General features: G+C 39.9%; 2 protein-coding genes across 4 annotated transcripts; both read right to left on the bottom strand.

Annotated features, from left to right (window-relative positions):
* Positions 1-19,503: 19,503 nt before the first annotated feature.
* On the bottom strand, positions 19,504-48,774 carry LOC124798311 (probable tRNA(His) guanylyltransferase). Of its 3 annotated transcripts, none has more exons than XM_047261649.1 (2): positions 48,541-48,697; positions 19,504-19,913 (listed from the first exon to the last, which is right to left on the bottom strand). In XM_047261649.1, the coding sequence occupies exons 1-2, from the start codon at positions 48,613-48,615 to the stop codon at positions 19,602-19,604; spliced, it is 387 nt and encodes a 128-aa protein (XP_047117605.1). In that variant the 5' UTR covers positions 48,616-48,697; the 3' UTR covers positions 19,504-19,601. The 3 variants fall into 3 exon arrangements, 2 of the variants coding, with proteins under 2 accessions (XP_047117605.1, XP_047117604.1); XM_047261648.1 differs by having other exon boundaries at positions 19,510-19,913; positions 47,980-48,697; XR_007016935.1 differs by lacking the exon at positions 48,541-48,697 and adding an exon at positions 48,704-48,774 and having other exon boundaries at positions 19,783-19,913.
* A 13,451-nt stretch (positions 48,775-62,225) lies between these two features.
* LOC124798916 (piggyBac transposable element-derived protein 4-like) lies at positions 62,226-71,345 on the bottom strand. Its single transcript, XM_047262448.1, has 3 exons — positions 70,497-71,345; positions 62,331-62,514; positions 62,226-62,239 (listed from the first exon to the last, which is right to left on the bottom strand). Exons 1-3 carry the CDS (start codon positions 71,343-71,345, stop codon positions 62,226-62,228), a joined length of 1,047 nt encoding a protein of 348 aa, XP_047118404.1.
* Between the last annotated feature and the right edge of the window lie 744 nt (positions 71,346-72,089).

Raw genomic sequence — 72,089 nt, 5'->3', positions numbered from 1 at the left:
CACAAACATGGAACGTACTTCAGCAGGGCGATGTACTCCATGAGCAAAACACCTAATATGAATTAAATTGGGATAAAATACTCAGAGGGCTTTTCCTGCTTTGATCATATAAGGAGCAGCATCTGAAATAACAAAAACACCCTTTCATCTGCAGAAGATTCAGGAAATATTTTCTAATACCCTTATTCACAAATCTGGTGATCATAGAATGATTTACTTTTTCAAGTTCTTTGCAGGTTGCTAAATAGTAAGGAGTGGCTCTTCTTTTAAAGCACCAACAGTTAAATTTGTAATGTAATGGTCAGAAATGCCTGTAATTTCGCCAACTGAAATCCAGATAATGCTGTGCTTGAGTTCACTGCATTTTTCTTCCCGAACATTTACGTACATTGTCAGTATGTAATTTTTGTGCCATGTTGATTCATCTGGTATATTTTGATTTAAGCAATATTTGTGCAGGGAGACCTTAACGATAGGGTTTGTAAGTTTGTGCAATATTGCTTGCAATGAATGCTCCACATAGATCCATGTTAAACCAACTTTTTTCGTTACCTTTGGACAAATCCCTGCTATTGCAACTTGCTGTTGTCAGAGGTTGTTGTCGTGGTCCTTTCTTCTGCATTCCTGTGATATGAAGACTTGTCTTAACATGGTCTATTTAAAACTTTTTAAAATGTCTCTCTCACAAGCTCGACAATATAAAACAATTCTGTCACATTTAAATGTTCAAGGATGGTCAGCTATCCATGAAACGTTTCTTTTTTCGGGCAGCATGGCGCACAACATGCTATGCACTATTTGTCGTAAATGTTCAACTGTGTGCAAGTAAATAGAAAGATAAACTGAAACAATGGACGTGCGACTAAAACCTTGCATACTTTAATTTAATTGCTGCCGAAGCGTTCGGTTTGACAGCAGAAGGGATTAACTGGAGGGGTGGGCACAGGAGCATTGACTCTGTCTACCAGTTCCTGTTACTCTTCTGTAATGAATTCGCTAGGCAGTGGCCTCTTAGTCAGCGATTGCACACAGTTCTAGGTCGCGGTCAATCTGAGAGACATCAAAACTAGATCGAGCTTGCCTGCCTGTCTAAATTATTAAAATATTGTAAACATAGAGCGAAAACATGCAATAACTGTGAAAAAGGAGCCAAATATGCAAATGCACATGCAACAAGTATCTCTGGATATCGCAGTGTAAGCTGACCTATCAGAAAATGGGTATCTCATTTAAGAGGAACTCCCGTGTGTAGGTGTCACATGCTTTTTCTGGGCCTATGAAATATTTTCCATAAGTATGAAACTTTATGAATTTGAGCTGGAAAAAGTTTTAATCGAGAATACTCAGAGAGAATGAAGCAATTTTCACCTTTGGTGTAACTTTACTTTGTAAGTGTAGTAGCGCCTCAGAGAATTAACACCTTAACATTGAACCTCGAGTTATCTTGTTTTTCTTATTTTGACAGAAACTTAAAATCCAAAAGGATAATTGTGCAACTTAATAAAAGACCTTTAAAAAAATAAAACCCACTTATATCCATTGCAGCACTGATAGTTGTGTGTACGCCCGCTAGAGAGTACCTGTTACTACATTTGTAGCCTGGCTGTTGCGTTTTGGTTGAGGTGGTTGCCACTAGATATTGTTTAGTTTTAGTTATGTCATGTTTCATAGATCATTTTCCTGATTATTTTATTGATATGATGTGGAACAAGTTAGATTACAAGATATATATAATATACTCATATGTATAGTGCTAATATTAATATTACTGAAAAATTTTAGTTCTACACATGCAACTACATTTAGATGTACATTTTTTTTTCTACCATTTCTGAAACAAACTCGTCCATGGAGTAGAAGAAGTTGTCCAAAAGAAATGATTTTAAGCTAGATTTAAAACTTGATCTGCTACCTGCCAGACACTTCATGTTGCGCAAATGATCAAAGACTTTAGTTGCTGAATAATGTACTCCTTTTTGAGCAACTGACAGCTTCAATAAAGGATAGGAAAGTTCATTTTTCCCTCTAATGTTGCGCTTATGAACATCACTGTTCTTCGCCAATTGAGATGGATCATTTGTAATGAATTTCATTAGTGAATATATGTACAGTGATGGTGCAGTTAAAATACCTAACTCCTTGAAAAGGTGCCTACATGGTGTCCTCGGGTGAACACCATTAATTATTCTCACTGCTCTCTTTTGTGCAATCAATACTTTATGTCTAAGTGATGAGTTACCCTAGAAAACTATTCCATAAGACATTATTGAGTGGAATTTGTTTTTACTGTGTGCAGCTTTGGATGTGCGACGACAAAACATGCACTTTCAGACACTCACTGGTACTGTTGTTTAGGCAATGCTTTCAAAAAGGAATTACAATAGTGAAGATTGACACTGAATTTAGCAGCTATGAAAGTGAAGAAGTATGTGATGTTACTCCATTGAAGACTGAAAGTAACGACAGTTTGTAAGTTGAGGGACAAGTGTCCTCCAGTGGCATGAGATAAATACATCCAGGTGTGCTCCAGACAGCTCCTCCAAGATTTATATTCACAGGAAACCATTGTGAAATACATGGTTAGACTTAATAGCTACACAGAAACTAAAAAAAATTGTTTCAAGTTTCAGGATAATTTAGTGAAAATCCAGTGCAAGACTATATGTGGTATTATAGTACTGATGATTTTCAAAATTTGGAACGCAGTATTTTGAGCTTTACATGTCTATATGTAATTTCATTCATTGTAGGACTTTTTCATAAATAAAAAATATTTTTTGGAACATAATTTTAAATAAAAAAAGATCATTGAAGGGTTAAATTAAAAAATGCTTGCTATGTTCATTGTATTTGATAATCTACACATGTTCCTTGGTTTGTGCCAAAAGGAAAGCATCTCGGAGAACTCTGCCAGTGTTTAATGAGTATATACTTGGCAAACTCTGGGGTTTTTGGAGCTGGAGGCTGGTGAGAGCCACTATGTCTACATTACTTTAAGCTCTAGTATTGAATCAGTGACAAATGTATGGCTTGACACAGGAACATTGTGTATCATAAGGAAAAGGGTGTTATGTTATGTGGATTAATAACTGTACATGTGAAACAAAATGTGTGTTTGTTGGAATCTTGGGGGAAGAAGTGACGATCAATAATATGTCAAGTTCCTAAATCCAATAAGCTCTAGAATCTATGACCCCCCCAACCTTAAAATCAATTAAATGTCTGCAGTATGGGGCTCTATTTATTGAGGTAGCACCTTAATAAGTAAGAATGATAATCAAATTCTAGAATTTGGGCAATACCCATTAGTGAACATGTCGTCATAGCGATGATGGTTGCTTAAATTAATAAGTCCATCAAGAAGCCTAGAAAAGTTTTTATGCTGGAAAGAGCAGATAAACAGTTATTATCATCCTACTTAGACAACAAATGGACATGTTTAGTTCCAATACGATGGATTTAGAGCAATTACGGACAAAGTTTAAACTTAGTGATGGGACAGCCAACTGGTTGGTCAGTCAATTTTTCTCATTCAGTTGTTGTTTTTTTTTTTTTTTTTTTTCAGTCGAATGGAACTAGTTCCTCTAGTTTATAGTGGCAATGTGAGACGACTGACTGACTGACTGACCAACCGACCCATATCTATGACGGTTCGGCAGATATGAATGAATGGAAACTTCTCTGTGGGTTTCAGCGGTTTTATTTATAAACTGTCATCATTGTTTTAGGGTGTATGCGAACTGCAAGTACATTTGCCAACTTTTTTGAGAGACAAATAATGTATCTTATTTCAAGGAGGTTGAATAAAAAGCTTATTTCTAAAAATTAAGTATTTCCAAAATTTATGTATTTAATTACTTAAGTGTGAGTTGTTCATGCTTCTAGTATTAAATGTTGATTTTTGGTTGGTTTTAAAAGGTTAATAACCAGTGCTGCATTACAAATTTACATTTAAATAAATGAAAAATTAGTTTTTACTTCAATTTATTGAATCTCTGTCTCCCAATACTTCTATTTCAATAAATGTTAAGGTGATGTGAACAAAACACTTGTAAGATACAATTTTTTGAATCCTTTGGGGACTTAATCACTTACGTTTTAAGCATATATCGCCACTTGTCAGAAGTATTTTTCACATGAAATATTTATCCCCATTCATTAATTTTCTTTGAATTTCTTTGATTAATATAGTCATCATCCTTGCAGATACTGTATGTTACACTGAATGTATCTTGTGGATCACTTTTATCCAGTCGTATGATTTCTTCCATTCCTTCACCACCGAGTTGTTTGGAATTCTGACCCAGACAAGAAGTTCACTACCAAGAAAAAGCCTATTCATACACATGAATGAAAAAGTGAACTAAAAGCTGCTTATTGCACTCAGTAAAAGGGAAAAATTGGAGCAGTGATAACAGCTACAACAGTGCAGCCAATAGTGATGATTTAACAATGGCAAAATGATCAAATGTGTCTGCTCCGAACTGAATCCACCAGATTGTGTCAACTGTTTCTGCTTGGTTGCTCCCACAGATTAGTTTCACTCAAAAGACTGAATGAATAGTGCAATCGATATGTAAAGCTACAACTGACAGTCAATAAATCGTGCACTGGAGGGTATATGCCAAGCAAGTGGCTTAAGGACAGAAAATATCCACTGTGATTTAATGACAAAATTTAGAAAATGCTGTGAAAGCATAAACTATTGTATGCTCAGTTCACAAAAGAGCACTGAAATGTCAACATGCAAGTATTATTAAAAATTGCGTGCCTCCAAAAACAATACACACAAAGCATAGTGTTGATCATCCTACATTATCAGAAAATCTTGCCGAGAACTTGAGAAAATTCAAGTCCTACATAAAATCAATAAGTGCATCATAGGCTTCTATCCAGTCACTTGTTGACCAGACTGATGTGGCAGTAGAAGGTAGGTAAAGAAAAACTGTTTGGCATAGTGCTCTTCAGAATTGGCCCCTTTCTTGGCTTGCATTTACTGCAAATCTCTCGACTAGTACTAAGTCTCAGGTGACTGGAAAAAGTGCAGGTGACCCTTTTGTATAAGAAATGTAAAATAACAGACCCGGAAAACTGTAGACCAGTACCCTTAATGTTGGTCTGCAGCAGAATTCATGAGCACATACTAAGATTGAATATAATAAATTTCCTTGAGGTAAAAGTACTTCTGTCCTCAAATCAGTACAGATTTAGATAGCATCACTTACACAAAACTCAGCTTGCCCTTTTCTTGCTTGATATCCTTCAAACCATGGAAGCAGGGCTACAGGCAGATTCCATTTTCCTAGATTTCCATAAAAAGTTTCGCACAGTGCCCCACTGCAACTGTTGACAAATGCCTGAGCACAGAATAACTTCCCAGATATTTGAGTTACTTGAAGACTTGTTAAAAATAGGACGCAGTATGTTGCCCTGATTGGTGAGCATTCATTAGAGGCAAAGGTACCACCAGGGCAGTGTGATAGGACTGCTCTTGTTCTCTGTAAACATGAATGATTTGAGGGATAGGGTGAGCAGGAATATGTGACTGCTGATGATGCTATAACATACGGGAAAGTATCATCGTTGAGTGACTATTGGACAGAATTTATATTTGGTGTAAGGAATAGAAGCTTGCTGTAAATGTGGAAAAATGTAAGTTAATGCAGTCAAGTAGGAAAAAACAGTCCTGCAGTATTCAAATGTAGTATTAGTTTGTGTTGCATGACACAGTTATGTCACTGTCTAGGTGTAATGTGGCACAGCGATATAAAATGGGATAAGCACATAAGGTTGCTAGTGGGGAAGACAAATGGTCAACTTTGGTTTATTAGCAGAATCTTACGAAAGTGGAGCTCATCTGCACAGAAGACCACATGTAGAACACAGATGTGACCCACTTTTGAGTGTTTGGGATATCCACCAGCTCAGATTAATGGAAGACATTGAAACAATTCATAGATGTGCTGCTAGATTCCTTACCAGTAGATTTGATAAACACTGAAGTATTGTGGAGATACTTTGTGAACTCAAATGGAAATCCCTGGAGGGAAGACAACATTTTCACGAAACACTAATGAGAAAATTTGGTGACCTGCCATCTGCAGCTTGCTGCAAAATGATTCTACTGCTGCCATCCTACATGTAAAATAAGGACTGTGAACACAAGGTAGAGAAATAAGGACTCATATGGAGACAGATAAACTGTCATTTTTCCTTGCTCCCTCTTTGACTGGAATAGGAAAGGAAGCATCTAGCAGTGGTACAAGGTGCCCTCCACCACACACTATATCATGGCATGTGGCGTGTGTTTGTTGATGTAAATGTAGTGGCTGAAAAGCATAATTCTCATAAGTGAAGAGATGACCTCCTGCCACAATATTAGGTATACTTACATGAAGGAATCTCTGAATGCTGAAGCAATGGTGTGATGAAAGGGAAGTGGTGTCAGAAACATTATGATGGGAGTGAATGGCAAGATTTGGGGGTGGGGCTGTAAAGTCTCCTTTATTATTGCTGTTGAGCAATCAACAAAGTACATTAAGGCAGAGTTCCTCCATCTAATAATACATCCCTGTGTTGAAATGTTTTGAGTGACAGCCATATGGTCATATGAAGCTCATATGTAACAGTCGGTAGGAACAGTTGAAGGAGGAGTCATGACTTTGCACATGATATGAATTAAATAATTCTGACAAATGCACAGTATAGAGCCAAATCTGCTTAGTGTTTCAGGATGCACAGAAGGTGCAGGAGACAAGTCATCAAGTGTCTTACACCAAGATAAAGAAGCTGTACAGTAAGTAAGAAGCTGGTCAGCGAAGTATATGTCCACTTAATATGCATACCAAGAGTTTAAGGAGAAGTACATACTCCTGCAAGAGAATTTGTAAAACAATCATTACTTTCCTGTCAGTAGTCAAACAAATCAGTTGGTCAAAACATTGTGAAGGTTCAAATACAAACTCACTGCACATGCTGGTAGAAGCCTTGCGCAGCAAATGATGTATCAAACATTGTGACACAACCATTGGTGAATACTCATAATAATGACTGTACCAATGAAAATGGTATAGTCACAAAATATGTTGTGAGATTTGGCCTCCAGTAATATTTATTGTTCCAATGGTGCTTGGGATGCTCTCACATAACATTTAAAACAAGGACTACAAAGAACTCCTGAACCTTTTGGGTTAAGAACTATTAAAGAAGCCTATTTGTGCCTCTACAGTGCATTTTGGTCCCCATCCTCAAACCAGGCTCCTTGTATCTCAGTTTTGAAGTGGTGTCCCATTGAGCGTTGTAGGAAAGACATTGAAGCAAATAATAAACTGTCACTGACCCTGGAGTCCAGAAACATTGTTAGCCACTTATGTGGATTCAGGGGTATCAGTTCACCATCAAATAAGTTAGCAGTGTGAGGACAGTATTAGCTCTGTTTTTCAGTGTTAACAGCATAAAATAATTTAGTCAAGAAAACTATAAAATTGAGACACAGTACTGCTGGCCAAAACTTACCTTCAGGAGGTGAAATATTTAGGAAACCTGAAACACACAAAAAAGTAACTATACCTGTATTGGCAGTACTAAATATTTTACCTCTCAAAGGTACGCACTGGTCAGCAATTCAGTCCCATAATTATATAGTTTTTCTACTTTTCAATATGAAAGATAACATTGTTCCACAGCTGACTCATTTTATGTCCCTTTATTTTTGTTATTGCCACATTTGGCTGTTATACCTTTATCAAACACATAAATACATACCAGAAAACTAAAGTAAAAGTTTTCTACCAATAGAATGAGAATTAATATCAGTTAAGGGGGCTATGAATACACTCAGGATCGTATTTAGAGAAGTAAAATGAACAGAAATATAATAGTCTAAGTGGATGGTAGAGCTCTTGAGCAAGAGCACAAACCATTTGATAATACTTTCGAGATTCGTTACGAATTATTTGGATACATGTAACATCCAATGTCTGATGAAACTGAATCTATTGTCATTACACATTTCCATTTGTAGATGCAAAAATAGTTGATGTCCACTATAGTTCAGTATGTGCAGCACCAAACCCATAAACATTATAATAATTGTTATTAAGTGATGATGCCTTTTCTCCTCAGATTCCAATTTGAATTTCCAAGCAATTATTGCACCAAAACTCTGACTAAGTTAAATTAAAGAAAGATCATTAAGGATGTGTAGCAAGCACTGGTAATCTGCCCAAAAAAAGGGGATCCAAGTAACAATTTTCTTTATAGTTAGGTAAAGAAATACTTGTAGAATTTTTTTTCATTATCTGAGAGGCAGTATAGTGACATGAGATGTGATACGAAAAAGACATTTATTTGCAATAGAAAGTTACTGTGCCTTGAACATACCCTGTAATTTTCTAGAATTCTTTGTCATTGTTGAGAAACTTGGTTTTCATACTATTTTGTTCTTTGCATATTGCATGAAAAGTTTTGAAGTGAATGTGTGAGGTATAAAAGCTTTCACTTTTTTGGGAGGGAGATTCATTATCTCTCCCCCTCAAATTTGCACATATGAATTACAAGAAAAATGGGAGGCTAATATGTGGAGCTAGCCTATATAAAATAATGAAAAATAAAATAATGAAAATAAAATAATGAAAATAAAATAATGAAAAATGAACTTAACGAAGCAGCAGCGTTTTATTTATTTAACCTGATCTGTGTAGGACCATCAAGCCCTCTCTCAGATGAGATCAGCTTTTCACAAACGCAGTACCTTTCTGTGTCATAATTACCTAAGAAATAACAATTTTAATGTGACTAAATGTATTACAATGATGTGTGTGTGTATTGAGACAATGCGAGTAAATATACTAAGAACTCATAAGTTGCTACTACTGTTGCTGTTGCTTTTGCTGCCGCTGAGGAGTATGACGATGATGATGATGATGGTAGAAGCATGTACAAAAATTATTTATAGGTGTACAAAATAGATATTTTCTGATATAGCAAGTACTAGGAAAGGTAAATTTAATGAGACTGTACCAGCTAAGAATACTGGGAAATGAGGATGACCTGATTGAAAGGACGTAAAAGGGGTAACAAGTGTGTACAGGGACAATGGAAGTCGCCAAGTTGCTTCAGTAGACATGTTTTTAACAGTCTTTTGAAAATGGAAATGTTATTCAATTCTCTAATATAATGTGGGAAGTTATTCCAGAGTTGAGTTGTTGCTACTGACAAGGACATTGAGAAAGCAGCTGAGTGACTGAGTGGCACAGAAGAGATTTTGCTGTGTGGGGATGGGTGTTTCTGCCATGTTGTTCAGACAAGTGCATTAAGGTCAAGGAGAGATACAAGGGATAGATACATTGATAAGACAGTAGAGAGACAGAGAGTATGGAAATCTCTGTACTTGTCTGCCAGAATAGCTGTGCATATGATGGTGAAATATGATGAAAGAAGTGAATATCACAGATATATCTAGCACAGTCTTTTATAACTAGTTCCAGGTGTGGAGCTTTCCTGAGAAAGACCTTGCCGAATAACATCACTGTAATCAATAACTGGAAGTGTAAGCATTTGTACAAGTTTCTGTTTTAGGTCAAGAGGGAAGAACTTATTATATTTTTGTAAGACATCGGGAGTTGCTGATATCTTCTTGCATATTGCAGTTAATGCTTAGATCAGTTTTAGATTTTCATCTATTGTGACCCCCTACACTCTTTGCTTAGGAAGTGAAATTGGCTGTCATCAGCATATACCGGTATGTGACATGTGCATCAGGACAAAACTGATGACCTGTCACTGACATACAGTGAAAAGAGTATATGACATAATACCGTACCCTGAGGGATGCCTAACACTAGCTGCCTCCTCTTTGACTTTATGGTGCCAGATACGAAGCATTGCTCACAAGATGTCAGGAGTAAGTAAAACCGGTGGACAGCACTTGGCAAAAAATTTAGGCTGCGACATTTGGCAAGTAAACTGTCGAAGTCAGCAGTGTCAAAGGCTTTGCTAAAACCTAAGAAGCACATGATAGATGCCTCTTGCGCATCCACAGCAAGCTTCAGGTCACCTTTTATCCTTATTAAGGCTGATGTTGCGCAGTGATGTTTATGGAAAACTGATTGGTATTCATCTAGTGGGTTGTTTGTTTGACTTAACACATCCAGGTTACTGCCCATAGAAATTATGGACTCTGCGATTTAACAGTCAGCACTTGAAGAACCTCAGAGTGCAGCTTTCACAATTGTGACTTCATGGTGCATTATTTCCGAGCAGCGACAGCTTGAAGCCACTTGTTTGCTCTTACTACTTCAGAGAACCACCAGATGGATGTTCCTTCATCCAAAAAGTGCTACATGACTTGAAAAAATATTACAGGCTTGATCAGTTCCTACACATTCGTTGTTGCAGTGTTTTTCCATGGTTGTCTTGATTGCAAACGTTTGTCACAGAATGGGGGACAGTTTGATTGGTGATGAAATTATGGGGCTGCTTGAAGAATCTGGTTCCAAAATTGACAATGGTTTTGAAATCGATGACAGTATTTCTGAAACAGATGATAATCTGCTTTTCCCCTTCACATTGTAACCAGGAGCCACACATTGAGGTCAAAAGAGTTTATGACTTCTTGGGGATTGCAGCAGTCACATGTCCCGACTGGAATGTGTTTGTTAGCTGGTTGTGGACTATATAGTCTAAGGTCTTGGACAATGGAGGAAGAGTGCAGGCAAGTTGGTAATCGGAGAGTGCTTTGGCAATGTTCTTTTTAGATTATGGCTTAACTAGTCACTGTTCCCAGACCTCAGGGGAAACACTTGTGTTAAGAAGTGGTTGAAGATATCTGTTGTAGTGGGCAAGTCAATAATAAGCTTCATCATTTGGACTGTGATGCCATTGTGTCCAGTAGATGCTCATCTGATAAGCATAATGGATTTTTTAATGGTTTGCAAGTAACATGCTTTAGATACAGTTTTTTGCAGCTACAGTTGTTTACCCTGCTTGAAGTAATCAAGAGTCTCTGTTTCATCTTGGGTTCAGTTGTGGTTGTATGTAACGTGAAGTATAGGTTGATCAGCTGCTGCTGTTACTTTGCCTATAAAAGACCATGCAGCTTTTTCCATAGAACAGCTGATCATACAGTCCCATGCAGCTGACATCAATAGTCCCTTCCCTTCCCTTCCCTTCCCTTCCCTTCCCTCCCCCCCCCCCCCCCCCCTACATATAATGTATCACAGCTGCAGACTCGTAGTGTCTGTTCTTGCGGACATCGGACATGTCTATGTCTGAGAGACAGACACCACACATTCATATAAATGGTCTAATTCAGGTGTCTGCTTATGTACGGGCATGCTTGAGTTTAGTGATTTTCACAACTTGACTCTCTTCCACTTCTGCTTGTAAGCAATAGGATTGTCAGGAGTACGGTGTAGTCTGTATGCTCAACGTGGAGTATCTCCGAGATTCAGGAGTTGTTTTAATTCATCAGTTAGCTTCTTATTTTTCATCTTTCAGGGGAACATAATTGTAATATGATTGAGTAAATCCATGAATTTTTTTCATTTATGTCAAAGAAGGAAATAGATGTCATCCCCTACACTATTTCGTGCACCTCAGTTGCATGTTCAGTGTTCGAAGTTTCCGTATGTAGTCAGTCTCAGTTTCTTTCTGGGACATTCTAGTGAGTAAGTTATGAAAATTATGTCATGGGCAGACATGCCAGGTGCAAATATGTGAGAGTTATGAATTACTCTGTTTGGAGGTTATGTTGCAAATTTACCTATGAGAGTGTGATGGGTAAATGCAAGCGGAAGTTATGTCACATCTGAAGAAGAAAGCAGTCACTCAAATTTCATGCTGGAAGGACTACTGTATCAAAAATTTATGTTAGTGTCCCCAGCTTTAATTATATGCTCACATGCCGATTTGTCCTGACTGTCCACGTGACATTTTTTTCAGAACATATTACAGCAAACTATACTTGCTTAATACTTTGGCTCTAAATCCTTTAAAGTGTTTTAAATTCCAACAGTTCAAACACAGTACAGTTGTATAACCACAAAGTCTTTCATGATGTATTTGTTGTATCAAATGTTGTTGGTATACTTGTTAATTCTTGACATAAATCTGGGTTTTACACAGTATCTACTATTTTCTTCATCAAGAAGATAGTTGCTTTCCTAATGAAGACAAAGGTCAGTATTGTTGAAAGTTAAGATTTTCATGGAGAATTAATGTAGGGGCACTGAGAACATTTCGTACTACCCTACACTGGCATTTGAGGGCCAGCAATAAGCAGAAATTGTGGCAAAACAGCCCATGAAGGAAATTAATGACCAACTGCATACCACATAGCGAGACAAATAAGGTGCATGAGGCAAGACATCATTTGCCACTATAGTAAAGCAAATAATATAAAAAGTTAGTTCCTTTCCACTGGCAGATGCGAGTTATAAAAGTGTAAAAATCTTCACAACAGCCACAGTACTAGTTTCGTCATCCAAGCAGTTACACTTACCAATAATGCATAGCAAATCACATCAACACAGCAAGCAGAAAAAGACAAATCCTTTAGTGTCTTTGCAACAGTTATATCCAGACTGTTGCCACCAAAAACACAAGTCCCTTTACAAACTGAAGCTAAAACTGCCGGCTCATTCAACCTTATTGACATCATCTATACACCATGAGCTACTCTATAAATGTTTATTTGCCAAAACTGGTTTTTGGGTTTACAACCCATCATCAGTGACATCTGATACTGAGGAACAAACAACTCTACGTATGTCTATTTCTACAAAATGACAACTGTATATATAGTAGTGGAAATATAAGATTACTTACATTATGTACTTTATAGCAATGACAGCATCGTGTCAGTTAAGACAACTGGATATGGAAACTGTCCTATCACATAATATACAGGTTGTCAGATCTTAAGCAGTGGCAATTCCTGATTCCATTTGACTTACCTATCATATAATGTAAACATGGAACTGACAGGTTAAAGAGTCCTGCACGAAAAATTCTCCGGTTTGACATATGTTGGAATATTTTGCAATTTTATACCTTTGTGTAATTTACCTTCAAACAGCAACAGTAAATATATATAGGTGGATGGATATGTGTGTGTGCGCGCGAGTGTATACCCGTCCTTTTTTCCCCCAAGGTAAGTCTTTCCGCTCCCGGGATTGGAATGACTCCTTACCCTCTCCCTTAAAACCCACATCCTTTCGTCTTTCCCTCTCCTTCCCTCTTTCCTGATGAGGCAACAGTTTGTTGTGAAAGCTTGAATTTTGTGTGTATGTTTGTGTTTGTTTGTGTGTCTGTCGACCTGCCAGCACTTTCATTTGGTAAGTCACATCATCTTTGTTTATATATATATATATATATATATATATATATATATATATATATATATATATATATATACAAGCAGACATATTAAAATGTCTGCTTGTGTCTGTATATGTGTGGATGGATATGTGTGTGTGTGCGCGCGAGTGTATACCCGTCCTTTTTTCCCTCTAAGGTAAGTCTTTCCGCTCCCGGGATTGGAATGACTCCTTACCCTCTCCTTTAAAACCCACATCCTTTCGTCTTTCCCTCTCCTTCCCTCTTTCCTGACGAAGCAACCGTTGGTTGCGAAAGCTAGAATTTTGTGTGTATATTTGTGTTTGTTTGTGTGTCTATTGACGTGCCAGCGCTTTCGTTTGGTAAGCCACATCATCTTTGTTTTTAGATATATTTTTCCCACGTGGAATGTTTCCCTCTATTATATATATTCACAGATGCATATAAATACAATGTTACAGATAACAAAAGACAGGTAATGCAGACTCTTTGATCTGTTTACATGTCAAATGTAATCAACAATTGTCACTGCCTTAGATTGATGGCAGTAACATTTGGTACATGACAACCTGTATACTATGTGATAGGACTGATTCCATATCCTACAGTATTAACTGATACTACGTCACTGCTATAGAGGTTCATAGTGTAATTTTGGTAATTTGTGGTACATTTCTATGATACCAAACTGCTAAGGTCATTGGTCCCTAGGCTTACACACTACTTAATCTAACTTAAACTAAATTACACTAAGCACAACACACACACACCCATGCCCGAGGGAGGACTCGAACCTCCAACAGGGGGACATAATCTAAATAACCTCATATTTCTGCTACTATAAACACAGTTGTTATTTTGTAGAAATTTATGTACATAAAGCTGATTGTTCCTCTATATCAGGTGCCACTGATGAGGGGTTATAAACATGAAAATTGTTGTTGGCAAATAAACATTTCTAGCCCAGTTCCTGGTGTATAGAAGATGTCCTTTAATAAATATCTTAAAACATTAAGGATTTTTACATTCAACCCTAATTTCATCTGTTAACTTTTTAAATAGGCTTTGGACTGTGAGGACAATCTGTGTGAACCACAGAAACCTTCATCTAATCCCCTACCCCATATGGATTTCTAACTTGATGAAAGGATAAAGGGAAAAACAAACTTACCCCATTCAGATGGCTCTCATAGTGCTGTGGAACATTAATTGGTTCTGAATGCATGTGGCATATTTGAAATTCCTGGTGCATGCTTGTAATTGGAGGAAACATATTAGTGCCTGAGGAGTTATACCCTGCACTGCAAGTATGACTTTACTGAAGACAGGGTCAAATGTGGCATGACTGCATTTAACAATGACACATGGCACTCCTTCAGCATCACATGCACTTCATCACTACTGCAGGGTCATCATCAGCCATAGATTCCACAGATCTCTTGTTTTGCTCTCCAGACTGTAGATTCTTATCAGTGAGAAGTTACTGATTACCTGTCCAGTGAGCAATTGTACCAGATGGAACAGACCTGAAAGGAAGCTACCGAGATAGGTGATGCACAGAGCAAAGTAAATGCTAGAGTTTTAACTGTGTATTTAGTAAAATTAAAATAATGTCCATGGTAAACCACATCATAGCAATCTACCATGCCACTGATTTATCCATCCCCAAGTCTTCAGGGTCACCCTATCACTTGGTGGAATGGTGGGCGTTGCTCTGCAATCTGGTAAGGTGTGCAGCTCTGTTACAGTTTAAGTTAAAACTAATAGCAGAAAACTTCTCTGTCTTTCAAGTTGCAAAGGGCAAAAATTGACAAACAGCCAAAGAGTGGAAAAAAGAGGTCCCGGGAAATGTTACTGGACTAATTCAATGATTCCGCTATCTCCACTCAAGTATGTCAAATAATCACGAAAATTTCTCTTGGAACACTTCAGCCACCTATAATGAGGATGCTGTATTTCCAGGCATCTGGAGACATTATGAAAACAAAGGCAGAACACTTTGATGGCATCTGCTGCTGTCAACCAACATCTATCATTCAGCCACAACTATGTGATTCTGGAGAGGGGCTGAACAGATTTCTGAATGACAACTAACGAGTGCTATAAATGTCCTTGCTCCCTGGGTCAGCTGGATTCGGCACTATATCAGTCTCGTGATACTGTGACCAATCTGAACTTCTAGAGATTTTTGCTACTTGACTTTTGGTTTGTGGGTGGATAGTGGAAGGGGAAGTGTAGTTGAATTACAGCCTCATAACATATTTGCTGTAAATCCTTTCACAAAATACAGACATTCACACTTCGGTTTCTTTTATTTATCCCGCAATGCTTCGCAATTGCTTAACATGTATGGGAATTAGATATATGTTCTAATCTCCCCTACCTCTTCCGCCTCTCTGACCTTGAGCCTTGTTTCCTGTTATTGTAAATAAAAGCTCGATTGGGGACTGAAGTCACTTAAAATGAATGGCTAAATCACATGGGATGACTGATATATGGGGTAGAACAAGACCACTCCAGCTGCTGGATCTGAGAGGATGTGGTGTGTGTCATATGTAAATATAAAAGTCTGAGATTTTTGCTAATGTTTGAGTCACATTAATGTTATCACCACCTATATTTGATGTCAATGTCCAATAACCACTCACAGATGGCAGGGTACCAGTGGTGGAAGGTACTTGTATAAAAGTTGTTTAAGGGGGACACAGAGAACAGTGATATTGTTGTAATGCAGGAATGGAATGATTTATCTCACTTCCACAATGCCCTCATCATAGGCTTTTGGGCTAAGGGTGGAAGCATTTCTGAAAAATCTAAGTTTGTAAACTTTTTGCACGCTGCTGTGGTTAAAGAATGCTGTGCCTAGCGAAATGATGCTATCCAAAAGTGATGCCGAAGCAGCTGTGGCGCACCATGGGCCAGAGATCACAGGGGTGGACGATGAATGCAGAGATGTGTACAGACAATTAGGTGTGCAACTGCGGAGCAACTCACCACCCAGAGGAACCAAGGAGCTACCAACACCAACTCCTCAATGACCGTTTAGCAAACTGCTGCTTAAGGGCCTCTGCACTGGCACCTGGTTCATGCATCCATGTTGACTGTTTTTCAGTGACGAAGTCTGGAATTTGCAAGCCAGTACTACAGCTGGATGTCCATCAAGTGACGGCAGGTGGTCTTTTCAGATGAATCATGTTTTCTGCTCCATCGGTCGTGAAACATCTGAAAGCAAACTCCATGCAACAATCATCGGAAGGGTCCAGACCAGAGGAGGGAGCGTTATGGTCTGGGTAATGTTTTCATTGCATTCACTGGATGAGCTCCTCATTCTGGAAGGCACCATGGATCAGCTCAAGTATGCACCTATCCTTGGGGACCATGTCCATTGCTACATGCAGTTTGTTTTTCCTTGGCTCAAAGGCATCTATCAGCAGGACAATGCAATGTGTCACACAGCTCACAGTATATGTAAATGGGTCAAAGAGCACCAGGATGAGTTCACTGAAATATCCAGGCCACCAAATTCCCTGGATTTAAACCCAATTGAGAATCTGTATGACCACCAGGGTCGGGCTACTCACGCCATGGATCCTCAAATGAGAAATCTAGTGCAACTGGCTACAGCACTGGAGTCAGCATGGCTAAACATCCCTGTCAGTGCCTTCCTGAAACTCATTGACTCTCTTCCTGCATGTCTCACAGCAGTCCGTGTTGCAAAAGGTGGTCATTCAACCTGTCACTTTAATGTGACTGGACGAGAGAGAGAGAGAGAGAGAGAGAGAGAGAGAGAGAGAGAGAGAGAGAGAGAGAGAGAGAGAGTGAGTGAGAGTGTGTGTTCCCCTTTATATTATACACATGAAAAAATATGTAATTTATGTCTGAATGTTTATTAGAGCATTGTGTAAAAATTGGAACTCAATTCATCAAGAACTTTTTTAAATTTTCGGTAACATTGGGAAAACAACCTGGCTTTATGTGATGGGGGAATCAAATTAAAACCTTAAAAATGATGGTATCCATGTTGTTCAACACACTTTGTCCAGTGAACAGGAAATGCACATGGATTCCTCTGAAGAAGGGTGATAGTGACACACACACACACACACACACACACACACACACACACACACACACACCTCGTGCCATGGCACCCACTTTGCAAACACTTTGTGAAACTTAGGCACTTCATGAATGACGTGATTTGCTAAGCCATGACTAATGTTCAAATAATTTGCAGCTATTTCATCCACTGTCACACAGCAATTTTCCATCACAGTCACTTCAACTGCTGCAGTAGACTCTGGTGTCACAGGTGGTGTGCCTGATCCAGGCATTGAGCATTTGTCACAAAAGTCAGGCCACTTTTGAATTTTCTGCTCCAGCCAAACAGTTGCTGCAGCAATACACTTGCATCACCTTTCACTGATGGATTTCAATAGGTTTTGTGCCTTCACTGCTCAGAAAATGTATGACAGAACACTATTCTTCCTTGGTTCAGGTCACAGGCCATTTTGAACAGGTATTGTGGCTGCATTTCGCTTGTCTGTAGTATGCTGCCAGTTATAGCGTGTTCCTTCCTTCATTGGCGACAGTACCGCCAACTTACAGAAAAATGGTGTGATACGTCTGCTTTTAATTACACTTTTAAGGTTTTCATTTGACACTGCCTCATATTTATATACTATATATGTTTAAAAAATATGTAGCCTATGCCCATCCCCAAACGTATATTAGAGAACCATGTAAAAATTTGAAGTAAACTGGTCGAGAACTTTTAGTGAACTTTTCAAGATCTCTGGCAAGAAAATTAAACAATTTGTCTTTATATACTGTAGTAGTTTAGATTAACACACACAGTCAGTCACTGGATGCACCCTGTAAGTCAAGGAGGACTACTATTGTCCAGAATGCACTTGTGAGCTTGCTATGAGCTTATTCCCCATTTGGCCACCAAATGGTTGCATGTCTGTAGATAACAAATTAGTGCAATTTATTGAAGTTCTATACGAAGCTATAGACCTAGTGGTTGCTCTTGCAGAGCCCCACACAGCCGATTAGTCCGAATACAACTATATGCTGCATGTGCAGTAGAAGTGGTTCACTAAAGAAACTTTCACCTTAACATCCATTCAGCTCCTCAGTGTGTGGCTCACCTATAGCTTGAAATTTGTTTATACAATTTTATAACATGCTTACGATCAAGTGTAAAGCCCACATCCCAAATCTATGCAACCCACTGTCCACCATTGCATTCAAAAGTACTTGCAGAGCATGCCCAGAACTTACATTTATAAAGTATTGGCAGCACTGCTTAGTGCCCAGATCTGAAACATATGCACCATCAAATGCAAACAGAGTTATTTCTGGTTTAGCTTGCTGTGATGCTTGTCATTAATACTACCCAGTAGGTTCATGTAGTTTATGGATCACAAGGAACTTATTACCATCCAATGTGAAACATGTTGTCACTTGCTGTAAACAAAGCCACTAACAACACATAACAGAACACACAACATGATTTAATCTATGGATAAGTGTAAAACAGGTAATGGAGAACAATGTTGCTTGATAAATTTGTGGATTTTTGTTATATACTGCAGCTTTCAAAGAAACTGCACTGTTCTCAGTAACTCACTGGTAACCACAACTTTTAGCGTAATAAACAAAGTCCTAAGAACACCTGCAGTTTTTGTCACTGAACTGAAACAATTTAAGTATCAGAGCTGAAAACATTAAGCTGTCAGGATAAAGTAAACTGGAGTTAATTTGGAATGATCTACATGGCAGCAGACTGAAGTTATGCATCAGGCAATTTGTTACACCACACACTAGAGACCAAGAAGTCTCATAAAAATACAACATTTTAATCAAAATGGAGCATCTGCCATATGTATACTCCTCGTACACTTCCACACAAATCAGGATGTAGAAGACTAAAAATGAGAATCCATCTTAGGATTTGAGAGTCAAATGAAATACAATTAAAAATAAACATGCAATTCAGCTTACAGTGAGGTGATACTTGGAACTGTAAAGAACAGTCTCAAAGAAACTGCTTTCTTCGTCTGTAGATATTCTGTAAAGTATTTAAAAATAGTAAAATCAGCAGCATGAACACACATTATAAACAGCACTTAAGATGCTGTTAATTATGGATTTTGCACAAAGGTACTATTTTTTACAAATCTGCAATGTCTTTTATTAAAAGCACATAAAATGTGATGAAAATATATTACAATTTGTCATAAATATTTCTGCTGTCTTCAGGAAACAGAGTTTTTGGGAGCTTCTCTAGAAACAGAATTTTGAGATTCACAGCCACTGTCACATATCTGAAGTTCACGAAAGTTCAGTATTTCAGGATTTTCATCCCAAAACTGTTTTCCAATTATATCTATACAAAATGGTAAAACAACTTTGCGAGGTCTTCCACCCTCTTCAACTCTAATCAGCTTCCTGAGCAATACTGTACCCTTACGAAACATTGGAGGTTCATTATTGTAGTTTATACCAAATTCTGAGTAGAGTATCTCATTCTTATCTGCAGTGAGAGTACCACGTAGTCGTTCCTCTGCCTGTAATAAAAAAAAACAATTGTGATATAATGTGAATACAAATTAACATTTCTGATAACAGTGCAATTATGTGACATAAATATGTAATATACATTTATAAATTATGTTTATAAGCTTATATTTGCCTTTTCCTAAAAGAACTTAAACATGTATAATGCTACAGTGGAGTAATATCATAAATAAGCACATAATTTTCCATTATTTGTAACTAGATATAGGCTTTTTTTGTGAAACACCATACGGTCACCTAAAAATAACAAAATACTGAATATGTAATGGTTTTAATTAATTCCATAAAAATGTGAGCAGACCATGTACTCTATGCCAAATATGTCTTGCAGTTGTTCTATGACAGTACACCATGGCTACACCTTTTAAGAATCTCCTCTCACATTTAAAATGAAAAAAGTACCATACCTAGCTTTTAGAAATGTTAGTTCTTCTTCAGGAAGGATTGAAGGGCAGGCTGGATGGGAGGGACAAGTCACTCAGACCTCAAGTTGAGAAGGAGCCACCTATCCTCAGAGTCTTTCACGACGGCATACATGAATAAAATGTTCTCGGTTTTCAAGCCACGTCAATTCGAATAAAATGCTTGAGCTTTCGATGGCCATCTCCGCCATCGTCTTCAGGAGTTTACTGACTGCTGGGGCTGTTATGATCTCTCGCTTATATAGGCATGATGACATCATCAGCAGCCAATCAGATCGATCAAATGTGGCGCGCGCGCATAAGTCGACCTGGGCAGCACGTGGCAGCACCAGTGACGTCAGGTGGCGCCAGGGGGAGGCGCCACGTTTGAAACTGCCGTTCCTGCGTCACGCATCTGTCTCTGCTTTCTTTCGATGTCCAACGCCCATCCCCATGCCCTGCTGAGTGTGTATCCCTGGTCTCTGTTGAAATTGTTGTTGTTTAAGCGAATCTCGGCCGCTTCCTTTATAACGGAGTCCCAATATGTAGAAGCATGAGCCAACACTTTTGTATTTTTGAACTGTATCTTATGTCCGTTTCCTAGGCAATGCTCCACTATGGCCGATTTGTCAAGCTCCCTTTGTTTTATATGGCGCTTGTGCTCAGTACAATGCTCCGCAACCATGCGAATTGTCTGTCCAATGAACATGCTGCTACATTCACAGGGTACATCATACACAACGGACGCTCGAAGAGCAATGTTGTCCTTAACAGGGCGCAACATATCTCGTATCTTGGGGGCGGGCTGGAACACCGGTCTTAGCACATGTTTCTACAGCAGACGTCCTAACTTATTGCTAGTTGCTCCACAGTATGGCAGGAATACAGTCCGTTTGGCCTCTTCTTCTGATTCACCAGCTGTCTTTCGTCGGCGGCCCTTGAAAGCGTTTACGATGTCTCTTTTGCTGTATCCATTTTCCCCAAAAACACATTTTAAGTCCTGCAATTCGGACTGTAGGTGGTCGTTGTCAGAGATAATCTTGGCTCTATGAACCAACATGTTCAGGACAGCTTTCTTGTGTACAGGGTGGTGGAAACTATTGGCATTCAAGTACCGATCAGTGTGTGTTGGTTTCTGGTACACTGAGTGACCAAGCTGGCCTCCTGCCTTCTGCTCAACCAAAACATCCAAGAATGGTAGCTTGCCGTGCTTCTCCATCTCGACAGTAAATTTAATGTTGGGATGGACACCATTCATATGATCGATGAACTGCTGTAGTGTATCTTCACCATGAGGCCATATCAGGAAGGTGTCATCAACGTATCGTAGAAAGCAAGATGGCCGTAACGTCGCAGTTTGCAGAGCCGCTCCTCAAAGTGCTCCATGAAGAAATTTGCGACTGCTGGAGACAGTGGTGATCCCATGGCTGTGCCATCAGTCATCTCATAATATTTGCTTAAACAACAACAATTTCAACAGAGACCAGGGATACACACTCAGCAGGGCATGGGGATGGGCGTTGGACATCAAAAGAAAGCAGAGACAGATGCACGCTGCAGGAGCGGCAGTTTCAAACGTGACGCCTCCCCCTGGCGCCAACTGATGTCACCGGTGCTGCCATGAGCTTCCGGGTCGACTTATGCGTGCACTCCACATTGGATCGATCTGATTGGCTGCTGATGATGTCATCATGCCTATATAAGCGAGAGACCGTAACAGCCCCAGCAGTCAGTGAACTCCTGACGACGATAGCGGAGATGGCCATCGGAAGCTCGAGCATTTTATTCGAATTGACGCGGCTGGAAAACCAAGAACGTTTTATTCAAGGAGCCACCTGTTGTGAGGACAAAGACAAAAGTTCATGGGAACTAGTAATTTTGTCTATTAGCAAGTTTCTGACATAATTTGTGTCTCCACCTGATTCTGTTCCAGGCCAGTTGCTTCATAGCATAGTACCTTCCACTTTATCCAGCATATTTACTCTTATCCTCCCTATTTTTTCTGTTCTTGCACTGTACCTCCGATAGTTGATATAATTCCTTTTCCTAGTAGTGTATGTCCCACCTTACCAGTTTGCTTTTTTCTTGTCTTTCATTAGTTTTAGGAGTTTTGCTTGTTGCTCTAATCTTTCGATTACTCCATTTTTCTTCATTGTATATTCCCATTTTATTTTCTTTATTTTTCTCCAAACTCATAACTGAAGTGCTTTAATTTTGCCCCTTTCTCTCCTCTTCAACAACCAACTTTCAATGTTCATAGTTGCACAGAAAAGCGCTCGACATGAAGCATTGAACCACCCTTTTCCTCAACTCTACCTACGGTGCCACCATGCAAAGTGGCAAATTTCTGGGGATGGCAAAATGTTAACATTTAATAGAAGACTATGAAAGTTTTGCATAAATGAAGAACGTGAGAATAAGTTGGAACTACAAATCATTCATAAAATCTACTTTGTTACTGGAAATTGTCTGCACTATAGTGGAACAGATGACAGTTCAAGAACTGGAGATGGTTACTTTGGGTACATCTTTCAAAATCGGAAAACTTACCAACTCTATTTCTATCATTTGCTTACACAACACTTGAACTGTACCTACATCAGCTTGAAAGCCCCTACAGAAGTGGAACACTTTATAATAAAGAAGTAAAGATAAACGTCAACGTGTGATGGCCTAACAGTTCCTACACAGTTTACTCAAACACCTACAGCGGTATCACTGAGAAAGGCATTTTGTAATAAGTGAATAAAGAATAAGTAAAATATGCATTGCCCATCACATGCCATACCCTTCTTTTATTCAGTCACTAAGCATCGCTTACACGAGAGAAGGTACATGGCATCCTCCCCTCATCACTCTGTCTTTCTTGGATCTGCCATCAATATGATTTACATTTCTTCTCGACACACTCCTCTAAATTAATTTTTTTTTCTTTCTCTGCGCTTTCTTTTAATCTTTCCCTCATCATCTTTTCTTTCTCTATGATGAAGTCATAATTAATATATGTTAATACTAAAATTACTCAGGAAAAAAAAACTACCAAACCTTATTTTGGAGCTGAAGCATTGCAACAGTGTAGTAGGAACTGTTTAAGCAGTTTCATTGTATTTCACACTGGTTGCAAGCCAACAACTTTGTTCAGGATTTAACTGTTGCTTTTTGCTACACTAAATGAAAATGCTTTCAAAACTGCTTGTTTTGAGCCATAATTGGCAATTATGTTATGTCGGAAAGCATGCCTTCTCAATACCCAACTTCAACCACTTTTCCTTTATATACTATGGACACACTAAACAGGCATTGGGGCTTTACAAATTTTTCCAGCAAATAAAGCATTTATAGGAGGGCTATCCACAAAGTACATTATGTTTTGGAATTAAAAATAAATAAAGTATTGGAATTTTTTTTATTATATACAGATGAAAGCCACACTTAAATACTACTTTTCTACATAGTTGCCATTTAAATTAAGGCACTTATCGTAGCAATGGACGAGCTCGGAAATTCCTTCATCGTAAAATTCGGCCGCCTGCATCTTCAACCACATGGTTACCTCTTCTTGAAGCTGTGCGTCGTCATCAAAACACTGCATAGCCAACCACTTCTTCATTGCTGGGAATAAGTGGAGGTCACTCGGTGCCAGGTCGAGACTGTACGGCGGATGAGGAAACAACTCCCACTTAAAATATTCGAGAACTTCATGAGTGGCATTTGCCGTGTGGGCCCGGGCGTTGTCGTGAATCAGCAAGATCTTTGAGCCCAACTTTCCCCTGCGCTTGTTTTGTATTGCTCTTCTGAGGTTCTGCAGAGTTTGGCAATACCTTTGAGAGTTTATTGTAGTGCCTCTTTCCAGGAAATCCACAAAAATCACACCTTTTCTGTCCCAAAAGAGGTAACCATGTGGTTGAAGGCACAGGCGGCCGAATTTTACGACGAAGGAATTTCCAAGCTCGTCCATCGCTACGATAAGTGCCTTAATTTAAATGGCAACTATGTAGAAAAGTAGTATTTAAGTGTGGCTTTCATCTGTATATAATAAAAAAAAAATTCCAATACTTTATTTATTTTTAATTCCAAAATGTAATGTACTTTGTGGATAGCCCTCGTATGCAAGAAGAATGGAAAAGAAAATATAGGATGTGTTAGGTGCCTATCAGTCAGGCAGTTCTGACATACTGGTTCATAATGGAAACAAGACTGAAGAAAAATCAAGATACATCCATAGGAATTTTTGACCTGGAAAAAGCATTCGGCAATGTAAAATGGTGCAAGATGTTCAAAATTCTGAGAAAAAACGGGTAAGCTATTGGGAAAGATTGGCAATGTACTATATGTGCAAGAACCAAGAAGAAACAATAATACTGGAAGTGCTCAGATTAAAAAGGGTGTAAGGCAGGGATATAGTCTTTCCCCTACTGTTCAATCTATACATTGAAGAATCAATGACAGAAAGAAAAGAAAAGTTCAAGAGTGGGATTAAAATTCAAAGTGAAAGGATAGCAATGAGAAGACTTGCTGACATCACTGTCCTGAGTGACACCATCTGTTGAATGGAAAGGGCTGTCTAATGAGTACAGAACATGGTCTGAGAGTAAACTGAAGAAAGACTAAAGTATTGAGAAGTAGCAGAAACAAGAACAGCAAGAAACTTAACATCAGAATAGGGGCTCACAAAGTAGAAGAAGCTGAGCAATTCTTCTACCTAGGCAGCCAAATAACCAACGACATACGAGCAAGAAGGACACAAGAAGCAGATTACCACAAGCAAAAAGTACATTCCCAGCCAAGAGAAGTCTAGTAGTATCAAACATTGACCTTACTTTAAGAAAGAAATTTCTGAAAATGTATGTTTGGAATGCAGCATTGTATAGTAGTGAAACACTAACTGTGGGGAAAACCAGAATGTTGAAAATTATGTGGACTAATAATGTAAGGAATGAGGATGTTCTTCACAGTATCAGCAAGGAAAGGAATATATGGAAAACACTGGCAAGAAGATGGGACAGGTTGTTAGGACATCTGTTAACACATCAGCCAATACTTTCCATGATGCTAGAGGGAACTGTAGATGGTACGGGAACTATAAAAAGTGACATTTGTCTCACCCCTAAATAACAATGTCAATTTTGATAATTCCGTACCTAGCAACAGATGGTAACATTTATCTCTAAACTTTTACATTTGATGGTTAGCCCATTTTTCGATGCATGTCTTCAATTACATTGTGAAGAAAGTTGACTGGGTCTGCAAATGGAAGTAGGGTTGTGTGTGTGTGTGTGTGTGTGTGTGTGTGTGTGTGTGTGTGTGTGTGGGGGGGGGGGGGGGGGGGGGGGGGGGGTGCTGCAAAATGCCTGGACCCAGACATGTTATGGAAAAAAACTCAACAGTGATTCACTCATATCTGGAAGTAGGAAGCAGAAAGCTGTCCTCCAGTGTCAACAAACAGGGAAGAGGTCTGAATCTGACTGGAGTCCAGTAAAGTGGAGGTTGCCACTGAACATGGCAGACAACTTAAAACATATTTCTGTTTGTAGATGATGAACATGTTATTGTGAAAGACATGGAATGTAACGTAAATAATGTAGCTAATAGGTAGTTAGTAACATCAGCACATGACTTTCAAAGAACAGATTAACATTTAACGGCACCAAAACACAATGCATACAGTTTCTGATATGGAACTCGTCTAAAAGCAAAATTTTACTGTCCAAGCTGAACAAACAGATAGTGAAGCTGACTATTTTAAATTCTTGGGACTGTGGGCGTGGGCAATTGAAGACTTTCTTGGAAATATTATATTCAAGAACTTTGTGGAAAGAATGATCTCCACTGCCTTCAACAAAAAGGGATGTATAATTTGACTCTATTGCTTTGTATCCTGTTTTATTTTGGGGCAGCTCTGTGCGCTCAGCAAGAATATTCTTAGTTCAGAAAAGGGTGATCAGACTGACCTCCAGTGTCAATTCATGAAATTCGTGCAAACTGTTGCTAAGGTGTCTTGGAATTTTAGCTCTGACTTCCCTTTATATATGAAGTGTGGCTATAAAAGAACGGGACTATTGCTTTAACACTTTTCGCTTGAAAAACATACATATTCAGTTATTGTCACCCTCAGTATCCTCCCCTCCTCTGTCCCTACAACGCTCCTTGCTAATTTTCCATTGACTGAAACAGTCCTGGTGGAAGTCTTCCTGCGTGAGCTCCTTGATGAGATGTGGCACTTTTTCTTTCACTGCTTCAGTGGCCTGGAATCTTGTTCCTTTTAATGCACATTTCCCATTGGGGAGTAGATAAGAGCCACATGGTGCTAAATCAGGGGAATAAGGTAGGTGGTCTAACACGAGGATGCTTTACTTCACTAGAATCCTTTTAATGCTGTACTTTGCTAGTAACCTCTTCATAGATAATGTGATACGAGCTGGTGCAGTATCTTGATGCAGAACCCATAACTTGTTCTTCCACGGTTTGGGTCTTTTTTTTATTTTCTCTTTGAGTTGAGCAAGAACCTCAAATAGTAAAGCTGATTAATAGTTTGACCTCACTTACCTAGTGCAGATACACAATTCCACAAATATCGAACAAAACAATCATCATTGCTTTGAATCTTGATTTGCTCATTTGAGCTTTTTTCACTCTCAGTGAAGTTGGGCCCTTTCGATGTATAGTTCATGAACCACGAGCAACGTATGAGTAGCCAAGTAAGTGAAAAACCAAAATTCATCACATGTTGTCACTCTTTCCAAAAAAAAAAAAATTGGGATAATTTTCAATGGTATTCAGTGTGTCAATACAAACATTTTCATGAGCTCCTTTTTGTTCAATTGTAAAAATTTTTAGCAACAGTCTCGCATACACTTTTCTCTTGTTAAACTCGTTATATAAAATTTGCCCTACACATTCTTTGTCAATTTGTAGTTTCAGAAATTGATTGAGTACCTAACCAACAATCAGATTGAATCAAATTATCTACTTTTATGATATCTTCATCCATTTTTGATGTTGAGGGGTGTCTTGGTGTGAGTCTCTTCAATGTCTCTCTGCCACCTTGGAAATGCTAGAACCACTCTCTTGATGAACAGTCTCTGCCATACACTTCTTTTCATAACATATGCGTTTCAGTAACAGTTTTTTCCAAGGTTCATGACTGTTGCTTTTTTATTACACTCATCTTTTTCCGGCAAAGCAAAATAATGGCTCTTACACAAATGAAGGCCATGGCCACACTGGTTTTCTACAGACATGACATATGCTGCATTGGACTAAGAAGCTTCACACTTCACTGCTATCAGTAGTTCATCTTTGCCACAAGTGTACCTACTCTGTGACATCAGTTCCATTATTTTATAACAACACCTCATATATTCCATCATGGCTTTGTTGTTACTAATACTTCACACATCCTTATGCACCATACAGAAAGTTGTGCACCATTCAGCGGGTTTCATTTTCACTTTCCAACAGAACTGAAAAAAAATTGAGTGAGAAACCCCAAGTATTTAAATCAAGTTGATAGGTTCCTTTTTTGTCACACTCCTATTCTGTACAGGAGATCCTTGCAGTAGTTAACTTTTCTCTGTAATATTTTATTTATTTGTACACGCTCTTACAAGTTTTTTCATGTTTTATTAATTCTTGGTTCATGATGTGGGTTCCTGTTGTCATGTCCTAGTTCATGAACCACGAGCAACGTATGAGTAGCCAAGTAAGTCGTCCTGACAGTCGGGATACCAGTTACTTTGGAATAAGGCTGAGCATCTCGGACATATTCTGAGTCATGGTCACCTCTGTGCTCAGACGGCAAAGACTATTAAATCCACCGGTTAGTCCCTCAACTGTTAGGGGTAAAACTCAATGGGACCCGGGGCAAGTAAGGCTAGCAACCTGCTTCCCTGGTACTTTAAATATGATGCTGGCAACAATCAGAGCAAAATGCCTCGGACCTTTGGAGGTGACGGAGTCCCACCTCTAATTGACAAACCAGGGACTCCTAAGACACGGCTCGGCAAACGAATGGTAACAAGATGGGGAGCTATTTATATCAATGGGGGCTACTCTGGGAAGAAGGTAGAGCTGGCAGAGGCTGCAAGTAAGATGGGGTTGGACGTTTTAGCTGTTAGTGACATTCCGGTAAGGGGTGAGAAAGAAGAGGAAGTGGGAGAATACAAGGTCTATCTGTCAGGAGTCAAAGCAGGAATAGCACAATGGGGTGTAGGGCTTTACATCAGGAAAGAAATGGAACCCAGCGTAGTTGCAATAAGGTATGTAAATGAACGACTGATGTGGATAGATTTGACAGTGTCCAGCAAAAAAATTAGGATTGTGTCAGTATATTCGCATTGTGAAGGGACAGATCAAGATAAGATGGATAGTTTTTATGACGCATTCAGTGATGTAGTTGTTAGAGTAAAGGACAAGGACAGTGTTCCGCTCATGGGCGATTTTAATGCTAGGACTGGAAATCGAACAGAAGGGTATGAAAAGGTTATGGGTAAATTTGGAGAGGATATGGAGGCCAACAGGAACGGGAAACAACTCTTGGATTTCTGTGCCAGTATGGGCTTAGTAATCACAAACTCCTTTTTTAAACATAAGAACATTCACCGGTATACTTGGGAAGGCAGGGGAACCAGATCTGTCATTGACTATATAATAATAGATCAGGAATTCAGGAAGGCTGTGAGGGGCAAATGTGTATTCAGGGGATTCTTTGATGACACTGATCACTATTTAATCTGCAGTGAAATTGGTATTGTGAGGCCGAAAGTGCAGGTCAGGTCCATATGTAGGAGGATAAGAGTGGAGAAACTTCAGGATAAGGAAATCAGGCACAAGTACATAACAGTGCTCTCAGAAAGGTACCAGTTAGTTAAATGTAGTCAATTACAGTCATTGGAAAAGGAATGGTCAAGGTACAGGGATACAGTACTAGAAGTGGCTAAAGAATGTCTTGGAACAGTAGTGTGTAAAGGTAGGATGAAGCAAACACCTTGGTGGAATGACACAGTCAAAGCAGCCTGTAAAAGGAAAAAGAAGGCGTATCAAAAATGGCTACATACTAGAACTCAGGTAGACAGAGAAAGTTATGTTGAAGAAAGAAACAAAGCCAAACAGATAATTTCAGCATCCAAGAAGAAATCTTGGGAAGACTTTGGAAACAGGTTGGAGACTTTGGGTCAAGCTGCTGGGAAACCATTCTGGAGTGTAATTAGTAGTCTTCGAAAGGGAGGTAAGAAGGAAATAACAAGTATTTTCGACAGGTCAGGAAAACTGCTGGTGAATCCTGTTGATGCCTTGGGCAGCTGGAGGGAATATTTTGAAGAGTTGCTCAATGTAGGCGAAAATACGATCAGTAATGTTTCAGATTTCGATGTGCAATGGGATAGGAATGATGATGGAAATAGGATCACATTTGAGGAAGTGGAGAAAATGGTCAATAGATTGCAGTGCAATAAAGTGGCTGGGGTGGATGAAATTAAGTCGGAACTCATCAAATACAGTGGAATGTCAGGTCTTAAATGGCTACACAGGATAATTGAAATGGCGTGGGAGTCGGGACAGGTTCCATCAGACTGGACGAAAGCAGTAATCACACCAATCTTTAAACATGGAAACAGAAAAGATTGTAACAACTACAGAGGTATCTCTTTAATCAGCGTTGTGGGTAAAATCTTCTCAGGTATTGTTGAAAGGAAAGTGCGAGTATTAGTTGAGGACAAATTGGATGAAAATCAGTGTGGGTTTAGGCCTCTTAGAGGTTGTCAGGACCAGATCTTTAGCTTACGGAAAATAATGGAGAAGTGTTATGAGTGGAACAGGGAATTAATTGTATCTATGCTTTATAGATCTAGAAAAAGCATATGACCGGGTTCCTAGGAGGAAGTTATCGTCTGTTCTACGAGATTATGGAATAGGAGGCAAACTTTCGCAAGCAATTAAAGGTCTTTACATAGATAGTCAGGCAGCAGTTAGAATTGACGGTAAATTGAGTTCATGGTTCAGAGTAGTTTCAGGGGTAAGACAAGGCTGCAACCTGTTCCACTGTTGTTCATATTATTTATGGATCATATGTTGAAAACAATAGACTGGCTGGGTGAGATTAAGATACGTGAACACAAAATAAGCAGTCTCGCATATGCGGATGACTTAGTTGTGATGGCAGATTCGATTGAAAGTTTGCAAAGTAATATTTCAGAGCTCGATCAGAAATGTAAGGACTATGGTATGAAGATTAGCATCTCCAAAACGAAAGTAATGTCAGTGGGAAAGAGATATAAATGGATTGAGTGCCAAATAGGAAGAACAAAGTTAGAACAGGTGGACGGTTTCAAGTACTTAGGATGCATATTCTCACAGGAGGGCAACATAGCGAAAGAACTGGAAGCGAGGTGTAGCAAAGCTAATGCAGTGAGCGCTCAGCTATGATCTACTCTCTTCTGCAAGAAGGAAGTCAGTACCAAGACTAAGTTATCTGTGCACCGTTCAATATTTCGACCAACTTTGTAGTATGGGAGCGAAAGCTGGGTGGATTCAGGTTACCTTATCAATAAGGTTGAGGTTACGGATATGAAAGTAGCTAGGATGATTGCAGGTACTAGTAGCTGGGAACAATGGCAGGAGGGTGTCCACAATGAGGAAATCAAAGAAAAACTGGGAATGAACTCTATAGATGTAGCAGTCAGGGCAAACAGGCTTAGATGGTGTGGTCATGTTACATGCATGGGAGAAGCAAGGTTACCCAAGAGACTCATGGGTTCAGCATTAGAGGGTAGGAGGAGTCTGGGTAGACCAAGGAGAAGGCACCTGGATTTGGTTAAGAATGATTTTGAAGTAATAGGCGTAACATCAGAAGATGCAGCAATGTTAGCACTGAATAGGGGATCATGGAGGAATTTTATAAGGGGGACTATGCTCCAGACTGAGTGCTGAAAGGCATAATCAGTCTTAAATGATGACGATGATGATGATTAATTCTTTTATTTAGAAATTTTCTATTCAACATTTTGTAAACAATGTACTGACTTGTTCCATAACCAAATAGCTGAGGTCTGTATGGTCCCACAAAAACTGATACATAAATAAATAAATGAACTGCCCTTCTCTCTCCAAATCTTCTATACCAACACACTCTTATTTAACCACTACTCCCTCACTTTTTGAGTACCCCTTCTCAACTGTTGATTTAGTCTTTTGTGTATTCTCATCTCCTTTGTTTTTATATTTTCTTCTTCCTTCCATTTTCTGCATCATCTCCATTCTTATCTGAGGTATATTTACTCTTTTTCCTGGGAAGTATTATTACTTTTCATCTCATTCTATGTTCCATGTGTTTACTTGTATGCTTTCTTCACTTGTTTCAATGTTGTGCTATCATGAGGAACATGTGATCACTACTAACACCAGTTCCCAGTAGCCTGTCAAGAGTTTTTCACTGCATTCTTGTATCTATTAGCCAGTCAACTATGATCTATTTAGTATCTAGTTCTCTATCTCCTGCCAAGACCCATGTACAGTGCTGTCTTTAGTGGTTTGCACACCATTTATCAGTGATGAACATTTCCTTTTCAGACAAAATTCAAGTGACCTTTCTTTTCTCTCATTTCATCTTGCCAATCCATATTTTCTCAACAGAGCTTCAATATGTTCATACACTTGCTGTATTACTAAAACATCATCATAAGAGGATGTTGGCATGTACACCTGGACTATTAATATATCTTTCTGTGAGCACTGAGTCTACTTTCCCCATATATTAACTATTTTTTACTCAAGCTGTTACCTCATTTTATACTATAATGCCAACCCCACTGCTATCTTTTTCTCTCCCTGAATGATATATTCTGACACCATCATTCACCTTGCCTTTCCCATCTTCACTTAAACCTATCACATAGATTTTATTTATCTGCATTTCTCTCTTCAGGTTTTTCAGTTTCCCTGGTTATGGTATAATCCGAACATTCCAGGTCCCAATATGGAGTACTTTTTCTCCTGGATTGATTCTTCTTTTGCTGCTTCCCCTGGAGTTCCAATTGGGAAGCTATATTACATCTATGTTTTCTTTTTTTCTTTCTTTCTTAAGGCCACATTTTATAAGGAATCCTTAATGCGTGTTTTCCATTGCCTTCTGCACCATAATGCACTTGACCAGGTCACACCTTTTCATCCACCTTTCAGAGTGATTTCTGAAAGGTGATTTCTCATCCCAAGCACAACAGAGTGCACTGAATCTCCACTGTCCCAAGACACTGTTGGCATTTGGTTGCACCTGAGTGGTGGAAAGATCTAAATGGACTGTTTCGTGTAATCAGTACTCAGGTCCCTTGTGTCATCCTATAGAGCCTGCTCAGCAATTGGATACTGTGTGTCCCTAGTCCCCAAGGTGGACAGTTCTTGTGTGTAGATTCATAAACTATGCCAGTTTGGTGGTGGTCATACCTATAAAAAGACCATGATGTGAATATGTATTGGTTGGTAAACAGTAAACGTAATTTGATATATTGCTCTGCCTACATGTGCAAAGTGGTAAATTGTTCTCCAAAATAATCTTACATCTGATGACTTTGTAGACTTAATCGCTGATCTACATCTACATCCATACTCCACAAGCCACCTGACGGTGTGTGGCGGAGGCTACCTTGAGTACCTCTATCAGTTCTCCCTTCTATTTCAGTCTTGTATTGTTCGTGGGAAGAAAGACTGTCGGTATGCCTCTGTGTGGGCTCTAATCTCTCTGATTTTATCCTCATGGTCTCTTCACGAGATATACGTAGGAGGGAGCAATATACTGCTTGACTCCTCAGTGAAGGTATGTTCTCGAAACTTCAACAAAAGCCCAAACCAAGCTACTGAGTGTCTCTCTTGCAGAGAGTTCCACTGGAGTTTATCTATCATCTCCATAATGCTTTTGCTATTGCTAAATGATCCTGTAACGGAGTGCGCTGCTCTCTGTTGGATCTTCTCTATCTCTTCTATCAACCCTATCTGGTACGGATCCCACACCGATGAGCAGTATTCAAGCAGTGGGCGAACAAGAGTACTGTGACCTACTTCCTTTGTTTTCGGATTGCATTTCCTTAGGATTCTTCCAATGAATCTCAGTCTGGCATCTGCTTTACCCATAATTTTATATGGTCATTCCATTTTAAATCACTCCTAATGCCTACTCCCCCTGCTTCCAGTTGCTGACCTGCTATATTGTAGCTAAATGATAAGGATCTATCTTTCTATGTATTCGCAGCACATTACACTCATCTACATTGAGATTCAATTGCCATTCCCTGCACCATGCGTCAATTCGTTGCAGATCTTCCTGCATTTCAGTACAATTTTCCATTGTTACAATCTCTCGATATACTACAGCATCATCCGCAAAAAGCCTCAGTGAACTTCTGATGTTATCCACAAGATCATTTATATATATTGTGAATAGCAACAGTCCTACGACACTCCCCTGCGGCACACCTGAAATCACTCTTACTTCGGAAGACTTCTCTCCATTGGGAATGACATGCTGCATTCTGTTATCTAGGAACTCTTCAATCCAATCACACAATTGGTCTGATAGTCCATATGCTCCGATAACAATGCCTCTTCCCTGCCACTTTTTTCCCAGTTGTAAAGTTAATCATTTGCCCTATTACTTTTTTTATTTTCATCTCCCACCCCTTCTCTAGTCCTCATTTTATTTGCTCTCATCTCTTTTCCTACTTTCCTTTGAGTTGTTAACCACACTTTTCATTTAACTTCAAATTTCTCTTTTTCTTAATCCATCTTTGAGGAAGGAACTAACAATACTGAAAGTTAAATATGTTCTTTTTCTCTGTTTCTTTAATTAGGAATTTTGCCTGCTGAAGCTACAAACTAGCTGTTAATTTCGTCTCCTTGTAATGTTACAGCTGTTCCAAGTGTTCCTTTTGATACGCAGGCATCAGGTATATATCTGTCCATTTGTAAACATATATTCAGCACACTGAAAATTATCCTTATTGACCTAATTCTCCTTCTTGCAATTAATGTCTCTCTTTTACTCTCACTTTTAAAGCACAAAAGTGCAATGTTTGTCCATTTATTCCAGGGGGCTCTTATGATCATAATGAGACATTACCTTATAAATTTCTACACTTCAGATTTCTTCTTGTAAATCGCTTCCAGTCCGTGCAACATTTAATTAATCCAGTGATGACTTTCATTTACGTTTGCTCAAAGACACTTAGCAGAGTTTCTGATCAGTAGGAGGATTACAACTGTTTCTAATATTGATTTTATATTGCTTATAAAATGAAACTTCCTGGTAGATTAAAACTGTGTGCCGGACTGAGACTCGAACTTGAAATCTTTGCCTTTCACGGGCAAGTGCTCTACCAACGGAGCTACCCAAGCACGACTCACGACCTGTCCTCACAGCTTCAATTCTGCCAGTACCTCATCTCCTACCTCCCGAACTTCACTGAAGGTCTTCTGCGAGCTTGCAAACATATGTAAACATAGGCTGTGGCTAAGTCATGTCTCCGCAATATCCTTTCAGGAGTGCTAGTTCTGCAAGGTTTGCAGAAGAGCTTCTGTGAAGTTTGGGAGGTAGGAGATGAGGTACTGGCAGAACTGAAGCTGTGAGGATGGGTCGTGCTTGGGTAGCTCAGTTGGCAGAGCACTTGCCCGCGAAAGGCAAAGGTCTCTAGTTTGAGTCTCGGTCCGGCACACAGTTTTAATCTGCCAGGAAGTTTCATATTCGTGTACACTCCACTGCAGGGTGGAAATCTCATTCTGCTTATAACATATTACATTAACCCTCAAAGTTTTATTTATTTTACTATCAAGAAAATTACACATAATATCTACACTTGGCCACTGCAAACCTCCAGCTTAGCGGACAGTTCTAACTAATAATTTGTTTGTGGTGAGTAGTAATCTGTCATTTCCATTGTGTAATAATTAATGTTATTGTCTTCGACACAAGCATTAGAGGGATGGAGGGGGGGGGGGGGGGGCATTGTCAAATTAAGTTGTCCAGCTGCGTTGGGTATAAAATCAACAATATGTTTCTTTCACATGTACTTCAGAAGTGTGTGTGTGTGTGTGTGTGTGTGTGTGTGTGTGTGTGTGTGTGTGTGTGTGTGTGTGTGTGTGTGTGTGTGTGTGTGTGTGTGTTTATATATATATATAAAAAAAATAACGCACAAAAGAATGAAGGGCAGTTGACAGTGTTTCATTCCAACATCACCTTTCCTACTAGATTTTCAAAATGCAGTCTGAGAATGAAATGTCTTCAAAACAGAGTGAGGCTGGGAAGTGAACATTTCAAATATTCACCAGCCCTTACACTGATTAGCCAAAACATTGTGACCGCCTTCTTAAAGGTGTATTGGTCCACTTTTGGAATGCAGTACTGTAACAATTCTATGTGGCATGGATTCGACAAGTCCTTGGTAGGTTTCCGGAGGTATGTGGCACCAAATATTTACACACTGGTCACACAATTCTCATAACTTAGAGGCTGCTGGTTTGTGCATGTGATAGTGTTACAGATGTTTTCCGTAGCATTCTGATTATGCAAATGTTTGCTCACAATGTCACCATGTGGTATTCAGTGTGGCAACTGCTATAATCTTTTGGCCTATCAGGGTATAAGATTCTGCAGGCAACTATTGTCAGTTATTAAAAGCATGGTTGTTATTGTCAATGATGATAGAGTCCAAAATCTTCCACATTTCAAGTGACAACGTTGTACAGATCTCATCTGAGTCATTATAGGTACTAAGTAGTTAATGCTGCAGTAAGCAAGCTGTGAAGTGGGCCTCACTGTATTTCCAGCACAACCATTCATCTGTTCTTATTACTACAACTGAAATATTGTGACAATGGAAACAACTATCCTCATAAAACTGCACGAAGCTGATGGTTGCACATGGGCACACTTACAAGCCCAGTCAACTGCACTACAGTCTGTTCAAAATTGCTTTAGGACTGACAACTACCACAGAAGCCGTAAGGTGGAAGCCCACGCAGGATGCACAGCATGCATTCCAACAATTCCAAGAGACCTGTAGCTGCAGCAACCACCTGAAGTTGCCAAAGCTCCACAGCCGCCGCCACCACAACAATTCCCACTTGCACTTCAGTGTCAGGCAGCTTGTTGTACTGTGTGACCACTGCACCCTATGTTCATTTATTTTCATTTTTACAATTGCAGGAGTTAGAAAGCTGGAAAAACATCAAAGTTTGAAACTAACAGGAAAAACCATGTAAAGGTAAGCAGATAACCAACAGAAGTTGATTTGCTGGGATGCAATTTGTCATCACATTTACAATTATTATCGCAGAAAGGAACATCTGACACTCAGCAGGTTAAGGCAGCACATCTGTTAGAAGCCAGCTGCATATAATTATTCCTAGTTTTGCACAATCTAGGATTTCACTAGAGACATTTCTGTGGCCATAAGCCGTTGATGGTGATACTGATTTTTAAGGCAAACAAGTGAATATTGACAAAGTGGTGCGGATTTAAGAAACATGGGTTAGTTCTGGTCATACTGTCAAGCAGAATTAGACAGACAACACGACTAAAGGAAAAATGACAATGCCTACTAGCAATGGGGTAGGGGCAGACTTATTCTTCTTCATGCAGGCAGCTTCCAAAATTTTCTCTCAAATGGTCTGCTACTTTTTAAATCAAAGATGACATTACATTTACAAACCTGGGCAAACTATCAACAACTGTTCAAGATAACACACCTTGCATTCAGATGATGTCAAGGCACCTACAATGACAAAGCAAAAGGAGGACATGATTGATTGGTTCCAGCATCGTAACATCATTGTAAATGATAAATAGAAATGTAGAGCTTATGGAACTAAATCACAGTTCCCCATATATGAAATTGACAAGCTGGCAAAAGCATATGGGCTTACCATTGTTACACTACCACCTAACCACTACCAATTCAACCCAAAACAATTAATACGAGCCCAAATGAAAGGTTACATTTCTCCAACTGAAGCTCTCACAAAAGCTGTTATGAATGTCAAATGCAAGAAATCCAGCAAACATACACTGAGAATCATGGAAAAAAGCATTGCGGAATGAAGCTGGTTTGGAAAAGCGACAGTGATACTTCAAACAAGTGCCTTAACAATGAGAGTGATGTCAGTGGAGTTTTTCAATTGCCACAATAAAAATGGAGCGCATGCAGATTCAGCTGCATGCTGAAGTGCTCATTTGACAATGGTAATTTACATTTTTGTAAATTTTGATGCCGTAATAAGGTCGTTATCAGCAACTAACTCCAAATGAAGTGCATCCTAGGAATTTAATATCTACCACACAAAATAAATATCACTGTTTGCAATACAGTTGCTGCAATACTAAAACACTGCTTTTTGTATCGCTTTTGTTCTGTCCCACATACCAGTTAAGTCTATTTAAGAAAAATTTTCTCAACAAACAAACAAGTATAAATCTTATTCTTTTTTGTGTTATAAATGAGTGAGTGGCTCTGAAAACTTAATAATTATAAACTTAGTTATCTGTTTCTTGTAATGAAACCATATAGGTGGCCACTTAGCATTTGACACACAAGCAGACCATTGTGCATCACATTTATCTGAAATCATCTTGTGTTAAAAAAAAGTAACTGATCCGGTTTGGAACAGATGAAAATGTGATTTATTCTTAAGATATCATTCACATAATTTGTTGACCTAACTTCAATAACAATAAAGTTTCCCGCAAGCTGAAAGTTGGGTAATGTCAATATAAAACAGATTTTCAGTATAATGTCTTATTAATTTGCTGATGCAAATAAATCTAAAATGAAAACCGTGCACATCTTTTAAAAACACACTGACACCAATTCCATATTTGTACATTGAATAATTTGCCCATTTGAGTGATTTGAATGAAATTAAGATCATGGGCATGGTCAGTGGGGGACATTGCAACTGTGCTCAGTGCCCCCCTCCCCACATGGTCCAGCCAAACTGTCAAAGTTATTCAGAACCGACTATAGCTTTTCCACTTCCTTACATCTCTCCTCTCTTACCAATGGATTATGGCAGCAGAGAAGCAAGATGTGTGGAAGAAGAAGAAGAAGGAGGAGGAGGTGGTGGTGGTGGTGGTGGTGGTTGAGAAGTATCAGGTGGTGAAAGAAAGGAGACAAATAGTGTTCAGCAACTACAACTAGGTAGTTGTGTTTCCAGTTTCTAATATTTTGGCAGTATCATTCCTTCATAAACAACTGGTAAACTTTTATCCACAAAACACTGTACAGCACTTGCAGCAATGTTCACAGGTGACACATCTGCTCTCATATGCAGTCTCTTTGATCAGATAAGAAATGCCTGTGACAGGAATACAATAAGAAATGGTGAATAGTGGAACTGCACAGGTTTACATTTGTCTGATTCACAGCACACATTTAGAATTACAAGTGGCATGGAGACTTGATGGGATATTGTGTAGGTGACAAAATATCAGTTTGGAATGTGAAGATAGAACTTTTGAGTCTGTTGTCCTTCATTAAGGCATAATATTGGTGAATGATGTGGCTTGTTATGCCTCGGTGATAAGGGCTGTATTGTTCAGAAACTGATTTGCAGTGGCATCATGTTTATTTCAATTATGATAAAAAATTGCATTGGAATTATATTTAAGAACTAGTTGGGCATGGTATTATCCATCTGTATGGCCTTTGTAAAGGTTATCAATGCATGCCCATTTTGTCCTACAGATTTAAGTATGATCACAGAGTTTCTGACAAGGAACATAAAACAATTGTCAAAAGGGTGGTATTGTTGGTCTTTAGTGAGTTTGATGCTGACATGTTTTTACAGTCATCAGAGAGAAGAAGCTCAACATCTATAAAAGCTGAGAAGGACCAGTTGAAGTACATTTAGGAATGGTACTGAGAATCTGGAAGAGTACCACGAGTCTACACCAGAAAGATATTTAGTTAAATAGACATAATCCTTGTGTATGTTTATGGCAGATATGAGAAACAGTTTACAGATTTGGTTTCGAAGAAGAATTTTTCAGCCAGAATGTGACTGGCCCAGCAGATAAGTGAGCAGTTAACGTTCTACATGAGGAGACATTGAGAAACATATTCTTTCAGGATAGCAAAGTCATGGGGAATTTTTATGATCAGGGGCATAGTACCTACAGTGATGAGTGAGAAGACTAGTGATAATGTGGCCAGAGATTGTGGAAATGTAATGAAGAAATTCATTAGCATCTTGGGTATGTCGAAGGAGACTACAGCGATTGATTGGAGATGGTGGGTCAACAAAGGTAGAGGATATCTCTGTGCTAGTTCTGTAACCAGCCACGATAGGGTTGATGTTGGGCTTGGGGAGATTTGGGCACAATGAAGAGGAAAAGGGGGTGGAGGGGGAGGAGTTCCTAATGTGAGGAGGGTGACTGATACAAGTGACTAGTTTTGGAAGGAATCTAATTTGCTGATGAGTTCTTTGAGGTCCACACTAAAGTTCTAGAAGGGGTCAAAGTGGTAATGTTTATAAGAGGAGGTACTGGAAAAACAGTAGAGACTCCCACCACATAATTACTGATCTTCACAACTACACTAAAAGACTCCTTTTGAAACACCTGACTGATATGGTTGGAATTGGGCTGGATTGTTTGGGGGAAGAGACCAAGCAGTGAGGTCATCAGTCTCATTGGATTAGGGAAGGATGGGGAAGGAAGTCGGCCACGCCCATTCAAAGGAACCATCCCAGCATTTGCTTGGAGCGATTTAGGGAAATCGTGGAAAACCTCAATCAGGATGGCCGGATGCGGGATTGAACCGTCATCCTAACTAATGTGAATCCAGTGTGCTAACCACTGGTTGGAATTGTGTTTTATGCAATGCGGCAACAAAAGCAGAGGGCATCTCTATGGTAGCCTTGTAACCAATCATAACAGTAAACTAGGCCGCAAAACCTGTTTGTTCAAAATCTGTGATGTTAGACTCACCAGAAAAAAAAAGGACTTGGAGGAGGAAGGTGAAACTAGGATAGAAACGAGAAATTCCTGAAGGTTATCAGGGATTGAGACAGAAGTTGGACCTAAATTTGACAAGGCTCCTTATATGGTTAATGCTGGTTGTGGTCATTAGGGTAGGCAGGCAAAAACATAAGGACTAGTCAAATGAAAATGAGAGTAATCTCTGTTTATTCCACTGTCCGATGCAACGATCGATACCTTCACGTAAAAATGTTTGAAGTTGCCTATGGAACCATAATTGTACCCAGGCGTGCACCTCTTCATCCAAAGCAAATTTACAGCCATGAATGTCTTTCTTCAGGACTTAAAAAACATGGAAATCAAATGAGGGAGAGGTCAAAACTGTATGGAGGATGTGTACGAGTTTCCAGTGAAACTTCTGCAGCATAGTCAAAACCACATTGGCAACATGTGGACGAGCCCTGAGGTTGCCAACGTTGTTTCGACTATGCTGTAGCTCTCCCCATGTGATTTCCACAATTTTGAAGCTGTGAAGATAGGCATTCGTGGCCATCAATTTTCTTTGGCTGAAGAGTTGTATACTTGAATACAGTCCTGGTTCTACGGGGAATTGCAAAAAATTTTCCATGAATGCACTGGCAATCTTGTCTTACATTGGGATGAATGTATTAACAGTTATGGTCATTACTTAATACTTCCACTGTCTGGAACATTTTAAGGAACTCTGGTACTCTACAAGTTTGGCATGATTAAGCCTAGATTCACAGCTGAAGAACCATCTTCTTGCAAGAGCTGATACTTCAGTGAGAGTAAGTTTCTTGAAGAATACAATGCTGATAGTGTTGGAGTCTGTAGAGGCTATTCAAAAGCAGTGTGATTAATGGGACATAAAGGAAGTTTGCATGGATGCATAGCTTATCAGTAAAGTAAGCCTAAGAGCTATGACAGGTTAACTGAGACAGTGGTCTGTATATGGATTGGAATAATTGATTCCTTAATATGTACTAACACTCTTGAGAGAGAAAGCCGAAGTACAATCAAGTCTACAATTAGATGGTGTAATTATTTTCATGAAACACTTTAGGAAATGAAAATGACTTCAATAGCTACTTCAGTACCAGTATCACATGGATTTCCTTATGCACTGGGCTATTTCACTGAACTGCAATTGTGGAATATCTTCGTCTATAAAATTGTCATTTCCACAACACCCCTGAAGTAAAGCTCAGCATGTCTCCATCCTGGGCTGACCACTTTTCACTCCTGCCCACACTCATTCTTCATTTTACATACGTTTCATCCATCATAACTTTGGACTCTCAACCCATTCCTCCATTCAGTAGTCAGTTTTCCTAATCATTTGCAGCATGAATTGACATTCTGCCACTGTCACTATGAGCAATTTGCCTCCTCCTTATCCTCCTCCCAATAATTCCTTTTACCTTATCCACCTCCTTCCCATCCGCCGCCCTCCCCTCCTTGCCTCCCACATAGTCACTTAATTCCTGCAGCCACTCATCAACCCTCTATCAGAGCAACCACTCATTAAATGCCCAGTGCATGCATATTTATGTCATACTAGTTCCTCAGTTTGTGTCACAGAGCCTGACTTACACACATTTTCATTACTAACAGCTAGTTCCCTTCAAATTCCTTGGTTTATTATGTACCCTAAGGAAGTCACACTAAAAAATGAAACTTACTTTCATTATCTGGAGACTGACACAAGAAGGCTATCAAAGGAGCATAACTACTAAACTCGCCCTTTGAAAGAAAGTCAAGTTACTGTTCTAGTAACAGTCCTATCCACTGCATTTTTTGAAACAGAGTGGATCTGGTTGAAATTAAACTGCATGGAAAAACTGATATACTAAAGCAAACGGAAAATATATTTTCACATTTTTATTTTCACAAACATGAAAATGTCTCATCCAACACAACAAAAAGTCACCCTGTGTACAAATCAGTCAGGAAAACTATCAAATATAACTTTCCAACAAACTTCATAGTCGTAATGTGCCCCCTTTAGTCTGCCTCTCATGAAATGAGATATGTGGCTGTAATATTACGGCCATGTAAGAAATACAGCTGAGAATCAGTCCCACACAACAGCACTCAGGGCATACAGATTCTTGTGGCTAGATAATACAATTTTACAAACCTGAAGGGAGCTGACAATGAGGTATAAAAATCTTTTATAAAGAATTCCAAAAAGGTGGGAATTTAAGGAGATGGGACCTGGATAAACTGAAAGAACCAGAGGTTGTACACAGTTTCAGGGAGAGCATAAGGGAACAATTGGCAAGAATGGGGGAAAGAAATACAGTAGAAGAAGAAAGGGTAGCTTTGAGGGATGAAGTGGTGAAGGCAGCAGAGGATCAAGTAGGTAAAAAGACGAGGGCTAGTAGAAATCCTTGGGTAACAGAAGAAATATTGAATTTAACTGATGAAAGGAGAAAATATAAAATTGCAGTAAATGAAGCAGGCAAAAAGGAATACAAACGTCTCAAAAATGAGATCGACAGGAAGTGCAAAATGGCTAAGCAGGGGTGGCTAGAGGACAAATGTAAGGATGTAGAAGCTTATCTCACTAGGGGTAAGATAGATACTGCCTACAGGAAAATTAGAGAGACCTTTGGAGAAAAGAGAACCACTTGTATGAATATCAAGAGCTCAGATGGAAACCCAGTTCTAAACAAATAAGGGAAAGCAGAAAGGTGGAAGGAGTATATAGAGAGTCTATACAAGGGTGATGTAGTTGAGGACAATATTATGGAAATGGAAGAGGATGTAGATGAAGATGAAATGGGAGATATGATACTGCGTGAAGAGTTTGACAGAGCACTGAAAGACCTGAGTCACAGCAAAGATCCGGGAGTAGACAACATTCCATTAGAACTAATGACAGCCTTGGGAGAGCCAGTCCTGACAAAACTCTACCATCTGGTGAGCAAGATGTATGAGACAGGCGAAATACCCTCAGACTTCAAGAAGAATATAATAATTCCAATCCCAAAGAAAGCAGGTGTTGACAGATGCGAAAATTACCGAACTATCAGTTTAATAAGTCATGGCTGCAAAATACTAACACGAATTCTTTACAGACGAATGGAAAAACTTTGGGGAAGATCAGTTTGGATTCCGTAAAAATATCGGAACACGTAGGGCAATACTGACCCTACGACTTATCTTAGAAGCCAGATTAAGGAAAGGCAAACCTACGTTCCTAGCATTTGTAGACTTAGAGAAAGCTTTTGACAATGTTGACTCGAATACTCTCTTTCAAATTCTGAAGGTGGCAGGGGTAAAATACAGGGAGCGAAAGGCTATTTACAATTTGTACAGAAACCAGATGGCAGTTATAAAGAGTCGAGGGGCATGAAAGGGAAGCAGTGGTTGGGAAGGGAGTGAGACAGGGTTGTAGCCTCTCCCCGATGTTATTCAATCTGTATATTGAGCAAGCAGTGAAGGAAACAAAAGAAAAATTCGGAGTAGGTATTAAAATCCATGGAGAAGAAATAAAAACTATGAGGTTCGCCGATGACATTGTAATTCTGTCAGAGACAGCAAACGACTTAGAAGAACAGTTGAATGGAATGGATAGTGTCTTGAAAGGAGGACATAAGATGAACATCAACAAAAGCAAAACGAGGATAATGGAATGCAGTCGAATTAAGTCGGGTGATGCTGAGGGAATTAGATTAGGAAATGAGACACTTAAAGTAGTAAAGGAGTTTTGCTATTTGGAGAGCAAAATAACTGATGATGGTCGCAGTAGAGAGGATATAAAATGTAGACTGGCAATGCCAAGGAACGCATTTCTGAAGAAGAGAAATTTGTTAACATCGAGTATAGGTTTAAGTGTCAGGAAGTTGTTTCTGAAAGTATTTGTTTGGAGTGTAGCCATGTATGGAAGTGAAACATGGACGATAAATAGTGTGGACAAGAAGAGAAGAGAATAGAAGCTTTTGAAATGTGGTGCTACAGAAGAATGCTGAAGATTAGATGGGTAGATCACATAACTAATGAGGAAGTACTGAATAGGGTTGGGGAGAAGAGAAGTTTGTGGCACAACTTGACTAGAAGAAGGGATCGGTTGGTAGGACATGTTCTGAGGCATCAAGTGATTACCAGTTTAGTATTGGAGGGCAGCATGGAGGGTAAAAATCGTAGAGGGAGACCAAGAGATGAATACACTAAGCAGATTCAGAAGGATGTAGGTTGCACTAGGTACTGGGAGATGAAGAAGCTTGCACAGGATAGAGTAGCATGGAGAGCTGCATCAAACCAGTCTCAGGACTGAAGACCACAACAACAACAAAGAATGGAGGAAAGGAAGTAATGCAAGGATAACTTCTCATTTTAGTTCTTATGTCTCATTAAAGACTTCTGAATGGAGCTTTGTATATCTTAATCAGGTATGTGTCAGACATGAAGACAAAATTATAGGGTTACGCACTCACTCAAAAGGGATGGTTCACATTCAGTTTATTTGTGAACAATATAATATGGGATGGAAATGGTCATGGTAAGGATGATCATCGGAAGCGTCACAGCTACATAGTGGGGAGTTGACTCTAAAGTACCAGTCCACACATACAGAGGGCTTATCAGATCAGTTCTCAGTTATAGAAGTGCCACTTATTGTGATGGGATTTGAGTATGCATATCACCCACCACAAAAACAGCAGCTGGTACTTCCTGAAGTTGGCTATATTAACCTCTTGTGAACCACAGAGAAAGCACTGTTAATGAGATGCCAGAATTTCTGAATAGAATTGCTTCAAACTCCTTGCAGACATTTATGAACAGACCAAGGAAGCCTGGAGAGGACCAACTAGGATTTGCCATATTTTGTCCTTTGTACAGTTCTGAGGCATAATAGCTTCTTCCATACAAACAGCACAAGCTGTCTCAGTGAGGGAGGTCCTCTGGTATGGAATAGTTGAATGGCCATAACATTATGCCAAAAGAAGAAATGTAGCGAGAAGTAGTCCCATGCAACAATACACTTACGGCACACAGGTTATTATGGCTAGATAATATGTTGCGTACTACCTCTTCTTGTTAAGTCACTGTTTTGAAAGAGCTAAAACACTCAAGATTAATAATTAAGTATTCCCATTTGCTGTACAACTTTTTTTTCCTACTAGAAGTGTTGCATTGTATTGGACTCGCACTGAGGAGGGGCAGGGTTCATACCCCTGTCACTCCATTAAGATTTGTTTTCTGTAATTTCTTTAAATCACTTTGAAGGCAAATCCAGACATTACTATACTGATACAGATCCAATTTCTGAAGGGCCTTTTTCAATCCAGTTTCTTACACACACAGGGTCGACAGAAGCGTCCGATCCCACGCGTCGGCTTTGACCCGTGACGTAAGGGGTGTTGGGGTCGACAGAAGCATCCGATCCCACGCGTCGGCTTTGACCCGTGACGTAAGGGTGTTGTCGTGTGTGACGTCATGACGGCGCGGAGTTTGGTTTGAGTGTGGCTGTCTCCAGTTCTGTTTTATCTTATTTTATTTACTTTTCTGATCTGTTCGTTCTATCTCGTGAGATTTTTTTTTTTTTTAATTTAAAAACACTTATTACTTATTTTAATTATTTGTTTCCTCCAATTTCTGTTTTAGTTTATTATATTTATCTTTCTGATCTGTTCGTTCTATCCCGTGAGTTTTTTTTTTTTTTTTTAAAGACAAAAAACACTAATCAGCTACTGCAGCATCTTTATCTTCTATGGGTTGCAGGGGTTATGACCCTTGGGGAGGTAGGTGGGTATTCATGCATGGCTGTCTTCACTTACACGTTGTAGCTACGTAAGGCGTCTAAATTTGTTTATATTTAGTTTGCCCCCCACCCAAAACACCCCATTTCCCGCGCTTGTCCCGTTAGTGTCATTAGGCTTCTTGTGGAAAGTGTGTGTGTTTGTTTTTGTTTCCGCCATATTTGTGACGTCATGGGTCAAAGCAGACGGGCGGGATCGGACACTTCCGTATTTCCCACACACCCACACACACACACACACACACACACACACACACACACACACACAAATTTCCATAACACAGAAGAGAAACATAAGACAATGATAGATCCTAAGCTACACAACCCAAATTTAATTTATACTGTTCTCTGGGACTATAATTTGTATTCTTCCCCTCTCTCTAGTCCCACAGCATTTCTCTTATTAAAGCAATGGCCTTCAAATGGACAGCACATCCAACCGACTTAAAGATTATTGTTGAATAATAACTGATGACTAGCACTGTGGTAAGACATCTCAGACTCTTCCCGCATGGGCAAACGATTCAGCATCATTTTGTCAACAGCCCTTTGCACATTTACATATCTGGGATAGCAAGGATTATAAACATTTCCATTTAACGTATTTTTATCCTACTTTTTCAGCCAGCTGGAAAAGAAAAATTCTCTTTGTCTAATACACTGTTTAATGGTCCCAGCCTCCGTGTACAGCTTTCTGCAGACAACTGGTAGACTGCAAGACCTTGCACAGTGATACTTCCTGCAAGACTAATGGACCACCATTGACTAACAACTATTTCAGCCACAACACATATCTACTCTAATTCCTTTTGACAACAGTGGCATGATCTACAGATTAAGAACTCTGAGTATCAGATGTGATCCCATGAACCATAAATAACTGCTACTTGTATTTCCAAATCCAGTAACAGGGCATGTTTGACTTCTTCAGTGATATGTAAGAACTAACTTAGGCCTCCAACCAGAATTCTTTTTTATCCGCTGTAAAAAATATTAACATGATTTACATTTGTATACACAATTATTCAGAAAAACTGATATACAGGGTGTGGGGAGAAAGTTCTTCCTTCCAATAAATATAAATTTTTATACCTCTTGTAATCACAGTGCAAGCAGAAAAACAACATGGCATTCATGATAGTCAATGTAGCTCACAATATTGACAATACAATGCTGTTCTCTAAGTCAAGGAAGAACAGGACTGATAGCAAAAAAGGATTTTTTTGTGGTAATTGATGAACAGTTTAGTTCCCTGAAAGTTTATTCTTTTAAGAATCTAAGAATCTAACCATCATACTGGTGTAAGAGAATAATATAATTTAACACAAACCATGCGTGGACCCAAAAGACAACACTGATTGCATTTATTAATGCTTAGAGATGGATAAATAAATAAGCCAAAGTGTACCTTGGCACTTTTAAGGTACAAAAAGCATAATCAGGGGTGAAAGTCATGTTGAGCTCCAGGTGGGGGAGATAATCACATTACACTTAACAATTCATGAGCTGCTCATCCACACCTTGAAGGCTCAAGGAATAACCTCTCTGGATTGATAACTCAACATCTAATAAATACACTGCACTATCACCTCAATCCTACACTTTATGTTTATCTATCAAATATTTGGCACCATTAGACAAAGGAGTAATGAAATGGTTAAGTAACACAACACTTCATGGATCACAAGTCAGGATATAATTAATTCCCGATAATCTAGTAACACAGCAATTACTGCAAAGGGCTTGTACGAAGATCTACGGCCAATAAAATAATTTCAAAGGATGGACAAATGATTCTAAAATAGATTATATTTCTACAACAAGTGGACAAAGGAAATCAACACCTATGTAAGGCTTGTACAACAGTAAAAATACATTTTCAGATTCAAACAACTTTTAACGTTAAGTACCTCAGTATTAGTCATCCCCTTTTTTAATACGAGTGACCAGAAAGCAGTGTTGTACAGGTTATTCACATGAACATCTGCCTGTCTCCAGCTCAAATAATCTTTAAGATTATCGTCGGACGGATACAGCACAACCCGTGCGTCGAATGAAGGTGGGTACTGTAATGGAACTGAACCAAAACATTTTCCCCAATTGTAAACAAATGCCGACGAAAATAAACTGTTTACGATGCTCATAAGCTTTGAAGATCTGCGGTTGAACAACGTGGTGTCTTTCCTAAAGACAAAGCTGTACTCATCACTTTGTCCATAAGCTATACATATTTCTTTCCACTGATTCATTACATAAGTTGCCGCTTCAGTCATAAGATTAAGTCCTCGAACATCGTTAGGTTTTTCGTAACCATGAGCATCCGTAAACCTGTGAAAATCTTTCCCATCAATTCTAACCACTATCCAGCAGTTCGGCAGACAACTGTCATTCGCTTCAAATTTTTTTACATACTCGAATCTACTTTTCGCCATGACCGATAAGCACCGTTTCACAAGTATTTCTTGACGTACACGTGAAAATCCACGATAACAGCTTACACAGCTTTGCAGGCAATGTACTTGCGCATACATCCTCCTGTCACACATTCAAACATAATTTCTTTGCTCTTTCATGCTCCATTATAAACATAAGTGGAACGGCAAATTCCAATAATATGTGTTTAAGAGAACCCACGTGTGTTATCAGACTCCATGTATGTTTACGATAACATGTCACCACTAACTAGTAACTACACTGTACCCCACCACTGCCAACACTGCGGAAAAAAGACATCCAATAAAATGTTCCGTGTAATTAACATACCAATATAGTTCATGCAAATAATGCTCATTAATATTCTATAACATTCAATTTTTCCATTTCACGTGGAGTGCGTGAACAACGAGACAACACGGTGGTCTATCGCCAACGCCGCCAAACTTTCGGCAAGCTGTGCTGAGCCGGTCACGTCCCCTGCTATGAGGACAGCTTTACTGGTTTCGACAGGTGGCCAACTATAATTCAATGAAAATAGCGAAACAGTCTCGCAAAAAGGGCCAGAAATGGATACATTATAATTTGTTTAATTGTCAAGACCTGATGCAGAAAGACATCGGAGATTGCAAAGCATCCCAGTACTTGCAGCGTTTGCGAAGCAAGATTGACGCTGGCCCAGTACTGGACAGCCTGCTAAGAACCACATGGAGTACTCTGTTGCCGCCCGCCATTAAACCAATCATCACGTCGCAATCTGACATGCCTGACGCAGTGGTAGAGCTATCAGACGAGGTGCAAGAAACTATTTCATCAGCGTCTATCAGTGTAACAAGTCTGCAGTGCGCAAGCACATTTGCCACAGTATCGCACACTGACTACGACGCTCTGGCGGCAAAGGTGGTCGTACCCACGCAACAGATCGGGCAGTTGTTATCTCATTGTGACGCCAGCAGCGACTGTGGCCGATCCAGATTCTGGAAGTGTTCACACAGCAGACTGTCGACCACCTCGACTACACCTAGGACAGAAACGAAGCATGAGATATGTTGATACTACAGTAGATTTGGCACTCAAGCAGGTCGCTGTATCAAGCATGCCCTGTGCATACCCAGTGCCAACAGCAGTTGGGTATAGACGCTTTGTCCAATTGCCTGTCTGAGTCACGGCGTCTGTTTTAAGTGAATGACATACAGAACAGAAATACCTGGTTGACAATGGCGCTGATCTGTGTACCTTCCCATGAACAATGCTACACTGGTGTAGGCCATGTACATCATTTGTCTAGCTGCTGCAAACAATTCTTGTATCACATTATACAGCACGCAACGTTTCGAGGTGGATCTAGACCTATGCCATGTGTTCGTGTAGGGCTTCACGATCGTGGACGTCGCAGAGCCGATTATAGGAGCGGACTTCTTGGCGTACTACAATCTTCTGTCTGACACCACCAACACACGCCTGGTCGACCATACCACCAGACTCACAGCTGTGGGATTTTAGCGCCATGCAGCCACCTACTCTGCCAAACTGATTGAAGTCAAAGACAGCGAGTACACTGTCCTGCTTCGAGATTTCCTGGCACTGACAAGGCTGCCAGGTATGCCCAAAGATGTGAAGCACAACACTGTGCACTATATACAGACTCCTGAGGGACCCCCCATATCTTGTAGGCCACAACAGTTATTCCCAGACCACTTAGCAGTTACAAAGGCAGTATTTGGCAGTACAATTCGAGATTGCATCATCTGATCGCAGTCCCTGGCCTTCACCGCCGCATCTAGTGCCAAGAAAGTGTGATACATGGCGCTCTTGTGGTGATTACAGAACACTTACTTCCCATAGAGCGCCAGATCGCTACCCAGTGCCATTAATCCACGATTACAACTACATTTTCAGTGGGACCTGCCTGTACAGTGTGCTGAACTGTGTCAAAGCATACATGCAGATACCTATCACCATGAAAGACATAGCAAAGACAGCTATAATCACACCATTTGGCCTGTTTGAAAGAGAATTCATGACGTTTGGCCTCAGGAACGTTGCACAGACATGGCAGAAATTTATCGATTCAGTGTTGCAAGGCCTGCCATTCTGTTTCGCTTACCTCGACGACATATTGGTATTCTCAGCCTCGCCAGACTAACATTGCCAGCATCTCATAGAAGCTTTCAGCTGGCTGGACCAATTCGGCATTGTTCTGAACACAGTGGTGTGTATTTTTGGTCAGCCACAAATCGATACCGCTACCTGAAAAAGCGGAAGTCATTCTGAAGATCCCCTAGCCTTCCAGAATTAAAGAGCTGTGAAGATTTCTAGGGGTGTTATACTGTTTTCGTGGCAAATACCACAGGGAGCATAAATTCTAGAACTATTAATGGCTGTGCTTCTGGGTATGAAATGTAAAGAGAACTTGGACAGATGCCATGACTGCTGCTTTTAAACAAGCAAAACAAGCGATAGTGGACGCTGCATCGTTGGCACACCCCTACCCAAGTGTGCCATTAGCATTGCTGGTACATGCGAGCCAGACAGCAGTGGGTACTGTGTTACAGCAACACAAGACACATGGCAGCCTCTAGCCTTTTTCTCATGGAAACAACAGCTCAACAGAAATGGAGCAGCTACGACCATGAGCTGTTAGTGATATGTGAGGCAGTCAAGTACTTCTGACCTCAGCAGGAAGCCCGTGAGTCTATGGTCTTCACTTAACACAAGTCACTCATGTATGCTTCTCAGCAGAACAGTGTCAACTGTTCGCTGTGGCAGCATAACCAGCTTAAGTCTATTCACAGTTTACCACAGATTTCCAGCACATACCCAGGATCGAGAATGTGGTAGCTGACTGCCTTTCCCGAGTCAGCAGGGACTCTGCTATTTACTACACAGAACTTGCATAAGCACAATGTACCGATAAGGAACTGCAAGAGCTGTTGCAAGAAAGAACTTCGACGCTAGACTGGCAGTTAGTCAACGTTCCTGGCACTGGCATCAAGTTATACTGTGATGCATCAATAGCAAAACCACAGCTGGTTTCACTTGCAAGATTTTGAGAGGACACCTTCGAATCTTTACACAACCTGTGTGACCTTGACACGTGATCAACGTTACATCACATTACAAATCGCTTCATGTGGCAAGAAATGAAGAAAGACAGCTGTGAGTGGGCACAATCTTGTGTACAAAGTCAGTGTTGCAAGGTCAGCCAGCATGTACATGTGCCGATTGGCAGTTTCCTCGAGACTACCACACATATCATTCAACTGCATGTGGATGTTGTGGCACCAGTACCAGCTTCGAATGGTCAAAGGTACCTCCTAACAATCGCTGACTGATTCACCTATTGGCCAGAAGCGACACCTGTGGACAACATTGCAGAAACTTCGGCGCATGCTTTCCTCCTAAACTGGATATAACATTTTGTGTATCCTCTGCACATTACAACAGATTGCAGATTGCAACGTTCTGTGGCGTGAATCATCCCAAAACAACCAGCTATCACCCAGAAAGCAGTGGAATGATAGAGCATGGCCACTAAAAGCAGCTCTGTTGTGCCATCCTGCCAGTTGGACAGAAGCTCTGCCTATGGTTGTACTTGGCCTAAGGAACTTATACAAACCAGATCTGGAAAGTTCCTCTGCAGAATTGCTGTACAGAGAGCCATTACGACTGCCTGGCGAATTTGTGGATGTGGCTCAACAGCCTGAAAGAGACCCATCTACCTTCATCAGTCGCCTTAGACGTCAGATCAAGAAGATCCAATCTCCACAGCCATCCAGACATGGAACTGTTGCCACGTTTGTCCACAAAGACCTCAGTATGTGCACACACATGATGTTGCGTACTCATGTTGTCAAAGTGACCCTACAACCACCATACACTGGGCCACATAGTGTCGACAGGAGGGGAGATCTCACTGTGGGCATTCTGGTCAACGGTGAACACTCTGCAACAAACAGGTTCAGGCCAGCATTCGTTTTCAAGGAGTTGTCCCCACCGAGACTCGATGGACACAGCCTCATCCAGCATCTGGTTTAGCAACAGCAACTCAGGGGCCAATACTGGCCATGTCAGCTTCAGGGGCAGCGCACCACAAGATCTGGGTGATGTGCCCACTTCCCGGCATGCTTCCTGATTGATACTCCACTTCTGCGAGGGGGCTGTTGTGGCGACCACGGTTGGCAGTTCTGTACAGTGCAGAGCACAACTCTTTGTAGCGTGAGTCATGCCACGAGTGTTAGATTTCGCGCTGTCAAATTAATTCCACGATGGTTGCCAGGAGAGCTGCATTTTGTATATAAACTCTGTGGCATTTACTCTTAGTTTATAATAATTTGCATGTTAATGTTTACCCTATGTTTAATTATCTGATTTTATATAGCCATTAGTAATCAGTCAACAAGATACTTAGTCATTCTCTCTCTAGTTTGTCTTTGTGTACACTGTATGTTTGTTCTGTATTATTTGACTACAAACAAATAAACTCGTTGTCACTCTAGTAAATGACGTATTGTTTGTGCATTATTTATCATAAACTAAGCAGGCTAATTGGTTGGATGGGCCAGTACTCATCCCTACAGCCAAAGTTCTACATGCTGCTATAAAATTCTACTGGCAGTGGGTTAAATGGAAAGCTAGCAAGTACTGCAAATTCCTAGAATCTTTCGTGGATCACGCTCGCATTCTTCACAATTAATTATGTCGTATATGTGCCTATATTCTAAGCGGTATGGAGAAGAACATATAAGCCATTTATGGATTCCATGAATAAGAAATTCAGTATTTCTTGGCAGAGTTACCTCTGTAGAATAAAAACGTGTGAGATCTAATGAATGATAGACGCAGTGCATGAGAACAATAGAATTGTTTTCAAATTTGTTTTTCATCTGAACATGTACCCCAGTGTTAAAACCGCACATTTAAAATTCAGCAAAGGCTATTTTATTCCTGAAAGTATAGGTGCAGCATCATTTTTTTTCTACCTCAACATTACCCAAAAATGTGGATATCATTTCGGTCATTTGTGTACTGTAATATCACACTACAACATCTAATAATTTCGATACTGAAGAGTCAATCGATTCTTCTATAACAAGGTTGAATTTCTATTCACCTACATCTCTCATTAATAGATCAGTGAAGTGTGGGGTGAGTATATTCACAATTACTCTCTTAGGTTTTGTCCTGTATAGAGGAAAATCGACTGCTTTGCTGTCACTCAAAGAAAATGAGTTACTGCATAATTGTGACGTATGGTCAATGCTTATTATTGCAGAATGTGTTGCTGTGTACAACGATAATCTAGCTGCAGCCTTTCTGCTGTGTACCCATCATTTCATCAACCCTTTAAGCGTCATTTTAGTTTGTAGTTTGATTCTAAGTGAAAAGATGCGGAAATGTTTTTTTTAGAACATCAGTGATGTTTTAAATCATTTAACTTTGTCCTTATTTCTGCTTTGTATAACTTGCTTTAGTTGTCTGTTACAAGCGGTTGTATCCACTCTTTAAAGTCCAACATATTCTCCCACTCCTTTCTGTAAATTTGTGTATATTGAGGTTTCGGCATGATGTGATAATTAACTATCACAGTTAGAAAGTACACTACATTCCAGCACTCGCTGCATACACACGCTATAAACGAAGAACTTCAACAACATTATTGGAACCTGTATTGAGTTTCCAAGCAAGCACAACTACATCTGTGCAAGTTCTTATCTCTTTAGCTGATAGCTCTGGCGTCTGGCTTTCTACAGACAAGGGGAAAACCAAGTTAGGTGTCAAATGATACATGAGATAAGATGTGTATATTACGATACCACTGCATGGATATACACATGCAGGGACGTAAAGGGATGTCCAGTGATAACACATGATTGATGTGTGGTATGTATTGTATTACAGAGGAAAAAGAACTGCAAAAAATACAACTGCATTCATAATGAAATCCAAAGTTATATTAGTTTTGAATTTTTATTGTGAAAATTATCGAATAATGAAAATGGCTATTATTCTCACAAAAATGACTAGGAATGACAGCGGTACCTTTCTTAAAACCGGTGGCTACTTGCCACTTCAAAAAGGCTGACATGGCATGGCATGTCAAGTGCTCTGTGTAAAAGCTCAGTACACAGATGCTGTGTTGTTAGATCATCACTGTTTGGAGCGGCCTGTGTCTGACATAGAACATGAGCAGGACAAAGTTGACCGACTTGTGCTGGTCCAGATCTAGGGAGCCCTCATTCAGGACGTTGTGAACAAAAGGTATGGATTGCAGCAACACAGTCAGCAACATTTTCGTTTATTGTTGTCTGACTGTGTTTGTGACAGTATATTTCCCAGCCAGAAGTGTTGGCATGGGCCACAGTTTTACTGTGACGTGGACGAAAACGAGCCAGTGAAAGTGGGTGGTGCTCTCCTGGTTTTGCATACTAGAAGGAAGAAACGTAGAAAGATCAAGAGAGTTCGGGCTTTGCGGGTGCTTTTTTAAATAAGCAAACTGCCTCCGAAAATGTAACTCGCAAATTAATGCTTGATACATAACATTTCAGGAATGTCTACATCTTAAAAGCAACACCAATATGAGAGACTTAAACTAGTTTCAACAATATTGGTGATCAGCCCTTGAATTTTGACTACCACAGATGATTCATGCAGTAGTTTGATGTTTTTCATTTAAGTGGAATTTTAATTGATATTGATCTTGATATCAAACATATAGAGTGTTTTGGTAAAAGGACTACAAGAATTCATCAAGGTAAGCTCGAATTAACAGTCAAATGTTTATGCCAATATTTTATTGTAGTTTACCAGAGCAACAATGGAATTACGTAGTTCTTAAATGAGGTATAGTTCTTAAATGAGGTACCAGTGATGTTGAATGTGATGGATACAAAGATTGTAATAAAATAAAGGATCACATGTGATGAAGCTTACAAAAAGTTTAGAATACAATGAAGGCTCACTACCGCAATCCTTCCAATAGATCATCAGGTAAAATGCAGTACCCCCATAAATCATCACTCTGATCGTTTTGAAGCGCTGTACATGGTGTAGAACTGTTTCTAGACAGTTATTTGACGCTACACCACTGAGTTAAGTCGTGATATGTAAGTGGTAAGTATGTACCAGTCGGTTGTATGGAATCAGCACAACAAGATGAGTCATGTGGAGACATGGTGGAGTGAAGAAAAAGAGCTTTCGTGTTTGGAGAAGCGCATGATTCATCAAGAATGAAGTTCTCCATTTTTTAAGTAGTGAAGCAAGCATGTAATAGAGAATAAGAATTCTCTCTGGTTTAGCCTAAATGCTACACACACATGTGAAAATGGCATTCAGTCATGTATCGTTTGCATTTTCAGTTGTTTGCTCATTATAGGTTTTTAATGAACCATCAAACAAAGTTCACACCCTTCTCTTTTGGTGCCAGGAGTACAGAAAGCTTTCATCTGCTATCTTGTCTACTTCTGTGTTGCTGACATGGGTTGTGTGAGCGACAAGATAATCCAAAGAGAATGTAACATTGCTGATAGAAGGATGTAGATATCATATATGCTTCTCTGATATTAAAGGTCTACAGTAGAAATGCTGAAAGCAAAGAAATTGCCGAGGCATTCAAAGGTCCTACTGGGATGTAACAAAGATGATAAACTCATTGAACGAAAGAGTGAATAAGCGCAAACTTTGTGATTCTTTTCATCAAAGAGGAAAAGCACAATAAAATTCCTTGAAAGTAAGCAAGTGCAAATACATCTCACATGAATCTATTGGATTTGAATAGTTAAAACTAAAAATATACGAAGAACCTGATCATTCTCGTTGTTTACCCTTGTGGCATCTGTAATTACATGGTTTATGTATCACTGACCTTCAGAGATTTTTGATGATAAACAAAAATGGTTTTCCATGATCATGCTATCTGTCCTCTTGCCATACTACACAGCAGATTTCATCAAGTAGACTGTGTGCAGATCATATGTACATTTCAGAGTTCAGTAATAATATTTCGTTGACGTTGTATTCCTAATATGTACTTTCAAAAAATCCTTGAAGTGTGCTGCACATATCACTTCAAACATTGGAAACTGTCTAATATATATCATCTATTTAAATGTGAAACAATCATAACACAAATGTCGCTGATTGCTAATAATCAGTGCGTGAATGCTAGCCTTTCTACAGATTATGTTGGTCATTGGTAATTAGTGTTCTGGTTTTAAATTTCCTTTTTAACTGTAATGAGAAGTCAACGGAAACTGACACAGCCTACATGCACGAGTTCTGGACTAATCCTAAGAAAAGTTGGAACTGCAGTTTAGTGCTACGTTTACATACAAACTGAGACGCCTAAATTTTTCTCTTCCTATGCCATTTTATTTACGTTCTTAGAAACAGAGCGCAACAGTGCTAAATAATCCTCTCGGAACACCAAAGTTTTGCATTGTGACTCTAACTGTAAAGAGTTATATCCAAACAGATAAAGACCAATTCACACTGCACATCAGGACACTATCACATCACAGCACTGTCACATCAACGTGTATTCACATTGTCCATCACGTCATGGCACATCAAGTCAGTTCAAGTCACGTAATCTCAACTCTCATGGCTGTCCTCAACTATCTTTTTCGCAGAAACTGCGATCTTCGCAAGGTGATTTTAAACTGTTTTTATGTGCGAAGTGCACATACACAGCATGGTAGCTTATGTATATGGACATCTGAGTCCACATTTGTACTAAAATAACATTATTGGACTCAAATAATTTGCAGCTTGCAGGGATAGCTTGTATTTTAGAGAAGGAACACAGAGTGCAAAACAACACAAAAAAGAGTAGGGGTCCGAAAAATATCGTTACATGGTACACAAAGGGAATTCACACACTATACAAGGACCTCAAGGAAGAGGGGAAATATCAGTTTTTTATTTGTTAGAGTATGTCAAATTGCACCCAGAATTACTAAAAGAAACGCAGTGTTACGAGCTGCCATCATCCTGTGAAGAACTGGCTTGTTTAGGGTTAACTTTCGTTGTTAGTCCACTGAAAGTTTTTGTGCAATAGTCATATCTTCCTCAATACCCTTCCCTTCAAAATTGATAGGTGTTCTTTACATCTTGTACTAGTCTTTTAATAGTTCTAGTGCCTTATTTGTACTGCGGTTAGCTGGTATGTGTGTATAGAAATCCACTTTATAAATGTAGTAAAGGGCAAGTAGTTTAGTACCCTCATGTCATACAATTCAGACTGCTACCTCACTGCTTCAGTTAATCTTTCGTCAGTTGTTATAAATTTTAACAAAAGAAATAAGTTTATAACAAATGACGAACAAAAACAACAGATATTAACCACTGAAACCACAACTAAAGGAAATATGTAGATCTGCGATTGGCCATATATCGGTAGGAAATGAGCATGGGGGCCATGTGGTCAGCAACAGACGGATGATGTCAGACCTCAAAACTTTCTTGCTGAGAAACCTTGACGTTGCTGTGACGTGACATGATGGGATGGGATGGCCAGTGTGGATGCCGCCATTCTAAATGCACTGCAGAATGTTTGGACGGGACAGTACGTGACGTGATGTGTTGGCCAGTGTGAATTGGCCCATGTCTGCTTTGGTTGTATCGAGATCTACCTACAGTCGTGATACTCATGATCATTTTTGCTATACACTGTGACAGCAGCGCTTCAAGCGAACAGAAAGCTACAGATCTGAATACAATATAAGTGCAAATAGTATCGTGTATATTTGTTTGTAACATAGTTTTTACAATAGAAAGCATATGTGTCGCCATAAAAATCGGCACTTAAAAATGACACCCTGTTTGTCTGACTGCAGTTTCCTAACGACCCTGTGAGGTACGAAATAAGGACAGTTTATTTATGATTCTCTTGCAACCTAAACATATTTACTGAAGAATATCGTTTTCTTTTAAGAACGAAAGATGGCTACTAAACAGCACAAGACCTGAGCTTTCGCAGAAGGACGTCGTTTATCTACTCAGCAATGTAAAAATTTTCTTCATTACCCTTCGAATGAAGTCAGTGAATGCAGAAATTAAGAAACATGTATGGAAAGCAATACCTACATTATTTAACGTACCAAATATGCCACCACAACTGTATGTTAACACAGCATAAGAACAGTTCTCATAAAAAATTCCTAACCGACAACAAACGTAAAGAAGTGTCACGACTTATCAGTTATAATCATTTCCAAATCTGACAGGAATTGCTCCCGTCACTGAAAGCTACCTGAATTTCAAGACGTCTTCAACTGAAGTAATTTATGTATGGGTTACTGTATTTATGTTAACATCGATCCACAATATGAACTACACATACATGATGCAAAAGAATAAAAGTAATATTTAAACACTTCAGCAGAATACATGAAACATGACAAAAGTCCAGATCACGACCAAAACATGGGAGTACAAAGAGCACTATGAAAAAGAGATTAAGAAAGTCAAAGATATCACTTGTCTCTTTCAGTCAATATGTTTTATACTCAGAATAATGTTGTTGCTACACGGGCCCTCTCCCCCATAACAGAGCTGTGGAAAAGTCTGCAAATGTGTTGCATAGATGATGGCATTGCCATTAGTGGGTCGATGGTGTTATTCATAGTATGCAGGGGCGAACTGGATGAGTACTTCAAACTGAATGCTTTGTGAGCTGCACTGCAGAACTTCTCCATTACATGACAATTTTCTCTATACGGAATTTCCTCATCTCTGTTCAGTGGCAGTCTACAAATATGACAAGCAACAGCCTGCTTGTACGTGGGTTGCTCAGAAAGTAATGCACCGCATTTTTTCTTCAACAATTCTTTATTGAAGATAATGAGAATACCCACACGAAAGAATGGTGTTTTTTCTACCACCCTGTTTTCCCACTTAATCTCCATCCTGTTCTAAGATCTTCCTCCAGCGCGAAACAAGGGTGTGTATGGCCTGTCGGTACCAATCCTTGTCCTGATGGCGGACCCTGTGCTTCACTGTGTGAACTTCCTTTGCTGACTGACAGATGCAGCGCCACCTGCCGAGTCGTAATGCGTCTGTCCTCGCAAATGACAGCAGCTCGCTGCAACGTGTCAGGTGTGACAGCCATGGATGGCCCCCTGACCGCTGCAAATCGCGGAGCTCCGCCGAACCGCCTTCTGATGACCTCATCCTCCGTGCCCAGCGACTAACAGCACTTCTGCCGACAGCAGACGCTCCAGAGACTTTGTACAAGCGTTTGTGAATATTCCCCACAGTTTCTTTCTCTGCAGTGAGAAATTCATTGACAGTACGTTGCTTGTAACGTAGGTCACCTACAGACGTCACTTTGAAACTATCCTGCGGCTACGTTACCTGTCGGAAGTGATGGAAACTTGGCGTGCTCACTCAGGAGACTTTAAAGAATACAATTCGTAGCATTGTTTTGGGCTGAGAAAAAAATGCGGTGCATTACTTTGTGGGCAACCATTGTACAATGCATAATTCTCCTCTGAGTTGTTATCGGGACGTTGTCACTATAAATTCAATCAACATTCCATGCAAGTTATCTGAGCTCAGCGAGCACTCATCTCACAGGATTATCCCCAGTGTAAGATTCGAATTTGCTGTGACTAGAGTCATAGGTGTACACAACTTGATAGCAGTTGCATACCGTACACGTCGTTCTGTGAAGCTGGTATGGGAGCCACGGGGGGGTCGCCTTCACAATATACCACAGCAGTCTCTAAGCACTCGAAATCAGTGTAAACGACTAAGGCACATTGCCCCCGGTTTTGGGTGTTCTTAAGCTTTAGAAACTTTTTGTCATATTTTAGGTATTTCCACATGTACTGGTTCCTGACTCAAGCAGTCAGTGAGGTGTCTTTCAAGATACTCAATGGTGCCAAAAATGTTGAGGCATCTATGACAAAAATACCTTGCCCCATTATGTTGGGGAGGAAAGTAAAAGCGGCACGTCTTTGATCGACAGGTAGTGTTGCTAATTGCTCTCATACATTAGCAAACGGTCTATGTGTCTCAGACGTTTACCAGCTAATTTGAAAAATTACAGGAGTCCAACTATATTTTACTCGACTTCTTTGTTGTTCTGAACAGTGCTCTCACGGTAATCATGACAACAACCGTTGTCCTCTTCTTGCTTATCAAATCCATGCTGTATACCTGAGCTGAATAATTGGGGCCCTGCCTCTCGAATTTTGGAATGTTCTGGAGTTTTATGGGGAATTCAATACCATGGAAACTGCAATGCTCATGGACATCAGATGTTTTATACATGTCTATAAGAGTTGCATCTTTAGGGTAATTTCTATCGCTAGCCAGAAGCTACCATATAAAGCAACATACGTCCCTCTTATAAAGATTATGGACATTAATACAAGCTTTTTTACAATATATCTTTCAGAAGGGCGATGTAGCTGGTCCCCCCATTAAATGGATTCTTGATATGAGAGTATATATCGAGATGGAGTACATGGCTGAGTACCTTGCCCGACCCTCTTTCCTGTATTTAGGAAAAGAATATGAGACTCTTGGTAAAAGTTACGAACTACTCGTGATTGAATAGCCCCATGATATCACGCCAATTCTTCTCCCAAATTTCGATAATGCTTCTCTCCTCAGCACCTCACGTCGATGTATCTTTTGGGGGAGGAGAGTGCATCAGTTCCCAATACAGAACCACTTTGCACTTGGGATATTGCAGATGTTGACGTAGCCAGGGAGCTTCCTTTCCAGAACTGCTTGGCAAGCGCTAAGGAAAGTGACCGGATCTTGGTAACCCAAATTCGAATTATCGATTCAGGCAAGTGAGTTCCTGACCCCAAGTGAGCCAGTGATCACTGTGTGGTCTAGTGCAGATGTTAAACTTACTTGATGATCCATAACCGCGTGGGTGGGGAGTGGTGCTATTGCTACTGCTACTAGGCTCGACGCTGTATTGCGCCAGTCTCCTGAGATGATCGTAAGATGGTCCAGGGCATGAAGATCCCTGTCCAGACAACGGAAAATAGGCCAGAGCTGTGATGCCACATGCAGATGTCGAAGGCCTGGGGTGTGGAGGTGGTGCTGCTACTGCAGCATGGGGTGGTGATCGCCAATGTGAAGGCCAGGTCGGTGGAGATGTGAGGGGCCACCAGTTCTAAGTCCTGGGCTGCAGAGATGGTGTTGCTATGGCAGCATGGGATGATGGCCACCAGTATGAAGGCCTGGGCTTTAGCGATGATGGCTTCCAGTGAGAGGGGCCAGTCTGTGTCATAGTTATTGTAAACCACCACCTCCCAAAAACTATGTGCAGAAGAAGAAAGAAATGAAAGTGAAATAAATAAAAGTAAAAATCAGTTTGTGGTCACTGATAATAATTTACAGGTACTTACATATAAAATGAGTAGTGTGTTTATTGCTCAAATATTCATCCAGCAGCCCATCAACAACAAGTGTGTCAGTCCTCAGTAGTGTTCGCAGCATGGGTGTTGGAGGCAGTGTGTGGCACTAGCTGGGCAATGGTTCTGATAGAATTTGGCCAATCCTGAATGACAACAAAAGTGTGGGTGCAGCAGCATCTGGTGCGGGTGTTGGAACATAGATATTCTCATTAGGCACACTTAAAAACAAAAATATCTCATAAATAACAACAAAAATTGTTATTGTACATTAATTAATGAATTACTAGTGACGTATTTGCTCCTGAACAATCAGAGTCATTCTCCAGGATCAATCATCATCATCAACCATTCGCATCTAAAAAGGCAGAAACAGAATGCACACGAATCATTCAGACACAAATGGAAACACAATTAGTGCTTTAATGTAGATAAATATGTGTGCTTACTTTCATCCTCCGCCATGTCGTTTATGACGAATGACACAATAGTGCCTGTAAATGGAGACAACAGCGTGTTATCATCATCAGTCGGTGGATGCTTACTGGATTCTTCATCATCATGATTAGTGCATGAGCATTTCTTTTCATCATCAACGCTGGTCAGTTCACATATTAAAAGACTGGGATTATACTGTATACAGAGACACACCAAATGGAATATGTTGGCTGCAAACATCTGCTAATCGGCTACATTTTGAATGCTGTGTGGCAAAGACTTCAAAACGCGTCTCTAAATTCTCGATGAAGTTCATAGATAATGTGTGTTAAAAAAAGCTTACCTGATAAACAAATGAGGTCGGGAGTATTTAAATAAACGCAAGAGATTCTTCTAAAGAGAATTATTTACCTCTCAACCATTGTAATAGTATTTGCACATTATCTGAAGCATGTATGAAACTGTTTTCTTCTTCTCCACTATCATACACTTGCTTGGAATGTCGAACTGATGTATATTTGAATAAGTCTTAATTCCAGATAGCAGCATTCTTGAAAATTTCCCACATCCACACAGCTTTCTCGTGACCTTGGGTGTACACGATGCTGTCTCTGTGTTCAAAGTTGCGAAGTGATGTCAGCATATCCTCGTAGATCATTCCTGTATCGTCCCAGATTTTGCCATGATGCAATCGAGTCAATCATGCTACTGTCTTCCAAGTCTTGATACATTTTATTGTTCTGAACGGTTGTGCCGAAGCGTCCATTGTGTGAAAACTTGTTAAAACACATCTAGCACCTGTGAATGTGACAAAAGCTACAGCTTTGAATACGAAGCAGCCACAATCATCGAGAAAGCCTTGCACATCAGCAACAATATCTGCACGCTGTGGATTCATTATGAAATGACGAGTATGTGAGACACATACGCACCTTTATACAGCTTGCTGTACACCTTCTAAAGGTGAATAATTGAACACGGAGTTGTGTTGTAATAATGCGCACACTGTAGTGACTTGTGGGAAATTTTCTAATGATTCAAATTCATTTCGTATAAAAAAATTGACCTACTATTAACTTTCATTTTGCTTAGGACAGTCTACCACTACAACAGGTGCTAAGTCCTTATATTGCTGCGAGGTGACATCCAGATTCATCTCTCTCATAGTAAAAAGAGTGAAAGTTGAAATACATTTTATGTAGTAGACTGTTCATGTTATTACCGCTGTCAAGCTGTACATTATTATATGTGGAAAATATTCTGCATTCAGAAACACTCTTGCTTTGGTTGGTTTACAGTTGTCAAACACACTCGAATCCTTAATCAGGTTTGCCCTACTGTCTGTTTACAGCACCAGACTTACGAGTATGTAGCGAGGTGTTTCTAGCTCAATGACGCTTTAATGGACAAAGTGTGTTTGCATGTTGTCTGTAGAAACGGGTATTCACACAATTTCCATGACCAGAAATTTAATGGTAATACACACACCTCGGCTCAGAGAGTTCCAGAACCTGTACGGAAAATTGGAAAAGAGATCAACATAAACATCACTTCCACTCTTTTTTATTGCTCATGAAAACCACACATTGCATGTTGTACCACCATACAGCGAGACTTCAGAGGTGGTGGTCAGATTGTTGTACACACTGGTACCTCTAATATTCAGTAGCACGACCTCTTGCATTGATGCATGCCTGTATTCGTCATGACATATTATCCATAAGTCCAACAAGGCACTGTTGGTCCAGATTGTTCCACTCCTCAACGGCGATTCGGCGTAGATGCCTCAGAGACGTTGGTGAGTCACATCGTTCATAAACAGCCTTTTTCAATCTATCCCAGGCATGTTCGATAGGGTTCATGTCTGGAGAACATGCTGGCCACTCTAGTCGAGCGATGTCGCTATCCTGAAGGAAGTCATTCTCAAGATGTGCACGATGGGGACGCGAATCGTCGTCCATGAAGACGGATGCCTCGCCAGTATGCTGCTGATGTGGATGCATTACCTGTCGGAGGATGGAACTCAAGTACCATACAGCCGTTACAGCCCCTTCCATGACCACCAGTGGCGTACGTCGGCCCCACATTATGCCACCCCAAAACATCTTGCTGGACAGCGTGTCTGAGGCGGTCAGCCTAACCGGGTGGCTTCCAAACATGTCTCCGACGATTGTCTGGTTGAAGGCATATGCGACACTCACTGGTGAAGAGAACATAATGCCAATTCTGAGCGGTCCACTCGGCATGTTGTTGGGCCCATCTGCACCGCGCTGCATGGTGCGTGGTTGCAAAGATGGACCTCGTCATGGATGTCGATAGTGAAGCTGTGCATCATGCAGCCTATTGCACACAGTTTGAGTCGTAACACGACGTTCCGTGGCTGCACGAAAAGCATTATTCACCATGGTGGCGTTGCTGTCAGCGTTCCTCCGAGCCATAATCCGTAAGTAGCGGTCATCCACTGCAGTAGTAGCCTTCGGACGCCCTGAGCGAGGCTTGTCACCGACAGTTCCTCTCTCTCTGTACCTCCTCCATGTCCGAATAACATCGTTTTGGTTCACTCCGAGACGCCTGGACACTTCCCTTGTTGAGAGCCCTTCCTGGCACAAAGTAACAATGCGGACGCGATCGAACCGCGGTATTGACCGTCTAGACATGATTGAACTACAGACAACACGATCCGTGTACCTCCTTCCTGGTGGAATGACTGGAACTGATTGGCTGTCGGCCCCCTCCGTCTAAAAGGCGCTCCTCATTCATGGTTGTTTACATCTTTGTGCAGATTTAGTGACATCTCTGAACAGTCAAAGGGACTGTCTCTGTGATACAAAATCCATAGTCAACGTCTGTCTTCAGGAGCTCTGGGAACTGGGGTGATGCAAAATTTTTTTTGATGTGTGTAATTCCCAAATTTAGCAGTTGTAGAAATTTCAGTTTCTCCTCAATTGAAACAGAAACATGCAGTGTTATCCAAACTGATTTATCCAACTAAGTCTTGTTCCTCTTAGGGTCAGCTTATGTCGCCCACATCTATACATTATTGTCCCTTTCAGATCGTACTAGAATGAGCTCCTGCATCGCATTCGTGATAACTTTCTTCATAACCTCAAAGAAATCTATAGAAATGTTGTGTGGGATGCATAAGCTAAAGTGATTGTTGATCGGTGCATCTATGAACCATCTTGCATTCAATAAATTATTCAAGTCGGGCTTTGGTGCGGAGATACATGTTTGAAGGGTTGAACTGATTCCAACAGTCCATGTGCGCTCGATTTCGTCTTGAGTTCGAAACGGATCTCCTGGAATAGGTAGGCGAACGCATTTCACCTAAACTGTGATTACGTTGTAGGTGTTCCAGCCTTCTTCAATAATCTTTCTTTGAGGTATAAGAATCTGTTTCTTGGAACTGTTAACGTATCTTGGTACTGAATAAGAATTTGTATCTCATCATTATTACTATACGTAGCTGGAGCAAACAGTTTGCGGACGACATATTTCTGTCAAATGATTAGGTCGAGTGGTGAAGTCATTGTGTGTTTTTTTTCCTATGGATTTAGCATACTTGTAATTCTCCTGTGTTATCACGTTGTGCTTCCACTGTGAAATGGCGCTTTGAAGGCTGTGTGGTGTAATTTTGTATCTCAAATCCATGATGATATTTGCTTCAAGTGGAGACATACCACGATTTCCTCACCTCGAAAATCGATTACATTCCTGTCCTGGTCCACAATATTCAGCTCGAGATGGTCTAATGTCTGAGTAGTCACTGGAAGTGCGTGAGGCAAAGATTTTATGTTCTCAGTCCACTGTAGGAAAAAATCAGTAAATTGTGTCCATCAGTCTACTACTGAGATACAGATTTGTTGCCATATTGCACTCAAGATGAATCATGCTGAGTGGTAATATTTCCACTGCTTGTTTCGACAAATAAATTTTATCGTGATTCTTCTCATAAACGTAACTGAAACGTAATAGTCTATTGTCTATTGTCTATTTAGCCGTTTTTATTTCCGCTATAAACGTATTAACGTTTGTTAATAGCTCCAACCCATTTCCAGACCTCTTTATACCGTATTTAGGTCATCAACATCATATATGCCTACGGTATTTCCAGAATTTTACCACCTCCTAGATGTAGTTGATTGTTATCCTTGGCGACATTAGGATTGCTGTTTCCAAGCCTATCAGTCCCATACTCCATTCAACACTGCTTGATCCACTGATGGAAAGTAATTCACATTTACCACTGACGAACGCCCTTTCACAGTCAGAGTGTATGACATCACATCTAAAACGAAACTAATGCAGTGATGTTTGTGCCATTCAGTTTTATGCATTTGCCAGGATAAATACAGGCTCGGGTGCCCACAGATATGAACTGAAGTGCTGGAAGCACTGAAAGTTGTAGGACACGTGGCTGATGGCGAAGTGGCGGTGTAGTCCTTCTGGAGGCTTTAAATCATCACATGAGTCAAAGCAGGGTACAATATTTTGATTCCTCTTCTTAACATATGCATCCCACTTTGTTCCATATCCGCCAGTGGAATTTAAATTTACGATCCTACACCCATTATTAGATCTCCGCTTCATCCTTAGCCTCGTATTCCACATAAACACATCACGAAATCTCGGATTGTTGAGTTTTTTGATGGGTTTAAGAAGATCCATATTAGTTGTCAGTCCGTTTGGTAGTATATCTTGGAGTTATTTTTTTAATAAATAGACCAAGGCCTTTGCTGTATGGTTTTAAACATAGTCCTTTCGCGATTGCGACGGATTCTGTAGCTTTATTATGTCGCTTCGCTTCCTTCACCTACTCTTATGTGCTTCTTGTGTTCTTAATGGTAAGAGCTATGGCCGCAGCTCCAATCACCAGTGAGCCAACCACAGACAGTCCCACAAGTGCTGGAATTAGGAAAGGGATAATTCCATCAGACGTCTTGGGTATTGGTAGAACTCTTGGTCTTAACATGACTTCTTCTTCTTATTACACCATTCTGCAGCGTCATGATGATTTCAGCCCTGACACAGGTGCTTGAATACTGTTCTTTCCTGTTTTTCTTCCCATCTTTGGGCAACAGCGTTGTCACAGTGGTAGCAGAAGTTCCTGTCAGACCACCAAAGATATGCTGTATTGGGCTTGACTAGCACTTGGATGAGTGGCCATCCAGTCTACTGAGCACTATTGGCAAGTGGGATGCACGCAGCTGTTGTGAGGTAAATTGAGGAGCTGCTTGATTGAGAAGTAGTGGCTCCGTTCTCATAAACTGGAAAAGACCGGGAGTGCAGTGTGCTAATCACATGCCCCTCAATATTCGCATCTAGTGATGCCCATAGGCTGAGGATGACATGGCAGTTGGTTAGTAACGCTGGGCCTTCTGAAGCCTCTTTGGACAGAGTTTAGTTTAGTTTTTTTGTTCTTTAGCGTAGGACAGGCTGTGGTTGTAATGTGTCTGAAGTTTATTCCAGCACCAAATTTAAGTCTGGCATGCACTGTCTTAACTGCAAATGTGACAATGTGCTGACCTATTCCAACATCCCTTCTTACACACCTTTTCTTGGCCTTAGCTGCATAAGCATTATCATTCTCATTACACACATTGTCTGTTAAATTAATACCTTTGTCACCGCAAGCCAAACAGATTTTTCAGCTTAGTTCCAGATATACAAAATTTATGTACCAGGAGGTACAATTCAACTGATAATTTATCAAGAATACCACCCCTCACTCTGACAATGATGAGCTTTCTACCATGCATGGTATGATACTACAATTTCTGACGTTTGTGCACACTATTATATACCAAATTTTGAGAGTTCATTCCACTGTTCTGTGACGAAGGGAATCCTAGCCGTTTTGTTAATGCCTTGTTCGCTGTGCTTCTTTGACACACTGAATGAGATACACGTCTGGTTCAGAGCTTCCCTGTAATTTATCTATGTAAAAACTCCCACCTATTTCACGTCCATTGTTGTCCTTTAAAATGTAAGTTCTTGTATTTGCACCCTGAACTTTCAAAACTATAAATATCTTCATTTACTAATGCACTATTGGTATGTTTTTGAATGCTGTCTGGTACTTTGAAATACACATCAAATCACCTATATTACATTTCTATTTGTGTGGATCCATCATTTTAATTCGATTGTACAGCATTTGTAGATACTCATTATCATGGACATCAGTAGGATGCATTTTTATCATTCTTTGATGAGTGCAGCTATACTGCATGATTACTTACGGGAGTATATCTAACCATCGGTATGAACCACTAATACTGAATTGCTTCCACATAAGTGATTTTATTGTTCTGTCAGAGATACAAAATACTTGCTTTCAGTGTGAAAATGTTGAGTAGTATCACATTCCAAACTAACCCATTGTTGTTGTTGTTGTTATTGTGGTCTTCAGTCCTGAGACTGGTTTGATGCAGCTCTCCATGCTACTCTATCCTGTGCAAGCTTCTTCATCTCCCAGTACCTACTGCATCCTACATCCTTCTGAATCTGCTTAGTGTATTCATCTCTTGGTCTCCCTCTACGATTTTTACCCTCCACGCTGCCCTCCAGTACTAAATTGGTGATCTCTCGATGTCTCAGAACATGTCCTACCAACCGATCCCTTCTTCTAGTTAAGTTGTGCCACAAGCTCCTCTTCTCCCCAATTCTATTCAATACCTCCTCATTAGTTATGTGATCTACCCATCTGATCTTCAGCATTCTTCTGTAGCACCACATTTCGAAAGCTTCTATTCTCTTCTTGTCTAAGCTATTTATCGTCCACGTTTCACTTCCATACATGGCTACACTCCACACAAATACTTTCAGAAATGACTTCCTGACATTTAAATCTATACTCGATGTTAACAAATTTTTCTTCTTCAGAAACGCTTTCCTTGCCATTGCCAGTCTACATTTTATATCCTCTCTACTTCGACCATCATCAGTTATTTTGCTCCCCAAATAGCAAAACTCCTTTACTACTTTAACTCTTTGATGCACAGATTTTATGTTTAATTAATTTTTTAATAAAACATGCATTTTCTATGTCTGGTGGGGTTGCTAATAAAGGAAAACATGAATTAAAATTTTTTATTGTATTGATTTTGGTTTTAGATGGTGGTATATATAATATACCACCATGCCACTTAGGGCCGTACCTAAAGTTTTTGAGATATCTTGGTTTGTGCTTGTAACTCACCTTTAAATTCTACTCTAAGCAGTAATAATTAGTATAATTAATGTAAAATAATTTTATTTCTGGCAATTGGTCATTTACAATACAAAATCAAATTACAAACCTTACAAATAAAATATGTTTCTTATTCCTTTTTGTGAAAATCTTGAAAGCACCTTTTTGTTTTGCTAAGGCACAAAGGCACTTTGCATTCAGCGCACATCCAGAAAGTGCGCACTTGCTTCTTTTTTGTACTGCATTTCGCACAACGTCTGGCGGTAGTACGCTCTGGCTGGTGGGATGAATTGTCGAGACGCTGGCGTGAGGAAACATATGGCTTGTTTTTCTTTACGTGGACTTGACTCTCATGAAGTCTAGATGGCCTCAATGGTGTTTTCTGGGTTACTAAGCTTTGCAGGATACTCATCCTGAAGACTTTGGCAGTCATTTTTTCTCTATCGCCTAGTTCCTTCCAAATTATATAGCTGTTGACGATACTGACATCAAGCAGGTGAAAGAATATTCGGTGCCACCACTTTTTACTTCTCCGGCTTATTTCATATGATTTTTTCAGTTGGTCGAACTTGTCGACATTGTTCATGTGTGCATTGTAATCCATCACTGCTTGAGGACAAGGTAGCTCTATGCGTGAACCATCTCTTTCACGGCGAGTCACTGTAGTAACTTCAGGACTGTGAAAATTTGAAAGGAGATGAACAGCTCTCTTATCTTTCCACTTCAAGTAGAGGATGCCACAGTTGCTGACCCTCCAGTCAAATTCACCTCTGCTTAATTCTTTGTCTGTTTTTAATTTGGGTAAATGTTTCCTTGTTGGTTGAACTGTCCCACAGGCATATATGTTTCTCTGCTGTAAACCAGCCAACAAGTTATAGCTATTGAAATAGTTGTCGAAATAAAGATAATGGCCTTTATTTACGAGTTCAGAGGACAAACTCAGCACTACATGCTCCCCAAGGCCTGTTTGCACTGTGTCACCTACTTTTCCGGTGTAAATATCAAATTTCAAGTTGTAAGAGGTCTTGTCACACAGCATCCACACTTTGTAACCACGCTTTATGGGTTTATCTCTCATGTATTGTTTCATACTGTTGCGGCCTTTGAATTTGATCATTGACTCATCAATTGCTAGGTGTTTGCTGGGTTGGTAACACTTGGAAAAAGATTCAGATAGTATCTTGATCACTGGTCGCAGCTTGTACAGTTTGTCATAACCTGGGTGTCCTTTTTCTGGATGCAATGTGTTATCATTCAGATGAATGTTCCTCAGTAACCATCCAAACCGATTTACTGCCATCAGAGATGCAATATAACGATCATGAAGTTCTGGGGCACTAGACCAGTAGTCTCTGTATGCTGGCATACGCTTTATACCCATCAAAATGTTGATTCCCAGGAAAGTTCGTATTTCATTGTCAGTTGTTGGAGTGAAAGACTTGCCAGATTGCGTCGCATATAAATTTGTTTGGAAAACGATTAGCTCAACTAGCTCTTTTGGAAATATTTTTTCGAATATATCGATAGGTTCTGGATCATCAATGTCCCTAATAAAAGCACTTGGTCCTGATTCACTGTCGAACTGCATTCCTGAGGTAGCATTGAATTGTTGTCCCCAAGTTGGCGCTGTGTCAGCAGCGCGTTTTGGCGGAGTGGACTCACTTTCTTCCTCGCTCTCTGAAACTTCGCCTTCAGACGACACAATAGCCTCCGCAACAATGCTTGCTTCATAATCAGATTCGTCATCTGTGGTGTCAACAGTGGAATCCTCGTCTGATGGAATTTCACACAATAATCGTTCGATTTCTTCATCTCGTAAGCCTCTTCTTGACATTTTCATTTTCAAACAACAGCCTGAATCCAAGTAAAGAATACGTAAGCAAAACAAAATGGAGAAAGAGCTAAAATAAGTCACAACACAATTAAAAACTAAACTTTGTAGCGGAGGATTTCGAATTTTATACTAGGAAACGAAATGCAATAGAATACTGCTACATGCACGGTGGTACAAATAATATACCACCAAAATAAATTGTATATAAATAACGGAAGATTGTGCATATGAATGTATACATGGGTTCATACCGTAGCTGTGACGTCCAAGATATGGAAAAAACACAGGCGCAACAAGAAATTCGTTATAAACCACTATTCACACGCAAAAACCATGCACAACTCAGCACGCAGCTTTCACAGTTGTAATCTATGCAATTCTTGGCGGGAACTGATTCCTTATAGGCAGTGAGTGCCATCTGTCTGATAAGTAGAGAACTAGGTGAGCATATTAGAGTGGTGGTCGTGCAGTTAAACCACTGTGCAAAGAGCCAAGAAAATTTTCAAAAGGTGGTATACTATGTATACCACCGTGCTCCAAAGAGTTAAGTGTCTCATTTGCTGATCTAATTCCCTCAGCATCACCCGACTTAATTCGACTACATTCCATTATCCTCGCCCGCATCTCGTGGTCGTGCGGTAGCGTTCTCGCTTCCCACGCCCGGATTCCCAGGTTCGATTCCCGGCGGGGTCAGGGATTTTCTCTGCCTCATGATGGCTGGGTGTTGTGTGATGTCCTTAGGTT

This window comes from Schistocerca piceifrons, chromosome 5 (genome assembly GCF_021461385.2).
Source record: "Schistocerca piceifrons isolate TAMUIC-IGC-003096 chromosome 5, iqSchPice1.1, whole genome shotgun sequence".
Classification (NCBI taxonomy): Eukaryota; Metazoa; Arthropoda; class Insecta; order Orthoptera; family Acrididae; genus Schistocerca; species Schistocerca piceifrons.
This window is presented reverse-complemented; position numbering and strand designations above follow the sequence as displayed.

Coding starts and splice junctions, on each gene's coding strand:
- LOC124798311 (XM_047261648.1), bottom strand. CDS start 48,615: ATGTGTGACAGGAGGATGTATGCGCAAGTACATTGCCTGCAAAGCTGT. Junction 19,914..47,979: donor AGGGGATGACTAATACTGAG/GTACTTAACGTT, acceptor TTTTTATTACAG/GCAGAGGAACGACTACGTGG.
- LOC124798916 (XM_047262448.1), bottom strand. CDS start 71,345: ATGTCAAGAAGAGGCTTACGAGATGAAGAAATCGAACGATTATTGTGT. Junction 62,515..70,496: donor TTGATATTTACACCGGAAAA/GTAGGTGACACA, acceptor CTCTGTATACAG/TATAATCCCAGTCTTTTAAT.